We start from the raw sequence: 72,089 nt of genomic DNA, 5'->3' as shown, positions 1-72,089 counted from the left end.
GATGAGCTAGTCATATTTACAAAAACAAAATAGATCGAGGTCATACCAGCTTTTCCAAGCTCAGTCACTTCATCATATATCGTCATTATTGCCTTTCACTTGCACGACCGAACGATGTGAATAATAATAAGAGTGCTCGTGCATTGGACTAAACCTGGAATCTGCAGGCAAACACAAAGGAGAAGAGAAAGTAATATGGCTCTTTAACAGATAAATAGATATGCATGCGAGAGCCACTAAGCATTGTAACCATGGTCTTCTACCTTGACCCAAAGAAAAAGAAAACTATTTACACGGGAAAACTCCGAACAAGCAAAAGAAGAAATAAAAATCTTTTTGGGTTTTCTCAAACTAGAAAGACACACGAAAAGAAAACGAGAAAAAGAAAATAAACTAACATGGATGATACAGTGGCAAAGTGTGAACACCGACGAACAAAGTGAAAGCATAAGCAAGAATGCAAAGTCGGTGAGAAACACGTACTCCCCCAAGCTTAGGATTTTGGCCTAAGTTGGTCTACTCCCAAGGAGGGAAATAACCAGCTCCGGGATACTCCGAAGTGGACTGAGGATGCCACTGCTGTGTGAGCTCCTGTAGCTCCCACTAATAAACTGGCGTCTGGTACTCGACTGGTGGCTCGGGCACGGGCACCTGTGGTTGGGCTAAGCCCCAATATGCGTAGATGTCCGAGGGCGTAATAGTGTACCTGCCTGCATGAAGATTGAACAAAGAAGGAGTAGGCAAAGTAATAGTCTCACGAGTACCCTGACTAAACACCAGGTTATAAATCATCCTTCTATTTATATCTCTATCCAGAAAGTCATGGCGAACCATGCTATCATAATCTAGATATCTTTCGGGAAGAAGAATCTCAAAGTCTCTAGCAAGACGAGTAGCATAGATACCTCCATAGACAATGCCCATAGAACGGTTCATGTTCAACCGTTGAGCTACTATAGCGCCCAAGCTATAAATTTTATCGTTATGAAGGACTTCGCACAAGACTGCAAGATCTGGGGAACTAAGTGACCCAGCTTTCCCACGGCCGATCAAACATTTTCCCACAAATAGTGAGAAGTACCGAAGCACGGGAAAATGAATGCTAACAACTCTAGCGCAAGACACTCCTCTCTCTTCTCCTACAGCAATAGTATTGATGAAATCTTCCAAGTCCTGTGGACGAGGTTCATGAATATCCCCAACGTAAGGTAATTTGCAAACATTGCAAAAATCCTAGAGTGACATGCGCTGGGGGATATCATAAAGTTTGAACTTAACCATAGGAGGATTCTTCCTCGGATAGAAGTTAAAGCTTTGTACGAAGATATTAGTGAGGAAGAGGTATTGCGGACACTTATCTTCAACGAAGGTGGTAAGGCCTGCGTTCTCCACCAAGTAATAAAAGTCCTCATAAATTCCAGCGGCGCGTAAGAACACGTCGCTTGGCCACTCGCACGCTCGAACTTCTGCGACTCGAGGGACCAGATACTTCGGCTTCTTCTCATTTCCATCATCCTTGGAGTCACGGCTTGAAGAGCCTCTTAAGAACCTCCTCATCTTTTCCCTTTTCTATCTCTGAAAATTTCTGAAATTTTTAGTGATTCCAAGGAAAAGTGAACAAGGCTCAACAAAACTCGTAGCAACTACTCCAACAAGTGACTAGAGGCCATATTACGCATCAAAACTACTTTGGACCAGCTAAAATTAGCATGCAAAGCTCAAGAACATGATCACCAAGGCAGCAAAAATACACGATGTATAAGGCATTAGAGCAAAAATTAATTGGACCAATGAAGGAGGCACTTACCAAGGGGCAATTTCCCCAAAACAGTTTGGAGAACGGTGCTTTGAGCAAGGAGATCGAAAATCCCAGCAAGAGGAGCAAGAACACGGGTTTGAGCTACGAAATGATTTTTTCTGGAGGTAGGAGAAGCATATAAGAGCAAGAATGAGTGGAGGGGGTGTACGTGGGCCCCACAAGCCAGGTAGGCGCGGCCAGGGGGTGCCCACGCCTCAAGGGCTTGTGGCCCACTGGTGCAGCCCCCAGACAAGCTCTTTGTCTCAGAATTTTTCAAAAAATCCAGAAAAAATCATACTTGATTTTTAGGACGTTCGAAGAACTTTTTTTTCGGGGTACTTTTCTACGGGACGCTAAACAGAAAATAGGGAAAACTAAACTAAACCTATAATTTTTCTTCTAAGCAACCGAAGGTGAAAGCTCGGAATAGAGGTTTGTGACTCCTCGATTCATCCATCTCATGGTCACCGAAAGAAATCCGTTGACGAGGTTGATCAAGTCTCCTTGACAAACTTTTTCAAATCGCAAAAGAGAACAGAGAATTTTCGAATAGTCACTAGGTCACCTCAATGGGGATGTGTATTTCCCCAAGAAGCAAATCATACTTCATCTTAACACGAGGTATAGGGCATTCAAAGCTCCCAATAAGAATCAATGAAGTTTTTTTGACAGCATTGATGCAATGTACTCGATATTGTTTCTTCGGAAAATTCACCGTATGCTCATTACCGTTGACATGGAAAGTGACATTGCCTTTGTTGCAATCTATAACAGCCCCTCAGTGTTTAAAAAGGGTCTTTCGAGGATGACCGCCATGGCATCGTCCTCGGGAATATCTAGAATAACAAATTTTGTTAAGACAGTGACGTTTGCAACCACAACAGGCACATCCTCGCAAATGCCGATAGGGAATGCAGTTGATTTGTCGGCCATTTGCAAGGAGATTTCAATGGGTGTCAACTTATCCAATTCAAGTCTACGATAAAGAGAGAGAGGCATAACACTAACACCGGCTCCAAGATCGCATAAAGAGGTTCTAACGTAGTTGCCTTTAATGGAGCAAGGTATAGTGGTCACACCGGGATCACCTAGTTTCTTAGGAGTTCTACCCTTAAAGGTATAATTAGCAAGCATGATGGAAATCTCAACCTCAGGTATCCTCCTCTTATTAGTCACAATATCCTTCATGTACTTAGCATACAAAGATATTTTGAGCATATCTGCCAAACGCATTTGCAGAAAGACAGGTCTAATCATTTCAACAAAGCGCTCAAAATCCTCATCATCCTTTTTCTTGGATGGTTTGGGAGGAAAGGGCATGGGTTTCTAAACCCATGGTTCCGTTTCTTTACCATGCTTCCTAGCAGTAAAGTCATTCTTATCGTATCTTCGATTCTTAAGCTGTGGGTTATCAAGATCAACAGGTTCAACCTCCACATCCTTATCGTTGCTAGGCTGAGCATCAACATGAACATCACTATTGATATTATCGTTAGGCTCATGTTCATCACCAGATTGTGTCTCACCATCAGAGGCAGAGGCATCATTTGGACTCTCAGGTGTAACATCATCTGGGTTGCTAGCGTGCAGGTTCCTATCATCTTTCTTCTTCTTTCTAGGATGACTAGGTGCATCAGTGCTAACTCCTTGAGAATCTTGTTCAATTCTCTTAGGATGACCCTCAGGATACAAAGGTTCCTGGGTCATTCTACCGCCTCTAGTAACGACTCTGACAGAATTGTCGTTCAACTCATTGCGCAAGTCATTCTGAGCTTTAAGTACTTGTTCTACCTGAGTAGTAACCATAGAGGCATGTTTGCTCAGAAGCTTAAGATCATTGACATTTCTGTCCACACAAGCACTTAAATGACTAAGCATACGAGCATTCTATTCCAATTGTCTGCTAACATAATCATTGAAACTCTGTTGTTTGGCAACAAAGTTATCAAATTCATCCAGGCATAAGCTAGCAGGTTTATCAAAAGGAATATCACTCTCATCAAACCTACGCAGAGAATTTACTTCTACTACCTGTATCGGGTTATCAAGACCATGGATCTCTTCGATAGGTGGTAGATTTTTGACATCTTCAGATTTAATGCCTTTCTCTTTCATAGATTTCTTAGCTTCTTGCATATCTTCAGGACTGAGGAATAGAATACCTCTTTTCTTCGGAGTTGGCTTAGGAGGTGGTTCGGGAATAGTCCAAGCATTCTCATTGCACAAGATGTTATTCAATAGGATCTCAGCTTGTTCTATGGTTCGTTCCCTAAAAACACAACCGGCACAACTATCTAGGTGGCCTCTGGAAGCGTCGGTAAGTCCATTATAGAAGATATCAAGTATTTCATTCTTCTCAAGAGGGTGATTAGGCAAAGCATTTAGTAGCTGGACGAGCCTCCCCCAAGCTTGTGGGAGACTCTCTTCTTCAGCTTGAGCAAAGTTGTATATTTCCTGCAAGGCAGCTTTCTTCTTATGGGTAGGGAAATATTTCTCAGAGAAGTAGTAGACCATACCCTGGGGGCTACGCACACAACCAGGAGCAAGAGAAGTAAACCAAGTCTTAGCATCATCCTTTAGCGAGAAAGGAAACAACTTGAGCATATAGTAGTGGCGGATCTTTTCCTCACTAGTGAATAGGGTGGCTATATCGTGCAGTTTGGCAAGATGGGCTACAACCGTTTCAGACTCATAACCGTGAAAAGGATCAAATTCGACCAAAGTGATTAACTCAGGGTCGACACAGAATTCATAATCCTTATCGGTCACAAAGATAGGTGAAGTAGCAAACTTCGGGTCGTATTTCATCCTAACGTTCAGAGATTTTTATTTCCACTTGAGCAGTAATTTCTCAACATCATAGCTATCCTTACACGCAAGAAAGTCCTCAGTTATCTCTCCCTCCATAACATAACGCTCAGGCATAACAGGCAATTCAGGCATAATAGCAGGTTCTACTTCAATATTATTAGCAGTTTCAGAAGTATCATCACATCTAGCAGCAACTCTAGCAATTTGTGCATCAAGGAATGCACCTAGTGGCAATGCAGTATCAAGCATGACATCATAAGGCAAAGAAATATCAAGCATAGCATCATCAGGCAAAGCAGTATCAAGCATAGCAGAAGGTGGTGTCGCAAACTTACTCATAACTGAAGGTGAATCAAGTGCAGAGCTAGATGGCAGTTCCTTACTTGTCCTCGTAGTTGAGGACAAGAGTTTAGTTCTTGGATCTATCAGATTCCTCATAGTGTCCAGCCGACGTAAATCCCAAGTGACTCAGAGAATATAGTTGTGCTTCCCCGGCAACGGCGCCAGAAAAAGGTCTTGATAACCCACAAGTATAGGGGATCGCAACAGTTTTCGAGGTTAGAGTATTCAATCCAAATTTATTGATTCGACTCAAGGGGAAGCGAAAGAATATTCTCAAGTATTAGCAGTTGAGTTCTCAATTCAACCAAACCTAAAAGATTTAGTGTCTGCAGCAAAGTATCAGTAGCAAGGTAGTATGATAGCAGCAGTAGCAACAGTAACCAGTAGCAGCAAAGTAACAGCAGTAGCAACAGAGTAACAGTAGTAGCAGTGACAGCGGTAGCGACAAAGTAACGTAGCAAGGACCCGTAGTAAAAGACTCATAGGCATTCGATCGGTGATGGATGGTTATGCCGGATTCTATTCATCATGTAACAGCTATAACACGGAGAGATATGTAACTAGCTCCCGTTCGTCAATCTAATGTAGGCATGTATTTCGTATGTAGTCATACGTGCTTAGGGAAAAGAACTTGCATGACATCTATTGTCCATCCCTCCCGTGGCAGTGGGGTCCTAATGGAAACTATGGGATATTAGGGTTCTCCTTTTAATAAAGAACCGGACCAACACATTAACACTTGGTGAATACATGAACTCCTCATACTATGGTCATCTCCGGGAGTGGTTCCGGCTATTGTCACTCCGGGGTTATCGGGTCATAACACATAGTAGGTGACTACAACTTGCATGATAGGATCTAAAACACACATATATTGGCGACAACATAATAGGTTCAGATCTGAAATCATGGCACTCGGGCCCTAGTGACAAGCATTAAGTGTGGCAAAGTAGTAGCAACATCAATCTTAGAACATAGTGGATACTAGGGATCAATCCCTGTCAAAACTAACTCGATTACATGAGAGATCTCATCCAACCCATCACCGTACAGCAAGCCTACGATGAGATTACTCACGAACAGTGAAGAGCATCATGGAATTGGCGATGAAGGAAGGTTGGTGATGACGATGGCGACGATCTCCCCTCTCCCGAGCCCAGAACAGACTCCAGATCTGCCCTCCAGAGGAAGAACAGGAGGTGGCGGCGCCTCCGTATCGTAAAATGCGATGAATCCTTCTCCCTGATTTTTTTTCGGACGAAACGGGCTATATAGAGCTGAGGTTGGAGGCGGTGGAGCGTTGTGGGCCCCACAAGCCTGCGAGGCGTGGCCAGGGGGGCCGCTCCCGGTGGGCTTGTGGGCTCACGGCTCCACCTCTCCCGCTGATTCTTGCGCCAGTATTTTACATTAATTCCAGAAAAATTCTCCGTAAATTTTCAAGTCATTCCGAGAACTTTAATTTCTACGCAAAAACAAGACCATGGCAATTTTGCTGAAAATAGCGTTAGTCCGGGTTAGTTCCATTCAAATCATGCAAATTAGAGTCCAAAACAAGGGTAAAAGAGTTCAGAAAAGTAGATACGGCGGAGACGTATGAGACGCATCCTCGCACTCAGACCACAGCAAGGTGAAGCCACAGAAGAGACTTCAACGGCTAAGGACTTAATGCATCACATGAAGTGCAGTGAAAACTCATGTTACCAGTGACGCCAAGGGTTAAATCTCCCATTTCTAGTAACTCCCCTCTTTATTAGCATTAATTGCCTTGTAATGATGCTCGACCGGTTGTGGCAGCAGCTATATAAGCCACTCCCAGGCTCCATCTCAAGGGTTCAACACTTTGTAATCTTTTGCACCCTCATAAGAAAACATCAACCTCGGGGCTCGAGACGTAGGGTCGTTACCACTTCCGATTGGGGCCTAAACTCGTAAATCCGAGTGCATCCGTTGCGCCTAGTTAGACTTCGCCCCTTTGTTCGTACCCCTAGGTAATATCGTCAGGGTCATTTCGACGACACGATGGTCTCCCTATGTCGCTCGACGTAACTCAGTGCACCGCGCTCGTACCCTTGCTACGAGGTCCTCCACGTCTCCTCTGTCCTGAGAGCTTGTTAGTGGCTTCCACGGCTGCAAGAAAGACACGACTTTATATAGTAGGCCAGCCGGATGCCGAATGATTTTCTCCATTATTAGCGCTTTATTCCTAGTAGCCCACAACACCTATGCGATTGCCCTAAAGCCCAGCCAAGTCATTCGCTTGTCTCTTCCTCTAGTTGAGGCAGTCAATCGGTATAGGTCAACGAAGCCACTTCGGCTCCATATGGAACACGTTGACTCCCTAATGGCGCTCCACACGAATCGAGCCATGATGCATCTAAATAGGATATGGTCACAGTCCTCATTATCGCTGCATCATATGCATTTTCCATCACCCGAGCCGTGTCGTTTTTGCACGTAGTCACCGCTCATGATTATTTTGCGGGCGACTTGCCACAAAAAGGTTTTAATTTTGGCCGATAGCCGCGCCTTCCATATAGCCGATAGGTCATAGAGTCGGGCATCATATTCACGTCTGCTTGTGTTCGTGTCATGTGTTGTATCCTTATCTAAACTTATTTTTTTATCAATGCAATGATTGTTGGAAATATGAGCAATTTACCATAGGATTTTATTAACAGAAAAGGTAGGAAAAACATGACTATCATAGTAGCGATGGAACAAGGCAGGCAATATAGAGATGAGACAACAAAAGACATGTGCAAATATGATCTAGAAGAGAACATATATCGAGCCATTCTATATACAAAAGGCATCATATGAAAGGATGAGCAGAAACGGAACATATCTAGAAGTGAAACTAGAGCAAGAAGTTGTGGCAGGAACTCAAAGAAAAAGAACATGAGCACGTACTTAGTTGCAGCAGTAGTAGGGTTGCTGTTGGCATTGTCGTTGGCCATGTTACCGAAGAGGTGGTCGACGTCGGGGAAGAAGTCGTCGCCCGGGAAGTGATCGTCGGTGTCCGTGATGGAAGCCAGTAGTCGTGTTGAGCGCTCCCCAAAAACCTTATTGCCCGTCTCATGTATAGGACTCGAAGAGACGGAGTTTCGGAGGCCTACTGTCCCGACCTATGGTGCACGCCACAAGTCGGGATGGGGAAGAGCGTAGCAGCAGCACAGTGAAAGGATCCGGTGGTGAGAGGAAGTTCTGGTGTGTATTTCTCGAGAGGAGCGACCTCCCTTTTCTAGGCGCAAGAGAAGGAGGCGAGAGGCCAGGGACGGGAGCCGAAGAGAACGAGGGAGACGAAACGAACACACAAGAGCCGAAAGGTGCAGCGTTTGTGTTATCTCCACTACAGCAAAACGTTCGTCTTCCGGGTAACCTTTCGTATACCAGTCGTGTGCGGCAAAAATTTAGTTCGGCTTGGCCCATTCCCGCAACCCGCGTCGTGACGAGGGGAGTCGGGCGATGGAGGAGGAGGAGTGCGCGTGTATGTCTCTCTTGTTCTCAAGCTCATACATGTGTGGAAACATCCTCCTTATAAGGAGGTCCAACTCCCACTAAACTAGCAATGTGGGACTAAACTTTTCCACCTCTTGCCTTGCACGAATGGGTTGCGCGGGCCTCCAAGATTTATTATGAATTTCTGAAATTATTATTGGTCTGGCCCAAAATAGATAAAATTCCAGCAATCCCCCACCAGATCCCAGAGGCACACAAAATTTGCCTTCGATTCCAAAACACTGTTCTATATACCGATACTGTAGTGGAGACTGTTAAGTTGAACTTCCACCTAGAACTCTATGCTACACTAGTATGCAACTTGAACAGTGGACTAGGCCTTGAACTGCAAGTTTTCTGTGAATCTAGGTTCACAGAGAGCCTTGACCAATACTAGGCTACCGTGGGGCTTCCCCACGGGTGGAGCTTATGTGTCATACTCCGAGACCTTTCATGAGTTTACTAGAGAGCACCTGATACGTCTCAAACGTATCTATAATTTTTGATGGTTTCATGCTGTTATCTTGTCATCTTTGGATGTTTTATGTACCTTTCATATATTTTTTAGGACTAACTTATTAATTCAGTGCCAAGTGCCAGTACCTGTTTTTTCTGTGTTTTTGGCTCTTTTCAGATCTGATTTTGAAACGGAGTCCAAACGGATTAAAATCCCCGAAATGATTTTTTTGAACGGAAGAAGATCAGGGGGCCTGTGGGCCAAGCCAGGAGGGCTCCACGGAGCCCACAAGCCCCCATTCCGCCACCAGGGGAGGCGGTGGTGGCAGGGCTTGTGGCCTCCCAGAGCGCCCCCTGACCTAGATCTTTGGCCTATATATTCCCTAAAATAAAGCAAAAAATCAGGGGAGCCTCAAAAATACTTTTCCGCTGCCGCAAGCTTCCGTTTCCGCGAGATCTCATCTGGAGACCCTTCCTGGCGCCCTGCCGGAGGGGACTTTGGAGTTGGAGGGCTTCTTCATCATCATCATCGCCGCTCCAATGACTCGTGAGTAGTTCACTTCACACCTACGGGTCCGTAGTTAGTAGCTAGATGGCTTCTTCTCTCTCTTGGATCTTCAATACAAAGTTCTCCATGATCTTCATGGAGATCTATCCGATGTAATCTTCTTTGGCGGTGTGTTTGTCGAGATCCGATGAATTGTGGATTTGTGATCAGATTATCTATGATATATATTTGAGTCTTTGCTGATTTCTTATATGCATCATTTGATATCCTTGTAAGTCTCTCTGAGTCTTGGGTTTTCTTTGGCCAACTAGATCTATGATTCTTGCAACGGGAGAAGTGCTTGGTTTTGGTTTCTACCATGTGGTGACCTTTCCCAGTGACAGTAGGGGCAGCAAGGCACACATTAAGTAGTTGTCGTCAAGGGTAACAAGGTGGGCTCTGTCATTGATATGAGATTGTCCATCTACATCATGTCATCTTGCTTAAGGCGTTACTTTGTTCTTTTGTACTTAATACACTAGATGCATGCTGGATAGCGGTCGACGTGTGGAGTAATAATAGTAGATGCAGACAGTATCGGTCTACTTGTTTTGGACGTGATGCCTATAGATATAATCATTGACATAGATGACGTCACGACTTTGCGCGGTTCTATCAATTGCTCGACAGTAATTTGTTCACCCACCGTCTACTTGCTTTCATGAGAGAAGCCACTAGTAAACACTACGGCCCCCGGGTCTATTCACATCTATCATTTACACCTCCGCTTTTACTTTGCTTTGCTACTTTGTTGCTTTCAGTTCTCACTTGGCAAACAATCTATAAGGCATTGGCAACCCCTTCATAGCGTTGGGCGCAGGTTCTTTGTGTTTGTGCAGGATCTTGTGATACTCCTCCACTGGATTGATACCTTGGTTCTCAAACTGAGGGAAATACTTACCACCGCTGTGCTACATCACCCTTTCCGCTTCGAGGGAACACCAACGCAAGGCTCCAAGGCCACGGGGGAAATCCTTTGCATATTTGCCTAGGAAGTCCCTTAAGGCGTAGCCGCAGCAGAAGGGTTCCTCGTGCCGTCCACACGACTATTCCTGGCGACGTTGCCATGGAAGCACAACTGACATCAGAAGTATTTCTGGCGCCGTTGCCGGGGAAGCACAGCTGACATCAGAAGTATTTCTTGCGCCGTTGCGAGTGAGGAGAGATCAAGATCTATCCAAGTAGGTATCACAAACTCATCTCTTGCATTTACTTTTGTTGCCAGTTGCCTCTTGTTTTCCTCTCCCCCACCTCACATTTGTCGTTTTCATTTGCCTTTCTCCTTTGCCTTTTGTGTTTGCCTTTTTCGTTCGCCCTTTTCTCTCGTTTGCCTTTCCGTTGCTTGTGTGCTATGTGCCTTCAATATGCTTGCATCTTCGCTTGCTGAAAATCTAGTGATATGGATCCTCATCCACTTGCTGATCTCTTTAAGAGACCCACTTATGTGGAACGAATTGCTAGTGAGTTGAGGGCACTCTACTATCTTTATGGAGTTTTGCTTGAGATGCGTGAATCTGAAAATTGTGAGGAAGAAATTTATGAAGTGATTCACGAGGGCTCCTTGGATGAAAAGCATGATTGCAATGGTTTCACTATAAATCCTATTAGTGAAAATCATACTAAAAATGTGCAAAACCCTAAGCTTGGGGATGCTAGTTTTGCTATGTCCCCTACTTGTTGCAATAATCATGATTGGGGTGATGATCTTTCTTATGATCTTGAAAATTTGTTTAAGCCTCATGATGAGTATGATATTTGCAACAATATTGAAAGTGGGATTGGAGAAGTCATGACTTCATTTGATGATAATCCCACTATTTTTGAAGAGCGTCAACTTTGCATGCATGTGGATCATGAAAAGAATATCCTATGTGATAGTTACATTGTTGAATTCGAATATGATCCCACATGTAATTGCTATGCGAAAGGAAAATATTATGGTAGAAACTTTCATGTTACCAATTCACATCTCGTTATGTTGAGATTGCTATTGTCTCTTTCTTCGTCCTTGCATTTGGTAACTATTGGTTGTCTGGCCTATTTGTTTTCCTATAAAATGCCTATGCATAGGAAGTATGTTAGACTTCGATGTGATTTTCACATGCTTTATGATGCTCTCGTTGTGCTTCAGTTCTTGTCTTTTGTGAGAGCATCATTGAATGCCTAGCTAAGGGCGTTAAACAATAGCGCTTGTTGGGAGGCAACCCAACGAATCTATCTTTTTTTATTTCTGTTTTGTGTTTTCCACACTTTCATAATTCTGTTATGATTGTGTTTTTTTGTTTCTTTTTGCGTTTGTGCCAAGCAAAACCGTTATGATTAGTCTTGGGGATGATCGTTTGGTCATGCTGGAAAAGACACAAACTTTGTGCTCACGAAAAGAATTTTCATTATTTTTTCTGTAAGAGCTTTTGAGTTGATTCTTTTTGCTGCTGATTTCTACACAAATTATTCAGACTGTCGTAATGTTTCAGAATTTTTGAAGTACCAGAGATATACGAAATGTACAAATTGCTACAGACTGGTCTGCTGTTAACAGATTCTGTTTTTGTTGTGTTGGTTGTTTATTTTGATGAAACTATGGATAGTATCGGGGGGTATTAGCCATAGAAGATTGAAAATACAGTAACCCAACATCAGCATAAGTAGAATTTAAGTCTGCTACAGTACCTAAGGAAGTGGTGGTTTGCTTTCTCATACTAATGTTATCACGAGTTTCTGTTTAAGTTTCGTGTTGTGAAGTTTTCAAGTTTTGGGTGAAGTTTCTTACGGACAAAGAGATAAAGAGTGGCAAGAGCTCAAGATTGGGGATGCCCAAGGCACCCCAAGAGATTCAAGGATGTCGTAAAAGCCTAAGCTTGGGGATGCCCCGGGAAGGCATCCCCTCTCTCGTCTTCAATCCATCGGTAACGTTACTTGGGGCTATATTTTTATTCACCACATGTTATGTGTTTTTGCTTGGAGCGTCTTGTATCGTAGGAGTCTTTTATTTTTGTTGTGTCACAATCATCCTTGCTGAACACCTAGAGAGAGAGACATGCACTCACCGTGATTTTGTCGAGCTTCACTTATATCTTTTGGTAGACAATTCAGCTCACATGTGCTTCACTTATATCTTTTGAGCTAGATACTTTTGCTCTATGTGCTTCGCTTATATCTTTTAGATCACAGCGGTGCATGGCTTGGTAGTTTATCTATGCTTTGAAAGTAGTCTCAAAAGGGGTAGTTATGCAAAGGAATACGAAAACTTCCACCTTCATGTGCATTGAATAGTTAGAGAAGTTTGACTCCTCTCAATTAGTTTTGAGTTGTGGTTATGGTAATATTGAAGTCATGCTAGTAAGGTGTTGTGGATCTAGAAATACTTGTGTTGAAGTTAGTGATTCCCGTAGCATGCACGTATGGTGAACCGCTATGTGATGAAATCTGAGCATGATTAGTCTATTGATTGTCATCCTTTGCGTGGCGGTCGGAATCGCGCAATGGTTTATACCTACCAACCCTTCCCCTAGGAGTATGCGTTGAATGCTTTGTTTCAATTACTAATAAAACTTTTGCAGCAAGTATATGAGTTATTCATGACTAATGTTGAGTGCATGGTTTAGATGCACTTTCACCTTCCACCATCACTATCTTCTTAGTGTCGTGCAACTTTCGCCGGTGCGCAAAACCCACCATTATCCTCCCTCAAAACAGCCACCATACCTACCTACTATGGCTTTTTCAAAGTCATTCCGAGATATATTGCCATGCAACTACCACCATGACATGTGCCACCACGTCTACATTTCCATTGCATGATCGTAAGATAGCTAGTATGATGTTTCCATTAATGTATATGCCATGCTAGATCATTACCACAGTACACTACCGAAGGCATTCCATATAGAGTCATCGTTGCTCTAAGTTCTGAGTTGAAAGCGTGATGATCATCATTAATGGAGCATTGTCCCATGTGAGGAAATAAAAGAGGCCAAAGAAGCCCACCAAAAAAAAGAGGCCAAAGAGCCCACCAAAAAAATCTGAGAAAAAGAGAGAAGGGACAATGCTACCACTTTTTCCACACTTGTGCATATTAAGCACCATGATCTTCATGATTGAGAGTCTCTCGTTTTGTCACCACCATATAGCTAGTGGGAAATTTTCATTATATAACTTGGCTTAATTATTCCAATGATAGGCTTCCTCAAAATTGCCTTAGGTCTTCGTGAGCAAGCAAGTTTTCTTTAAGAGCTTTCACTTACTCGTAGCTCTAGTGCATCATTTGTATGGCAATCCCACTAGTTTTCTTTAAGAGCTTTCACTTACTCGTTTTCTTTAAGAGCTTTCACTTACTCGTAGCTCTAGTGCATCATTTGTATGGCAATCCCTACTCATTCACATTGATATCTATTCATGAGCATCTCCATAGCTCATTGATATGCCTAGTTAATGTGACTATCTTCTCCTTTTTTGTCTTGCAACCTCCACCACACTCCACACCATCTATAGTGCTAAAACCATGGCTCACGCTCATGTATTGCGTGAGAGTTGAAAAGGTTTGAGAAAGTAAAGGTGTGAAACAATTACTTGGCCAATACCGGGGTTGTGCATGCTTTAAATTCGTTGCGCAATGATGATAGAGCATAGCCAGACTATATGCTTTTGTAGGGATAACTTTCTTTTGGCCTTGTTATTTTGAAAGTTCACGATTACCTCGCTAGTTTGCTTGAATTATTATTTTTTCCACGTCAATAGAAAACTATTGTTTTGAATCTAATGGATCTGAACATTCATGTCACATAAGAGGAGTTACAAAGGACATCTATGCTAGGTAGCATGAAAGCATCAAAAATTCATTCTTTATCACTTCCTTACTCGAGGACGAGCAGGAGTTAAGCTTGGGGATGCTTGATACGTCTCAAAAATATCTATAATTTTTGATGGTTTCATGCTGTTATCTTGTCATCTTTGGATGTTTTATGTACCTTTTATATCTTTTTTGGGACTAACTTATTAATTCAGTGCCAAGTGCCAGTTCCTTTTTTTCGCTGTTTTTGGCTCTTTTCAGGTCTGATTTTGGAACGGAGTCCAGACGGAATAAAATCCCCGAAATGATTTTTTCCCGAACGAAAGAAGATCAGGGGGCCCGTGGGCCAAGCCAGGAGGGCTCCAGGGAGCCCACAAGCCCCCACTCCGCCACCAGGGGGAGGCGGCAGTGGTAGGGCTTGTGGCGTCCCTGAGCGCCCCCTGACCTAGATCTTTGGCATATATGTTCCCTAAAATACAGCAAAAAATCAGGGGAGCCTTGAAAATACTTTTCCGCCGCCGCAAGCTTCCGTTTCCGCGAGATCTCATCTGGAGACCCTTCCCGGTGCCCTGCCGGAGGGGACTTAGGAGTTGGAGGGCTTCTTCATCATCATCATCGCCCCTCCAATGACTCGTGAGTAGTTCACTTCAGACCTACGGGTCCGTAGTTAGTAGCTAGATGGCTTCTTCTCTCTCTTGGATCTTCAATACAAAGTTCTCCATGATCTTCATGGAGATCTATCCGATGTAATCTTCTTTGGCGGTGTGTTTGTCGAGATCCGATGAATTGTGGATTTGTGATCAGATTATCTATGATATATATTTGAGTCTTTGCTGAGTTCTTATATGCATGATTTGATATCCTTGTAAGTCTCTCCGAGTCTTGGGTTTTGTTTAGCCAACTCATCTATGATTCTTGCAATGGGAGAAGTGCTTGGTTTTGCGTTCTACCATGTAGTGACCTTTCCAAGTGACAGTAGGGGCAGCAAGGCACACATTAAGTAGTTGCCATCAAGGGTAACAAGGTGGGCTCTGTCATTGATATGAGATTGTCCATCTACATCATGTCATCTTGCTTAAGGCGTTACTTTGTTCTTTTGTACTTAATACACTAGATGCATGCTGGATAGCGGTCGACGTGTGGAGTAATAGTAGTAGATGCAGACAGTATCGGTCTACTTGTTTTGGACGTGATGCCTATAGATATAATCATTGACATAGATGACGTCACGACTTTGCGCGGTTCTATCAATTGCTCGACAGTAATTTGTTCACCCACCGTCTACTTGCTTTCATGAGAGAAGCCACTAGTAAACACTACGGCCCCCGGGTCTATTCACATCTATCATTTACACCTCTGCTTTTACTTTGCTTTGCTACTTTGTTGCTTTCAGTTCTCACTTGGCAAACAATCTATAAGGCATTGGCAACCCCTTCATAGCGTTGGGCGCAGGTTCTTTGTGTTTGTGCAGGATCTTGTGATACTCCTCCATTGGATTGATACCTTGGTTCTCAAAGTGAGGGAAATACTTACCACCGCTGTGCTACATCACCCTTTCCGCTTCGAGGGAACGCCAACGCAAGGCTCCAAGGCCACGGGGGAAATCCTTTGCATATTTTCCTAGGAAGTCCCTTAAGGCGTAGCCGAAGCAGAAGGATTCCCAGTGCCGTCGACACGACTATTCCTGGCGCCGTTTCCAGGGAAGCACAGATGACATCAGCACCCTACTCTCATAAATTCCGACGTTAACAATCATACTCATATTGGTATGTTCTTCAAAAGATGTTCTGCAGGACAACATCTCTTCTTCAATAAGCCACTTAGAACATATTAAGATGTATATTAACCTGCCATGCAGTTTAGGAAAGTATTGCATCTTCATGGAGTGGTATTATCAATGATAAGGATACTTTCCTCTTAGTTGACCAACAACTTGTCTTCCACATGTAATTCACGGGATCTCCGATCACAAAGAATAGGTTACCACTTTAAACAACTCATATTGTGGGTCTCATACCCATCTCCTTCGATGCATTATCTATCACATTACGTGATAGACCCTTAGTAAAAGGATCTGCCAGATTTTTAGATGTTTGGATATAATACAATGCAATAACTCCGAAGTTTCTCATTTTCCTGACAAATTTTAACCTTCTCTGAACGTGTCTTGATGACTTCATGTTATCCTTTGAGCTGCTCACTTTCGTGATCACAGTTTGATTATCGCAGTTCATAAGAATACTCGGTACAGGTTTCTCAACAACCGACAAGTCATTCAAGAGCCGGCGAAGCCAATCTGCTTCGATCGTAGTTGTATCTAGTGTTGTGAGTTATGCTTCCATTGTTGACCTTGTTAAGATCGTTTGCTTACAAGACTTCCAAGAAACAGCGCCACCTCCATGAGTGAATACATATCCCCTTGTGGCCTTTATCTCATTTGAAGCACTATACCCTTCAAGCAACTTTGGGTGTCGAGTATAGTGAATTCCATAATTTGCAGTGCCTTTCAAATAACGCAAAACTCTCTCTAGAGCTTTCCAATGCACATCTCCTAGTTTTGAGATAAACCGACTTAGTTTGCTAACAAGAAAAGAGATGTCAGGTATTGTAGCACTGGCTAAATAAATAAGCGAGCCAATAATCTGAGAGTATTTCAATTGATCTCTAGCAATTCTTTGATTCTTTCGAAGCAGCACGGTGGCATCATATGGTGTTGGAGAGGGGTTGCAATCACTATATCCAAAGCGACTCAAGATCTTTTCCACATAGTGAGATTGAAGCAACGTAATCCCACTATCATCGTCTCTCAACAACTTGATGTTCAGAATGACATTTTCCACTCCTAAATCCTTCATCTCAAAATAGTGAGATAAGAACTCCTTGACCTCCTTAATAACATTCAGATTTGTCCCAAAAATCAATATGTCATCAACATACAAGCAAAGGATAACTCCCTCGCCCCCACCATGGCGATAGTACACGCATTTATCGTCTTCGTTTACGACAAAGCCTGCAGTTGTTAAAGTTATTTCAAAATTCTCATGCCACTGCTTCGGTGTTTTCTTAAGTCCATATAAAGACTTCAACAACTTGCACACTTTTCCTTCCTGACCATCTACTACAAACCCATATGGTTGTTCCATGTAAATGTCCTCATCCAACTCTCCATTTAGGAAAGTAGTCTTCACATCCATTTGATGAACGAGAAGACCATGTGAGGCGGCTAGTGAAAGTAGTACTCGAATAGTGATTAGTCGAGCCACAAGTGAGTAAGTATCAAAGAAGTCTTCACCTTCCTTTTGGGTATAACCCTTAGCCACGAGCCGTGCCTTGTACTTCTCGATAGTACCATCAGGCCTAAGCTTCTTCTTGAATACCCATTTGCATCCTATAGGTTTGCACCCATAAGGATGATCAGTAATCTCCCAAGTTTCATTTGCCAAGATGGAATCCATCTCACTACGGACCGCTTCCTTCCAGTAGTCAGCATCTTGAGATGCATAGGCCTCTGAAATAGAACTGGGAGTGTCATCTATGAGATACACAAGAAATCATCACCAAAGGGCTTTGTATTCCTCTGTCTCTTGCTCCTGGTAGGAACTTCATTGTTCTCCACCACGAAATTTTCAAAGTGTTCCATCGAAAAGGTAGGTTCAGTAATTGTAACTAATTCATGATTCGGTGAATTAGGCATCTCCTGATTAGATGTGGTAGCCATATCCTTCATGGGAAATATATCTTCGAAGAAATTCGCATCATTCGACTCCATGATTGTACCGGCATGCATGTTAGATACCTCAGATTTTACAACCAAGAATCTATATCCAATGCTATGAAAAGCATATCCCAGGAAAACACAATCCACAGTTTTTGCTCCTAGCTTGCGCTTATTTGGAATTGGCACATTGACTTTCGCCAAACAACCCCACGTTCGTATATGAGAGAGTTTTAAATTTTGCTTCTCCCATTCCTCGAATGGAGTTATCTCATTGTTCTTTGTGGAAACTCGGTTTAGGACTTGACATGCAGTCAATATCGCCTCCCCCCACCATGCCTTGGAGAGACCAGATGTGTCTAACATGGCGTTAACCAAATCAGTTAGAGTACAGTTCTTTCTTTCGGCTACCCCATTTGACTGAGGTGAATAGGGAGGCATCCTCTCATGGATTATACCATGTTCCGCACAGAAAGAATCAAATTCATTTGAGAAATACTCTCCACCACGATCAAACCTAACCCTCTTGATATTTCGATCAAGTTGGTTTTCCGCTTCAGCTTTATAGATCTAGAAATAGTTCAAAGCCTCATCCTTAGATTTCAGAAGATACACTTGGCGGTATCTAGTGGAGTCATCAATTAACGTCATGAAATATTTCTTTCCATCTTTTGTCAAAATGCCATTCATTTCACATAGATCTGAATGTATGAGCTCTAGCGGTGCAAGGTTTCTTGTTTCGGCAGTCGTATGAGACTTACGAGATTGCTTGGCTTGCACACAAACTTGACACTTAGATCCCTTGACGGTGGTGAAACTAGGGATTAAGTTCAATTTGGCTAGTCGCGACATGCAACCAAAATTAACATGACAGACACACGAATGCCACACATTTGATTCACTATTGTTGCTAACATGATTGACATCTTTATTGCAAACATCTGCCAAGGATAAACGGAACAGGCCTCCTGACTCATAGACTTTACCAACAAAAGTTCCATACTTGGATATTACAAATTTATTCGACTCAAAGACAAGCTTGTAGCCATCTCTACGTAGAAGAGATCCGCTAACAGATTTTTATTGACGGAGGGGACATAATGCACGTTCTTCAGCCGCACAATCTTCCCCGAAGTAAACTTCATATCGACCGTGCCAACACCATGAATAGAAGCACTTCCATTGCCCATCAGCATGGTGGAAGTCCATGCGATCTGATAAGACGAGAACATGGAAATATCACCGCATACATGCACATTAGCACCCGTGTCAATCAACCAATCGGGGCAATGACATACTGAAAGGATAGTGGGAAATATACCATACCCAACATCCTTTATGTCAGTGTCACGAATGACAACATTAGCGGTCTTGCCGCCTTTCCCATGTTGACGCTTGTCATAATGGTTAGGGCAGCTGGGTGCCCAATGATCAGGATCTCCGCAAACAAGACAAACACCTTTCTTCTTATCAGTCTTCTTCTTAAAGTTGGTGTGTTGTGAAGCCTTATTCTTCCCATCAAACTTTCCCTTACCATCATACTTGCCCTTGTTCTTAAAATTGTGGGGCTGGAAGTTTTTATTCTGTACCAGATTGGCACTAGATCCTCCCTCAATACCTCGAGCACGTGTGTCTTTTGCTCCCGCCTTTTATTCCACATCAAGAGTACAATGAGATCCGGAACGGAAAACTCCTGCCTTTTATGCTTCAGTAAGGTAGCAAAGTTCCTCCATGACGGAGGAAGCTTAGTGATGTTGCCTCTGGCAACAAACTTGTCCGGTAGCATACAATTGAAGTGCTCAAGTTCTCTAGCAATTGACTGTATCTCATGAGCTTGCTCAACCATGGAGCGCTCTTCAGTCATCGTGTAGTCATAGAATTGTTCCATGGTGTACAACTCAGTGCCAGCATCCGAGATCCCAAACTAGGCCTCGAGTGCATCCCACATATCTTTTCCATTATCAATTGACGCATAAGCATCAAATATGTTCTCACCAAGAACACTCAAGAGAGCAGCCTTAAACAGGGTATCCATTCTCTCAAAAGCTTGCTCCTGTTGAGCATCATAATCTCCTTCAGGTTTGACAAGAATAGCGTCAAAGCAACTCAAGGTTTGAAATCATAGAACGGCTCTCACGTGCCACCTATTATAGTGGATACCCTCAAATATAGGAGGTCTCATGGAAGCAGCAAAACCACTTGGGTAAATTTCATATAATAAGGTTTTTGGATTGTTGGAAATATGAGCAATTTACCATAGAATTTTATTAACAGAAAAGGTAGGAAAAACATGACTATCATAATAGAGATGAAACAAGGCAGGCAATATAGAGATGAGACAGCAAAAGACATGTGCAAATATGATCTAGAAGAGAACATATATTGAGCCGTTCTATATGCACAAAGCATCATATGAAAGGATGAGCACAAACAGAACATATCTAGAAGTGAAACTAGAGCAAGAAGTTGTGGCAGGAACTCAAAGAAAAAGAACATGAGTACATACTGAGTTGCAGCAGCAGTAGGGTTGGTGTTGGCGTTGTCATTGGCCATGTTATCGAAGAGGTGGTCGATGATGGGGAAGAAGTCGTCGTCCGGGAAGTGATCGTTGATGTCCGTATTGGAAGCCAGTAGTCGCGCTGAGCGCTCCCCAAAAACCTTATTGCCCTTCTCCCGTACAGGACTCGAAGAGACGGAGTTTCGGAGGCCTACTGTCCTGACCTACGGTGCACGCCGCAAGTCGGGATGGGGAAGAACGTAGCAGCAGCACAAAGAATGGAATCGGTGGCGAGAGAAAGTTCTGATGTGTATCACTCGAGAGGAGCGACCTCCCTTTTATAGGCGCAAGAGAAGGAGGCGAGAGGCCAGCGACGGGAGCCGAAGAGAACGAGGGAGATGAAACGAACAGACATGAGCCAAAAGGTGCAGCGTTCATGTTCAATCTCCACTATAGCAAAACGTTCGACTTCCGGGTAACCTTTCGTATACCAGTCGTGTTGGAAATATGCCCTAGAGGCAATAATAAAATGGTTATTATCATATTTCCTTGTTCATGATAATAGTCTATTGTTCATGCTATAATTGTATTAACAGGAAACAGTAATACATGTGTGAATAAATAGATCACAATGTGTCCCTAGCAAGCCTCTAGTTGGCTAGCTCGTTAGCCAATAGATGATCATGGTTTCCTGATCATGGGCATTAGATGTCATTGATAACGGGATCACATCACATAAATGTTTCTCGTTTATGGAGGTGACGAAGAGCTCGTCGTAAAGGGTTACGTCGATGCTAGCTTCGACACAGATCCGGATGACTCGAAGTCACAGACCGGATACGTATATGTGTTGAATGGTGGGGCAGTGAGCTGGTGCAGCAGCAAGCAAGAAGTCGTGGCAGCATCTACATGTGAAGCGGGGTACATAGCTGCTTCAGAAGCGGCTCATGAAGGAATTTGGATGAAGGATCTCATCACCGACCTTGGAGTGGTTCCAAGCACGTCGGGTCCAATGACACTCTTCTGTGATAACACTGGGGCCATTGACATAGCAAAGGAGCCCAGGTTTCACCGGAAGACGAGGCACATCAAACGGCGCTACAACTCCATCCAGGACCATGTCCAGAGTGGAGTGATAGATATTCGTAAAGTACAGACGGATCTGAATGTTGCAGACCCGTTGACTAAACCTCTTCCACAAGCAAAACATGATCAACACCATAATGCTATGGGTGTTCGATACATCACAATGTAACTAGATTATTGAATGTAGTGCAAGTGGGAGACTGTTGGAAATATGCCCTAGAGGCAATAATAAAATGGTTATTATCATATTTCCTTGTTCATGATAATAGTCTATTGTTCATGCTATAATTGTATTAACAGGAAACAGTAATACATGTGTGAATAAATAGATCACAATGTGTCCCTAGCAAGCCTCTAGTTGGCTAGCTCATTAGTCAATAGATGATCATGGTTTTCTGATCATGGGCATTAGATGTCATTGATAACGGGGTCACATCATTGGGAGAATGATGTGATGGACAAGACCCAATCCTAAGCATAGCACTAGATCGTGTTGTTCGTATGCTAAAGCTTTTCTAATGTCAAGTGTCTTTTCCTTCGACCGTGAGATTGTGCAACTCCCGGATACCGTAGGAGTGCTTTGGGTGTATCAAAAGTCACAACGTAACTGGGTGACTATAAAGGTGCACTACGGGTACCTCTAATAGTGTCTGTTGGGTTGGTACGAATCAAGATCGGATTTGTCACTCCGTGTGACGGAGAGGTATCTCTGGGCCCACTCGGTAGAACATCATCATGAGCTCAATGTGACTAAGGAGTTAGTCACACGATGACGTGCTACGGAACGAGTAAAGAGACTTACCGGTAACGAGATTGAACAAGGTATTGGTATACCGACGATCGAATCTCGGGCAAGTTCTATACCGACAGACAAAGGGAATCGTATACGGGATTGATTGAATCCTTGACATCGTGGTTCATCCGATGAGATCATCGTGGAGCAAGTGGGAGCCACCATGGGTATCCAGACCCCACTGATGGTTATTGGCCAGAGAGGTGTCTCGGTCATATCTGCCTGTCTCCCGAACCCGTAGGGTCTACACACTTAAGGTTCGATGACACTAGGGTTATAGGGAATTGTTATACGAGTTTACCGAAAGTTGTTCGGAGTCCCGGATGAGATCCCGGACGTCACGAGGAGCTCCGGAATGGTCCGGAGGTAAAGATTGATATATAGGATGGATGGGTTCGGACGCCGGAAGTGTTTCGGGCATCACCGGTAACGTACCGGGACCACCGGAGGTGGCCCCGGGGGTCCACCGAAGGGGGGCAATGACCCCAAGAGGCTAGATGGGCCAAGTGCGGGAGGGAACCAGCCCCTAGGTGGGCTGGTGCGCCTCCCACACCCAGCCCAGCCCAATGCGCAGGTGGTGGGGAGAGGGGGCAACCCTAGGCGCGGGTGGGCCCACCAGGTGGTGCGCCACCCCCTCCCACCCTAGCCGCCGCCCCCCTTTTCCCATCTGGTGACCTCGTCTCTCCATCGACAACACGCCGTCGTGCTGCTGGAGTTCTTCCCCAACCTCTCCCTCCTCCTTGCTGGATCAAGGTGCGGGAGACGTCACCGGGTTGCACGTGTGTTGAACGCGGAGGTGCCGTAGTTCGGCACTAGATCGGAATCACACCGCGATCCGAATTGCTGCGAGTACGACTCCATCAACCGCGTTCTAGTAACGCTTACGCTTAGCGATCTTCAAAAGTATGAAGATGCTCTTACCGATCTCTCGTTGCTGGTCTCTCCATAGGAAGATCTGAATATGCGTAGGAAAATTTTGAATTTATGCTACGTTACCCAACAAGTCGTGCGCGGCTCATTCCCGCAACCCGCGTCGTGACGAGGCGAGACGGACGGAGGAGGAGGAGCGCGCGTGTATGTCTCTCTTGTTCTCAAAGTCATACATATGTGGAAACATCCTCCTTTATAAGGAGGTCCAACTTCCGATAAACTAGTAATGTGGGACTAAACTTCTTCACCTCTTGCCTTGCACGAATGAGTTGCGTGGGCCTCTAAAATTTATTATGAATTTTTAAAATTATCATTGGGCTGGCCCAAAATAGATAAAATTTCAACAATGATATGCACGCTTTGGGTATTCATAAAAAAATATATGATATTAGCTTGCCGGCTTACACGGTTACTCTAACCCTACAGAGCTAAACTACTGTTATCAATAATCACCACTATTCTAAGTTCTGGTCTTCGAATCAACGACTTACCAATAAAACTGTCCTTGGAGAACCTTTGTAAAGTCAAGCCACCAATGGTGCTTTGATGAAAGAATGGCGCCTACGAAAAGAGGCTATCATGAGCCAATCACTAAGCTAAGCTTATAGGATTTCTGCAGTTTAAAACGTATGTGTGATGGAAAACTTAATTAGACGGCTCATGTATTCGGCGGTCAGCGTTTCCGGTCCAGCGCGTACGTCGCCTTTACCTAATTTTCGTTTTTGTTCATATATACGCGCGTCATGTTCTTTATAGTGCCAGTGCGCGGAGGGGGCTCAAGTTTGTTAATTACTCGTAGTTCTTTTCATTTTTCTGCAAATCCCATGTAGAGCAGGCACAAAGCTACCCAGCCTTTAGAACCCCTTAATTTTGCTTTTAGCATAGTTTATTTAACCAACTTATGCCTTAATTTTATTGAAAGAAACCTCTTTTTTGCTTTCATTTAATCGTGACCCACTTAATTTGTCAATGGGCATGGACCTAGTCGCTCTATATTTACGACTTGAAACGAACCATGTCTCTACTACTTGCATTTCGTGGTCTTAGAGGAAGATGTGGAAGATTTAATTATTTAGAAGTTCACTAAGATGAGACTTATTCCGCTTCTTCGGCATACAAAGTACAATTTAAAGGCCTCACGTCATCTGATCTTGTTCACTCCGTGTGAAGGGTGTAGGCTCCCCAAAGATGTAAATCCTTTGTTTGGATGGTTCTTTAAAATAGAATATGGATATCAAACTGCTTGATATGTCGTGGCTGGTCCACCTGTGGCTTATGTCCTCTTTGCAAGCAAGTTCAAGAGTTCACTACTCACCGGCTCTTCCAACATCGTTACACGAAGCGCATTTCAATTGACATCCATCCGTGGCTTGATATACACCACATCTCTACTAACACTTGAGCGACGAGCGCTTTTGTCAGAGGATGATAGAATCATATCATGCAGATTCGCCTTGGCTCCTCTAAAGCCCTTGTCTCGTTCATGATGCTCATTTTTTCAATGGTTTGGTCTGAGAGAAACGTTAGAGTCTTTTGCAACGTCGCGGTTCGCTCAACGGTCATCCTTAACAAGATTAAGCATGAGGTATCGCTTTGGATCCGGGTGGATGCCATGCACATGGGTATTGTAATGTCGTGGGAGTATGTCTAACACGATCCTCTCAATCAATGAAATGACAAGTTTTTTGCCACGTTTGAAAAAACCTACTTGCATTTGCCATCAAGTGTAAAAAATGAATATACGGTTTCACGAGCAGCTCTCCTGCCGATTATTCAGGAAAAGAGTCTTAGCTCCCCGATTGACTTGTCTCGTCCCATTCTTCAGTTTGGGAAGCGGGTGGAGGCGGGGTGGCGGCACGTGTCCAAGGAGACCCATCCATCTTAATACTTTTTGGTCACGTCATGTTTCCCGGCATACACGTTTCAGCGACATCGTACGTCAAGCCGTGTTCGTGCTGGTAATAATGACAGGAGGACAATGCACAGTACCAACACACTTTGTGTATAGCTAGAGTATCTACGCCGGACCTCACATTCACAAACGCCCGAGCAAATCGCGTGATGACAACAATTCGATTCAGGTCCTTTCTAACCGGTCTCAAGCATTCGGGCTATTTTTAGTCTAAATATAAAACGGATATGAAAAGTCTAGACATGCCCAAACACGTCTCGTCCGACGCGACAGGCCGACCTTGTTAGAATATAAACTGTAGAGGGATAGGAAACTACTTTAAACTGGTTTCCTCTTATCTCTTTACGTCTCTCTTATCTCTTGTAACCTCCTAGAGAATCAACTTGTATGTCAAGGTATCTATCCTATAAATATAATGCGGCCCGAGACAAAGGGTTCTACGCTTCCTCATATGATCATCATAGCCAGTTCCTCTCGTACGTCTAGCCTTCGAGAGTAAAACCGATCTATTGATCGCGAGAGAGGGGAACAAGATCGAGCCGAAAGATACACCATGACAGTTACCACGCCATCCACCGCCTCATCTACATCTTCCACCTTTGCTCCATCTTCCATGTCCAGCAGCTCGATCTCCCTCGGTCCACCTCCAACACAGAAGCTCACGAGGACAAATTTCCTCCTCTGGAAGGCCGTCGTGCTACCCCAGATTAAGGGAGCACAGATGGAGCACTTCCTCGACGCCGCAAGTCCGGCGCCTCGTGCCACCATCACCATCACCAGCAATGGGAAGGACGAGCAGGTTGCCAACCATGCCAGACCAATCTGGTATGCTCAGCAGCAATAGGTACAAGGATACCTTATGGGATCTCTATCTCGAGAGGTCCTTGCTCAAGTCGCCATGCTCCAGACGTCGGCCGAAGTATGGGCTGCTATTCATGCCATGTTTGCCGCACAAATACAAGCCAAGAAGATCAATACGAGGATGGCGCTCACAAATTTGCACAAAGGTAATCTAACCATGGCAGAATATCTTGGAAAAATCAAAACTCTCACAGATGAAGTTGCCTGCGTTGGTGCTCCTCTCGGAGACGCCGAGATCATCTCCCACGTAATAGCGGGTCTCGACATTGACTACAACCCTGTGATCTCGGCGTTGGCTGCGAGGATTGAACCTGTTACTGTCCAGGAACTGTAGAGCCAGCTCCTAAGCTTCGACGCCCGCCTCAGCATGCTTCAAGGCGGCAATCTACGGCAATCTTCTCTCAACGCCGCTTCTCGCGGACGTGGACGTGGGCGTGGACACCAGGGGCGCGGACGTGGCGGCGGAGGACGCAGCAGCAACCAGGGCCAGGCTCGCCCTGGTGGTGGTTACCACGGCAGCACCGATCGCGGCGGCGGCGGCGTCTACAACAACAACGGCTACAACGGCGGCGGCTACAACAACAACAACCGTCGGCCGCGCTGTCAGCTGTGCAAGAAACCGGTCCACAAAGTCATTGACTGCTGGCACAGGTACGATGAAGACTACGTGCCCGATGTGTTGGAATTATGCCCTAGAGGCAATAATAAATATAGTTCTTATTATAATTCCTGTATCAAGATAATCGTTTATTATCCATGCTATAATTGTATTGAATGAAGACTCGTTTACATGTGTGGATACATAGACAAAACACCGTCCCTAGCAAACCTCTAGTTGGCTAGCCAGTTGATCAAAGATAGTCAGTGTCTTCTGATTATGAACAAGGTGTTGTTGCTTGATAACTGGATCACGTCATTAGGAGAATCACGTGATGGACTAGACCCAAACTAATAGACGTAGCATGTTGATCGTGTCATTTTGTTGCTACTGTTTTCTGCGTGTCAAGTATTTATTCCTATGACCATGAGATCATATAACTCACTGACACCGGAGGAATGCTTTGTGTGTATCAAACGTCGCAACGTAACTGGGTGACTATAAAGATGCTCTACAGGTATCTCCGAAGGTGTTAGTTGAGTTAGTATGGATCAAGACTGGGATTTGTCACTCCGTGTGAACGGAGAGGTATCTCGGGGCCCACTCGGTAATACAACATCACACACAAGCCTTGCAAGCAATGTAACTTAGTATAAGTTGCGGGATCTTGTATTATGGAACGAGTAAAGAGACTTGCCGGTAAACGAGATTGAAATAGGTATGTGGATACTGACGATCGAATCTCGGGCAAGTAACATACCGAAGGACAAAGGGAATGACATACGGGATTATATGAATCCTTGGCACTGAGGTTCAAACGATAAGATCTTCGTAGAATATGTAGGATCCAATATGGGCATCCAGGTCCCGCTATTGGATATTGACCGAGGAGTCTCTCGGGTCATGTCTACATAGTTCTCGAACCCGCAGGGTCTGCACACTTAAGGTTCGACGTTGTTTTATGCGTATTTGAGTTATATGGTTGGTTACCGAATGTTGTTCGGAGTCCCGGATGAGATCACGGACGTCACGAGGGTTTCCGGAATAGTCCGGAAACGAAGATTGATATATAGGATGACCTCATTTGATTACCGGAAGGTTTTCGGAGTTACCGGGAATGTACCGGGAATGACGAATGGGTTCCGGGAGTTCACCGGGGGGGGCAACCCACCCCGGGGAAGCCCATAGGCCTTGAGGGTGGCACACCAGCCCTTAGTGGGCTGGTAGGACAGCCCAAAAGGGATCTATGCGCCAAGAAGAGAAAATCAAGAGAAAAGAAAAAAAAGGAGGAGGTGGGAAGGAAGGGGGACTCCCTCCCACCAAACCAAGCCCAACTCGGTTTGGGGGGGGAGTCCTCCCCCCTTGGACTCGACCGACCCCCTTGGGGCTCCTTGAGCCCCAAGGCAAGGTCCCCTCCCTCCCACCTATATATACGAAGGTTTTAGGGCTGATTTGAGACGATTTTTTCCACGGCAGCCCGACCACATACCTCCACAGTTTTTCCTCTAGATCGCGCTTCTGCGGAGCTCGGGCGGAGCCCTGCTGAGACAAGGTCATCATCAACCTCCGGAGCGCCGTCACGCTGCCAGAGAACTCTTCTACCTCTCCGTCTCTCTTGCTGGATCAAGAAGGCCGAGATCATCGTCGAGCTGTACGTGTGCTTAACGCGGAGGTGCCGTCCGTTCGGTACTAGATCGTGGGACTGATCGCGGGATTGTTTGCGGGGCGGATCGAGGGACGTGAGGACGTTCCACTACATCAACCGCGTTCACTAACGCTTCTGCTGTACGATCTACAAGGGTACGTAGATCACTCATCCCCTCTCGTAGATGGACATCACCATGATAGGTCTTCGTGCGCGTAGGAAAATTTTTGTTTCCCATGCGACGTTCTCCAACAGTGGCATCATGAGCTAGGTTCATGCGTAAATGTCTTCTCGAGTAGAACACAAAAGTTTTTGTGGGCGGTGATGTGCGTTTTGCTGCCCTCCTTAGTCTTTTCTTGATTCCGCGGTATTGTTGGATTGAAGCGGCTTGGACCGACATTACTCGTACGCTTACGAGAGACTGGTTTCATCATTACGAGTAACTCCGTTGCTCAAAGATGACTGGCAAGTGTCGGTTTCTCCAACTTTAGTTGAATCGGATTTGACTGAGGAGGTCCTTGGATGAGGTTAAATAGCAACTCATATATCTCCGTTGTGGTGTTTGCGTAAGTAAGATGCGATCCTACTAGATACCCATGGTCACCACGTAAAACATGCAACAACAAAATTAGAGGACGTCTAACTTGTTTTTGCAGGGTATGCTTGTGATGTGATATGGCCAATGATGTGATGTGATATATTGGATGTATGAGATGATCATGTTGTAATAGAAATATCGACTTGCACGTCGATGGTACGGCAACCGGCAGGAGCCATAGGGTTGTCTTTATACTAACGTGTGTGCTTGCAGATGCGTTTACTATTTTGCTAGGATGTAGCTTTAGTAGTAATAGCATGAGTAGCACGACAACCCCGATGGCAGCGCGTTGATGGAGATCATGGTGTGGCGCCGGTGACAAGAAGATCGTGCCGGTGCTTTGGTGATGGAGATCAAGAAGCACGTGATGATGGTCATATCATGTCACTTATGAATTGCATGTGATGTTAATCCTTTTACGCACCTTATTTTTCTTAGAACGACGGTAGCATTATGAGGTGATCTCTCACTAAAATTTCAAGACGAAATTGTGTTCTCCCCGACTGTGCACCGTTGCTACAGTTCGTCGTTTCGAGACACCACGTGATGATCGGGTGTGATAGACTCAACGTTCACATACAACGGGTGCAAAACAGTTGCGCACACGGAACACTCGGGTTAAGCTTGACGAGCCTAGCATGTGCAGACATGGCCTCGGAACACATGAGACCGAAAGGTCGATCATGAATCATATAGATGATATGATTAGCATAGGGATGCTTACCACTGAAACTATACTCAACTCACGTGATGATCGGACTTGAGCTAGTGTAAGTGGATCATGAACCACTCAAATGACTAGAGAGATGTACTTTTTGAGTGGGAGTTTAGCGAATAATTTGATTAAGTGAAACTCTAATTATCTTGAACATAGTCTAAGTCCACTTTGAATATATTTGTGTTGTAGATCATGGCTCACGCGACAGTCATCGTGAATTTTAATACGTTCCTAGAGAAAGCTAAGTTGAAAGATGATGGAAGCAACTTTGTAGACTGGGCTCGTAATCTTAAGCTAATCTTACAAGCTGGGAAGAAGGATTATGTCCTTAATGCTGCGTTAGGAGATGAACCACCCGCTACGGCTGATCAGGATGTTAAGAATGCTTGGTTAGCACGTAAGGAGGACTACTCAATAGTTTAATGTGCAGTCTTGTATGGTTTAGAACCGGGATTTCAACGTCGCTTTGAGCGCCATGGAGCATTTGAGATGTTCCAGGAGTTGGAGTTTATCTTTCAGAAGAACGCCCGGATCGAGAGGTATGAGACCTCCGATAAATTCTATGCTTGCAAGATGGAGGAAAACTCATCTGTCAGTGAACATGTGCTCAAAATGTCTGGGTACTCAAACCGTCTAGCTGAGCTGGGGATTGAACTCCCGCAAGAAGCTATCACTGACAGAATCCTTCAATCACTGCCGCCAAGCTATAAAGGCTTTGTGTTGAACTACAACATGCAAGGGATGAACAAGTCTCCCGGCGAGTTGTTTGCGATGCTGAAAGTCGCAGAGTCTGAACTCCGTAAAGAGCATCAAGTGTTGATGGTGAATAAGACCACTAGTTTCAAGAGAAACGGCAAAGGCAAGAAGGGCAATTCGAAGAAGAGCGGCAAGCCTGTTGCCAATCCGACGAAGAAACCCAAAGTTGGACCTAAGCCGGAAACGGAGTGTTATTATTGCAAGGGTATGGGTCATTGGAAGCGCAATTGCCCCAAGTATCTGGCAGATAAGAAGGCGGGCAAAGAAAAATCAGGTATATCTGATATACATGTTATTGATGTGTACTTAACTGGCTCTCGTAGTAGTGCCTGGGTATTCGATACCGGTTCTGTTGCTCATATTTGCAACTCGAAACAGGAACTGCGGAATAGGCGAAGGCTGGCGAAAGATGAAGTGACGATGAGCGTAGGGAATGGTTCCAAGGTTGATGCAATCGCCATCGGCACAGTGTCACTTCAGTTACCGTCAGGATTAGTGATGAACTTAAATCATTGTTATCTAGTGCCTGCGTTAAGCATGAACATTATATCTGGATCTTGTTTATTGCGACACGGTTACTCTTTTAAGTCAGAGAATAATGGTTGTTCTATTTCTATGAGTAACATCTTTTATGGTCATGCACCGAATGTGAGAGGATTGTTCATATTGAATCCTGATAGCGATACGCATATACATAACATTGAGAGCAAAAGAGTTAGAGTTAACAATGATAGCGCCATATTTTTGTGGCACTGCCGCTTAGGTCATATTGGTGTAAAGCGCATGAAGAAACTCCATGCTGATGGACTTTTGGAGTCACTTGACTTTGATTCACTTGACACGTGCGAACCATGCCTCATGGGCAAGATGACTAAGACTCTGTTCTCAGGAACAATGGAGCGTGCAAGTGACTTGTTGGAAATCATACATACCGATGTGTGTGGTCCGATGAGCGTGGAGGCACGCGGCGGATATCGTTATTTTCTCACCTTCACTGACGATTTAAGTAGATATGGTTATGTCTACTTGATGAAGCACAAGTCTGAAACATTTGAAAAGTTCAAGCAATTTCAGAGTGAAGTGGAAAATCATCGTAACAAGAAGATCAAGTTCCTACGGTCTGATCGTGGGGGTGAATATCTGAGTTTCGAGTTTGGTGCTCACTTAAGGCAATGTGGAATTGTTTCACAGTTAACACCGCCTGGAACACCACAGCGTAATGGTGTGTCCGAACGTCGTAATCGTACTCTATTAGAGATGGTGCGATCTATGCTGTCTCTTACTGATTTGCCGTTATCATTTTGGGGCTATGCATTAGAAACAGCTGCATTCACTTTAAATAGGGCACCATCAAAATCCGTTGAGACGACACCATACGAACTGTGGTATGGCAAAAGGCCAAAGTTGTCGTTTCTTAAAGTTTGGGGATGTGATGCTTATGTCAAAAAGCTTCAGCCTGAAAAGCTGGAACCCAAAGCGGAAAAGTGCGTCTTCATAGGTTACCCAAAAGAGACAGTTGGGTACACCTTCTATCTCAAATCCGAGGGCAAAGTGTTTGTTGCTAAAAACGGAGCTTTTCTCGAGAAGGAGTTTTCTCTCGAGAGAATTGAGTGGGAGGAAGATAGAACTTGACGAGGTTGTCGAACCTCTCATCACTCTGGATGGTGGCGCGGGGCAAGGGGAAACCTCTGTCACTGCGACGCCGGTTGAGGAGGAAGTTAATGATGATGATCATGAAACTCCAGTTCAAGTTTCTGTCGAACCACGCAGGTCGACGAGACCACGTGCTGCTCCAGAGTGGTAGGGTAATCCCGTCTTATCAATCATGTTGTTAGACAACAATGAACCTGCGAATTATGAAGAAGCAATGGTGGGCCCAGATTCCAACAAATGGCTGGAAGCCATGAAGTCCGAGATAGGATCCATGTATGAGAACAAAGTGTGGACTTTGGAGGTACTGCCTGAGGTCCGCAAGGCCATTCAGAACAAATGGATCTTTAAGAGGAAGACGGACACTGACGGTAATGTGACCGTTTATAAAGCTCGACTTGTGGCAAAGGGTTTTTCACAAGTTCAAGGAGTTGACTACGATGAGACTTTCTCACCCGTAGCGATGCTTAAGTCCGTCAGAATCATGTTAGCAATAGCTGCATTTTTTGATTATGAAATCTGGCAAATGGATGTCAAAACGGTGTTCCTTAACAGTTTCCTTAAAGAAGAATTGTATATGATACAACCCGAAGGTTTTGTCGATCCTAAGAATGCTAACAAGGTGTGCAAGCTCCAGCGATCCATTTATGGACTGGTGCAAGCATCTCGGAGTTGGAACAAACGCTTTGATGAGGTGATCAAAGCATTTGGGTTTATACAAGTGGTTGGAGAATCTTGTATTTACAAGAAAGTGAGTGGGAGCTCTGTGGCGTTTCTAATATTATATGTGGATGACATATTACTGATAGGAAACAACATAGAGTTTTTAGAGAGCATACAGGATTCCTTGAATAAAAGTTTCTCTATGAAGGACCTAGGAGAAGCTGCTTACATTCTAGGCATTAAGATCTATAGGGATAGATCAAAACGCCTGATAGGACTTTCACAAAGCACATACCTTGATAAAGTTTTAAAGAGGTTCAAAATGGAACAGTCCAAGAAAGGGTTCTTGCCAGTTCTACAAGGTACGAGATTGAGTAAGACTCAGTGCCCAGCAACTGATGAAGATAGAGAGCATATGCGCTCCGTCCCCTATGCTTCAGCCATAAGTTCTATCATGTATGCGATGCTGTGCACTAGACCGGATGTTAGCCTGGCCATAAGTATGGCAGGTAGGTTCCAGAGTAATCCAGGAGTGGATCACTGGACAGCGGTCAAGAATATCCTGAAGTACCTGAAAAGGACTAAGGAGATGTTTCTCGTGTATGGAGGTGACGAAGAGCTCGCCGTAAAAGGTTACGTCGATGCAAGCTTTGACACAGATCCGGACGACTCTAAGTCGCAAACCGGATACGTATTTATTCTTAATGGGGGTGCAGTAAGCAGGTGCAGTTCCAAGCAAAGCGTCGTAGCAGATTCTACATGTGAAGCGGAGTACATGGCTGCCTCGGAGGCGGCTAAGGAGGGTGTCTGGATGAAGCAGTTCATGACGGATCTTGGAGTGGTGCCAAGCGCACTGAATCCAATAACCTTGTTCTGTGACAACACTGGTGCCATTGCCTTAGCAAAGGAACCGCGGTTTCACAAGAAGACCAGACACATCAAACGACTCTTCAACCTCATCCGCGACTACGTCGAGGGAGAGGACGTGAATATACGCAAAGTGCACACGGATCTGAATGTAGCAGACCCGCTGACTAAACCTCTTCCACGGCCAAAACATGATCAACACCAGAACTGTATGGGTGTTAGATTTATTACAATGTAATTCACATGGTGATGTGAGGGCTAGATTATTGACTCTAGTGCAAGTGGGAGAATGTTGGAATTATGCCCTAGAGGCAATAATAAATATAGTTCTTATTATAATTCCTGTATCAAGATAATCGTTTATTATCCATGCTATAATTGTATTGAATGAAGACTCATTTACATGTGTGGATACATAGACAAAACACCGTCCCTAGCAAACCTCTAGTTGGCTAGCCAGTTGATCAAAGATAGTCAGTGTCTTCTGATTATGAACAAGGTGTTGTTGCTTGATAACTGGATCACGTCATTAGGAGAATCACGTGATGGACTAGACCCAAACTAATAGACGTAGCATGTTGATCGTGTCATTTTGTTGCTACTGTTTTCTGCGTGTCAAGTATTTATTCCTATGACCATGAGATCATATAACTCACTGACACCGGAGGAATGCTTTGTGTGTATCAAACGTCGCAACGTAACTGGGTGACTATAAAGATGCTCTACAGGTATCTCCGAAGGTGTTAGTTGAGTTAGTATGGATCAAGACTGGGATTTGTCACTCCGTGTGAACGGAGAGGTATCTCGGGGCCCACTCGGTAATACAACATCACACACAAGCCTTGCAAGCAATGTAACTTAGTATAAGTTGCGGGATCTTGTATTATGGAACGAGTAAAGAGACTTGCCGGTAAACGAGATTGAAATAGGTATGTGGATACTGACGATCGAATCTCGGGCAAGTAACATACCGAAGGACAAAGGGAATGACATACGGGATTATATGAATCCTTGGCACTGAGGTTCAAACGATAAGATCTTCGTAGAATATGTAGGATCCAATATGGGCATCCAGGTCCCGCTATTGGATATTGACCGAGGAGTCTCTCGGGTCATGTCTACATAGTTCTCGAACCCGCAGGGTCTGCACACTTAAGGTTCGACGTTGTTTTATGCGTATTTGAGTTATATGGTTGGTTACCGAATGTTGTTCGGAGTCCCGGATGAGATCACGGACGTCACGAGGGTTTCCGGAATAGTCCGGAAACGAAGATTGATATATAGGATGACCTCATTTGATTACCGGAAGGTTTTCGGAGTTACCGGGAATGTACCGGGAATGACGAATGGGTTCCGGGAGTTCACCGGGGGGGGCAACCCACCCCGGGGAAGCCCATAGGCCTTGAGGGTGGCACACCAGCCCTTAGTGGGCTGGTAGGACAGCCCAAAAGGGATCTATGCGCCAAGAAGAGAAAATCAAGAGAAAAGAAAAAAAAGGAGGAGGTGGGAAGGAAGGGGGACTCCCTCCCACCAAACCAAGCCCAACTCGGTTTGGGGGGGGAGTCCTCCCCCCTTGGACTCGACCGACCCCCTTGGGGCTCCTTGAGCCCCAAGGCAAGGTCCCCTCCCTCCCACCTATATATACGAAGGTTTTAGGGCTGATTTGAGACGATTTTTTCCACGGCAGCCCGACCACATACCTCCACAGTTTTTCCTCTAGATCGCGCTTCTGCGGAGCTCGGGCGGAGCCCTGCTGAGACAAGGTCATCATCAACCTCCGGAGCGCCGTCACGCTGCCAGAGAACTCTTCTACCTCTCCGTCTCTCTTGCTGGATCAAGAAGGCCGAGATCATCGTCGAGCTGTACGTGTGCTTAACGCGGAGGTGCCGTCCGTTCGGTACTAGATCGTGGGACTGATCGCGGGATTGTTCGCGGGGCGGATCGAGGGACGTGAGGACGTTCCACTACATCAACCGCGTTCACTAACGCTTCTGCTGTACGATCTACAAGGGTACGTAGATCACTCATCCCCTCTCGTAGATGGACATCACCATGATAGGTCTTCGTGCGCGTAGGAAAATTTTTGTTTCCCATGCGACGTTCCCCAACACGATGCACGACAGGCTGCTGCAGCCATGCGGGAGCACGGCGGACCTGATGGTGACACGGTCTGGTATGCCGATTCTGGCGCCACAGATCATGTCACAAACGAGCTAGAGAAGCTTGCCCTCCGAGAGAGGTATCACGACAGTGATCAAATTCACACCGCGAGCGGTGGAGGTATGGACATTCTTCACATTGGTCAATCGTCTATTAATTCCCCTAGTCTTAAACGTGATCTTGTCCTTAAGGATGTCCTCCATGTTCCACAAGCCGATAAAAACCTTGCGTCCATGTCTCGTTTAACCTCCGACAATAATGTTTTCTTTGAAACTCACCCTACCTATTTTTTTCATAAAGGATCGGGCAACGAGGGAGCTCATCCATCGCGGTAGATGCATCGGAGGACTATACCCCATCACATATAGAGTCTTTGATCGCGAGCGTCATCGCTGAGTCTATTCTGCCATCAAGCCCTCCTTAGCCAAATGGCACCAAAGACTAGGACATCCCTCTTCAAATATAGTCAAGCAAGTAGTCAATAAAGGCAATTTATTATTGTCAAATAGTTTCGAAAGTGAGTCAGTTTGTGAGGCTTGCTAATGTGCAAAAAGCCATCAACTTCCTTATCCTGTGTCAAATAGTGTGTCTTGTGCTCCTTTAGAGCTCTTTTTTAGTGATGTATGGGGTCATGCAAAAGATTCCTTTGGTAGAAAGAAATACTATGTCAGCTTTATCGATGATTACAACAAATTTACATGGATATATTTGCTTAAATTCAAATCTGAAGTTTTTTCGGTTTTCCAAGAATTCCAAAAACTAGTTGAAAGACAGTTTGATAGAAAAATCCTTGCAGTCCAAAGTGACCGGGGAGGGGAGTATGAGAAACTCAACTCCTTCTTTTGTAGCATTGGCATCATTCATCATGTCTCTTGCCCTCATGCTCATCAACAAAATGGCTCAGCAAAACGAAAACATCGTCATATTGTGGAAATAGGGTTGTCTCTCTTAGCCCATGCATCAATGCCCCTCAAATATTGGGATGAGGCTTTTATCACAGCTACATACCTTATCAATCGATTACCCAGTCGAGTCATTGGCAACACCACTCCTTTGGAACGATTGTTTCATCAAAAACCAGATTATACCTCTCTAAATTTTTTTGGGTGTGCTTGTTATTCAAATTTGCGCCCCTACAATCGCCATAAACTTGAGTTTTAGTCCACACAATGTGTGTTTCTTGGCTATAGTAATCTTCATAAAGGGTACAAATGCCTAGAGATATCATCTGGCCGAATCTATATTTCTCGGGATGTCATTTTTGATGAAACATTGTTTCCTTTCTCCAAACTTCATCCCCATGCGGGAGCCCTATTGCGTGGCGAAATATCTCTGCTTTCCGATCCTATGATATCTTCTCATCACGGGGGTGAATTATTTAACGATGATCATGTGCAAAATTCCATGGAACAGTTTGATTCTGGTGTTTATTGTGCAGCTACATGACGTGATTTTATGTGTGAAGAAACAGCCAAAAACGGAACTGGCGCATGATCCCAGGACGATTCTCCTGGCGCTGGCCTCGGCGCGGGATACCAGGCCGATCTGTGTGACGCCGGTCTGCCTGCCGCCCCCGCTGCGCGCTTCGAGGCTGATTCGAGTGCCAGTGTGCCCGACACGCGATCCCAGGAGCACTGCTTCTCCCGCGACATCCCCCCAGGTGGCCAACAGATCGCCAGGTGCCAGCGCCTCCTCTTGCGCTGCACGTTCTGATGCCGCTGGCGAGGGGGACAACGCGCCTACAACTGCCACGTCGTCTGCGCCAGGTGAAGGCTCGGTCGGCCCGGTCGGATCTCCTGTGCATGACAGCGACAGCGCCACTACAGGATTGGGATCTTCTGTGGCCAGACCTGCTGCAACGCCGGTTCCTTCTCGTCATACACGACTCGGTCCGGTATTGTTCGAGAAAAGAAGTACACGGATGGCACGGTCAGGTATGATAAACTTAGGCATGCTTTCCTCGCAAATACTGGTGAACCAACGAATTTGCATGATGCTCTTGCACATAAGGATTGGAAAAAGGCTATGGATGTTGAATATGATGCACTCATTCAAAATAAAACTTGGCGGTTAGTTCCACCAAAGAAGGATGCAAATGTGATTGACTGCAAATGGGTATATAAAATTAAGAAAAGAGCTGATGGTAGTATTGACAGATACAAGGCCAGACTAGTGGCAAAAGGCTTTAAACAGAGATTTGGTATAGACTATGAGGATACCTTTAGTCATGTTATTAAATCTGCTACTATTCGACTTGTGTTGTCTATTGCTATTTCCAGAGGTTGGAGCCTACGACGGCTAGAGGTCTAGAACGCGTTTCTTCATGGTGTTCTTGAGGAAGAAGTGTTCATGCGGCAGCCACCAGGATATGAAAATAAAAACACACCACATTATATCTATAAGTTGGATAAAGCTTTGTATGGGTTAAAACAGGCCCCAAGAGCCTGGTACTCAAGGCTAAGTACACAGTTGCAAAAGCTTGGGTTTTCATCATCAAAGGCAGATACTTCATTATTCTTTTATAATAAGAACAATGTTACTACATTTGTCCTTGTCTATGTTGATGACATAATTGTTGCCAGTTCAAGTCCAGATGCCACAACTTGCTTGCTCAAGGACCTAAAACTGGAATTTGCTCTTAAGGATTTAGGAGATCTACATTACTTTCTTGGAATTGAGGTCAAGAAGGTAAAGGATGGTATAATTCTTACACAAGGAAAATATACAACTGATATTCTCAGAAGGGTGGGTATGGAAAAGTGTAAGCCAGTCAGCACACCTATCTCTACTTCAGAAAAACTTACTGTTGAAAGTGGAGAAGCACTTGGGCCAAATGATGCAACAAAATATAGAAGCATTGTAGGTGCATTACAGTACTTGACTCTCACACGTCCTGACATTTCATACTCTGTTAACAAGGTATGCCAATATTTGCATGCTCCTACTACTTCTCATTGGACAACAGTAAAGAGGATTTTGAGGTATCTCAAGTTTACAGAAGGACTTGGTCTTCAGATTGTTAAGTCTTCATCTATGCTTGTATCAGCATACTCTGATGCAGATTGGGCAGGATGTGCAGATGATAGAAGGTCAACTGGTGGTTTTGTTGTGTTTCTGGGAACAAACCTTGTGTCATGGAGTGCAAGAAAACAGGCAACAATCTCAAGGTCAAGCACTGAGGCTGAGTATAAAGCTTTGGCTAATGCAACAGCTGAAGTAATGTGGATTCAAACACTATTACATGAACTTGGAGTGAAGGTTCCACAAGCTGCTAGATTATGGTGTGATAATCTTGGTGCAACCTATCTTTCAGCAAATCCTGTTTTTCATGCACGAACAAAACATATTGAAGTTGATTTTCATTTTGTCAGAGAAAGAGTAACTAGGAAGTTACTTGATATAAGGTTCATTCCAACATGTGATCAACTTGCTGACGGGTTCACAAAGCCTCTCACAATGAGAAGATTAGATGATTTTAAGTACAATCTTAACCTCAGCAAATAGGGATAGGAGTGTTAGAATATAAACGGTATAGGGATAGGAAACTACTTTAAACTGGTTTCCTCTTATCTCTTTACCTCTCTCTTATCTCTTGTAACCTCCTAGAGAATCAACTTGTATGTCAAGGTATCTATCCTATAAATATAATGCGGCCCGAGACAAAGGGTTCTACGCTTCCTCATAGACCCTACCCTAAATTTCATCAAATCCCCCGAACCCTTCTTTCTCGTCCCGTCGCCCTTCAACATTTTTCGCGTCCGACCCCTTGCCGTTTGGCACCCTTACTCTTCATCCTCACCATTTGTCCCAATCCGTCGTTGTGATGTCTTCCACCCCGCCCCGACTGCCCCGACGGAGACGCAGTCCACCTCGTCCGTCGGCGGCCCTTCCTTCGCTTCGTCTTGCAAGCCGTATGACTTGTGGACAGGAAGAATGATATCAACGACCGTAGAGCGTTAAAGGCAGCCAGGACGGCTACGGCTGCGGCAGCAGAGCAGACGGCCAGGATGCACGTGGCGATCGTTGCGAGGATGCAGACGGAAGAGGCAGTCCACATGCAGACGGAGATGGATGCCAACGCGGAGGAGGATGCATGGACGAACTCGTTCAGCCAGTGATCCGACATCACTTGTCGGTCGGACAATGATTTTATTTTGATTTTATTTTTACATGTCCGTTTAGTTAAACTATGATATCATTTACTTTTATTTTAAATTACTGAATTCGAACAATTTATATGGAATGATCGATGTGTATGATTTTATATGAATTTACAAATTTGATTATGAGATATATGAAATACGAAGTAAAATATAAGAACTCATCCGAATGTGTCCGTGTATGTGCTCAAACGGACGTATTAAGGGTCAGATTTATCCAGTGCGGCTGTGGATGCTTTTATCTACTCCCTTCGTTCGAAAATACTTGTCTTTTAAATATATAAAATGAATGTATGTATAACTAAAATAAGTCTAGATATATCTATTTTTAGGACAAGTATTTTCGGATAAAGGTTATCTAGCCATAAAGTTGAAGTCCCTCACTCGAAGGAAGACGGGTCGAGGTATTTTACCTTTACCAGCATCAGCAACACTGTGGCGTGCTGAAAACGAAGAACCATTAGCCATAAAGTTGAAGTCCCTCACTCGAAGGAAGACGGGTCGAGGTATTTTACCTTTACCAGCATCAGCAACACTGTGGCGTGCTGAAAACGAAGAACCATCCAAGGCACAGTGGTTAAAACCCTGAAGCACCGGCGGCGAAGGCGGTCACGTCCATAGACACCAACCCTGCCCATGGGAGGGGATGCAACAATGCACTGCTCGCGAGTAATGCAGACCCTCCAATCACGTGATCGAAATCGACCGAACCACGCGCGAATCTCGACGCTGGACGCTACACCCCATCAGCACTCAACTGCCCCGCCCCGTGCCCGGGAGACTGACACCAGTCTGCGGCGAGCCAAGGCGAACCTTTGCGTCGGGCACCTGGGAATCCGTGCGCCTCTGCATCTACCATGCACAGTAGCGCTTTGCCACGATCCACGTGACCCCCTGCCGTGCCCGTGCCCGTGCCCGAGAGAGATGAGAGAGAGGCCGCAACCAATTCCACTCCACCCGCTGCCACTGCGAGGGGCCCCGTCCCTGCTCTGCCCTGGTCTGAGCGCATGGCGCAGGAAAGGCTATCTTCTAGTAGCTCTGCCAAGGGGGACGTGCTGCTCTGTGTGGGTGGTGGTGCTTCTGACCGTACGTGCATGGTGCTCCTCTGCCTGAGGCAGGCAGGCTGGCTAGTGTGTGTCCATGTGGTTGTGGTCACAAGGGAGCATTTTTTGCTTTGCTTTCTTGGGCTCCCCACCTGAAGGGAAAGGTTGCCACGCATGGGAAAAGGCTACCGGATTAGCATGTCAAAACTCGGTGATTAGGAACAATCACTGTACTTCCGGCTTCTGGGTGACCCTCACATACATTGTCAGTGGTGGCTGGATAACTAAATCTACTCAGCTAGTGCTATTCTTTTATCTGCTACGTCTCGATAGAATCGCAAATGTGTTTACGGAAATGAACGATGATGCACGAATTAAGGATGCCTTTTCTTAACTAGGCCAGTAGGCCATGTATGATTTCGTTCAGCAGACTACAAATGCTAGACCTCCTTTGGTTCACGCCTTCACGGGATAACATGTCATAGGAATAGAATTGAAAAGCAATTGGAAGAGTCATGTATCTCTAATCTTACGAATAGGCTTAGAAAAAGACAAGACATTTGGTTAACAAGATATGATTTCTTTTTCTAATAAGTCTCACTTGATGCTTCTTTTCCTTTAAAATACGATGGATATAAATCAATCCCATATAGGAATATAATTATATTCCAAGAAAGAAAGGATGCTAAAGAGTTTCTACAAAATGCATGTAAATCAAAGCAAACCTTAGCTTCCTCCACCGCTTTCAACAATAAAGAGCAACTATAACCTTGTTGATTCAGAAATTATTGTTCACATATGAAATCCATAGCCATCCAATAAAAACAAATAAATATATATTCCTCATTTTGTAGTAGCATGTATCTTCTTGGTATCTACTTAAATAGTTGTATTTCTCAGTTAGAAAATAATATGAAAGCTGATATGAGAAGGGTGCGTGAACATGAAACGACAAGTAAATAAGATACTAGCCTGCAAAAAACCACAACTACGAGAAACAAACAAAATCAATATATTCAAAATGGCTATAAATTTCATTTACAATCTGGTCAATCTAAGGTCTTTGTTGATTGATCTACATGAATCTCCAAACCATAATTCGTAGTAGAAAAGGACAAAATTAGGGAAATGTACTCTTCTGCTAGCGAGCTCAGATGCTCCCACATGAACTATTAAATTCGAAAAAGTTGATCATTTGGGGCAAACTTTGACAATTGTTAAAGTAATTTTAAATTTTTATCATGGAATCATATTCATGGGCGCCTTAAAAAAACTGACTACATGATCATATTCTTTCCAAAATTCTTGCGGGTCAATACACTTGTGCTAGTCATCATTTTGCAATGCCATAATTTGCAACAACTTAACATGGTAGTTGGTAGCTTACCAATTCGTTCCCAAACCAAAATTCTGACATCAAACCATGAATGCCCTTAAAAAATTTTGTATGCCAAGTCAATGTAGTTTTGCAGAAGTCAATAACGTATGAATACGACCAGTCCCAAACCTTTCGGGTGAAGAATAACATTAAAAAAATATATCTTGTATATTTTTTGTCAAAAATATGATTGTCTCCTAATTGTGAGGGACGTTCCGTGAAGAAACGATATATTTTGTGACCTATGCACAAAAAAAATCATGAAGAAACTTTTTGTGACACTTATTTATTTTCTCCTCAAAACATCTATCATTTCTTCACAAGATTGTGTACACAAAAAGAACACAAGAACATGTTTATTGTAAATTAAATCTTATTTTTCTTTTCTAAATTAATATCCATCCAAGAGCATGCCAAGTCGAGCTCCATTTTTTAATATGGACAAAATAGGGAGTATTGAAGCAGAAATATATCTTTGTTATTTTGACATTGTCTTCACCATTGTTTCCAACAACTACTGAATATTTTCCAATGCGCCTTTTTGCCAATATAAATCCTTGCATTTGGTAAATATTGGCTTGCCTATAGTTTGGCTACCTTCAAACCATACAAAGAAATAGCGAAAATATGTTATCCCTTTCGTGCGGTTTGATTGCAGGCTTTTGTGACACCACTACGTTTTAAATTGTCGACTCATCTTGAATCTTTAGTCTCCCACACATGCCTTTTTTTAATTATGTTACCCATTCCCTATTGCCGCTGCCTACAATCACTTTAAAGAAACAAAACTAACTAAACAAATGATACATGCTGGACAATTCAGGCATGATAGTTAATCAACCAGCTGCGTTGCACGTATGAATGGTCTGATTTGCACTATCATCCATAAATCAACTAACATGGTATCGTATATGCATAACAACACTCTTAGATAAATTACCAATTTGGAAAAAAAATATTGAATACCACCTATCAAACACTTGAATAAAAAATTGAATATTTTGAAGGCTCTTAATAAAGCGTTGATCTACGAAAAAAGGCAAATGGAGGACGGGCTCTATGAAAGATTTAAAAAGAATATATTTTCACATCATAAAAAATGCAACGTTTTTGTACATACATAATTACATATGTAGCACGTCCAGAAACAAATTGATAACAATATATTTTCATACGCGGCGTATACAAGAAAACAAATACATAAATGAAAATGGGCGTTTTTTGTAGTTGTTGTAGGGCAAGGATCTTTTTTTATGCAGCTTGCAAACAGTAATATTTTGAACAAAATTTTAAAGATCCGTCCCGAATATGTATAACTTTTTATAGAATTGTTCTAAAGCTTGAATATATCATTTTTGTATCATTTAAAGTAAAGTCCACCAATGTATATGAAGCTCTCCAAAAATTCGCACTCGCTGATCTAGCAGTACACCCGTGATACTTCCGCAGCGTGTATCTTCACTCTTCCCCTAAACCCACTGGCACAGCACAGCCGTATCCACACTCTCTTCTCTCACTTCCCAACCCAAACCCCCTCCAAACCAAATCAAACACAAGCATCCAAAGAGCCGCTACCGCCCACGCACTCTCTTCGCCTAGCCGCTTTCCATGGCCGCCGCCGCCGCCCCCGATGCCGGAGAGTGGTCCGCCGCTGCGCGGCTCCGCCTCGTCTGGCGCGTCGTGCGGGCGGCGGAGCTCCTAGCCCTGGCCGTCGTCCTCTCCCGATCCTTCCCCCGCCTCCCTTACGCCGCGTCTGCGGCCTCCTCTGCTCTCCGCCTCGCCGCCTCACTCCTCCTCCACCCGCGCTCCATCTTCGTCATCGCCAACGCCATCGTGTTCCTCCTCTACGTCTTCTCGCGCCGCGACCCGTCGTCCTCTTCCTCTGCCTCCAACCAGGACGCCCAGGACCAGTACTTCCTTTCCTTCACGGCGATCACCGAGGCGCCGGCTATGGCGTCAGAGATGGACGCGGTGTTCGAGGACAAGGAGGCGGTGCACGTGACGGTGCACGCCCCGCGGCGGAGCAGGTCGGAGAAAATCGGCGGCGGAAAGCCGGGCGGGCGGAGGACGGCGGGATCGCCGGATATGCGTCGGTCCGATTCGGAGAACGGACGGAGGCGGCGGTCGACGTCGTCGGCTGGCCCGGAGGAATGGGACGCGGAGGACGAGAAGGAGGAGTTTCGGAGGGCAGTCGAGGCGTTCATCGCCAAGCAGCAGACGCGGTTTCACCGCGAGGAGTCCTTTGTCTTGGTCGCCGGCGCCGGAGACGATGGTCAGGCGATCACCGTAGCTATGTCCCCTGTGAAGTGACGAGGGAGTTGGTAACAGTGAGCGCTGGGAGGGTGACGAGTGTGAAAGGATGGATCGGTGTGCAAAGAATTTCTTGGTGCCTTGTTTAGTGTACAAGTTTTGCCTTTTTGCTTCTTGTCTTTCTAGCATCTGAATATGTTTCTTTTTTCCACTTACTTTTGGCGCGTCTGTGATTGACTGATAGCTGCCGCCGTTCGATGGACTAGATTACGCAATTTTAGACTTCCGTCGCTGCATGGCGTCGGCCAACGACTCTGGTTCATATTTCTGTTTTAGTTTAGACAAAAAATAACTATGTTTCATCTAGGATCCGACTAAGTCACATTTGAATGTGAGATAATACCTCACATTTAACATGATCTTATCCTCCACTTTTGGCTCTTAGAGTAACCGGACATAAGAAAAAGAAAAAAATAATAACTCCATCGGAGACCTTATTTGATCCATACTAGTAAAAGTGTCCGTGCGTTACAACGGAAAAAAAGATTCATAATTTTCATTGTTCGTGATCAAGTTTTGCTGCATCACGGAGATATGCTATCACTATTATAAAAGCAGAAAATGTTAGCACAACACTGAAATTTGAAAGTGCTAAACGCAAGTAAAATTTTGTAACATAACACAGGAATTTTCAATCACTTAATCTGTACGTCAAAAATTGTTTGCGCCACCGCATAACAATAACCACATTGGTTTGAACGCCAAAGATTTTTATTGCAATATACAACACTTAATTTATTTATTTGCAAACATAACATTTTTATTGCACGCCAACAATTTCAATTACCTCTAGTGGCTATAGCTTTGCATCAGAAACGTGGGAAGATCCGAGGCGGCGGCGTATGTGCTTCCGCCTTCCCCACGACGACGCGGCTCTCCAAATTGTTCTCCATGGCAGTCTCTCTCCCTTTCGGCAGCGCCGCTCGTCCATCAGACCCTCGCCTTCGTTGCATGGTGCAGGAGAACTCAATCCCGCCTCGCCTCCTCTGTTTTACTTCGTGAATCCTGCCTTCTTCATATGCATGTGCGGTTCTGGTGCCTATTTGCCTTGTCCCTCATTCATATATACGCCTTCAGTGAAGGTAATTCATTCCTGATGATATTTGTAATCAAATAGAACCCACTACACTTTGCTTATTGAGCCTCAAGGTGGTTTATTGGTTTCAAATGAAAGACATATATAAATTGGTCAGTTCGGGTTTAAGAAAGAAAGGGGGGACTATTTAATAGACAGACGAATCAGAACTTGGACACATAACCTAACGCTAGCTCAGTGGTAGCTATTGCTCGTACGTGAGCCTAGGTTAAGAGTTTGATCCCCTTGTCCCACACCTGACGGACAAAGGATTTTTGACGTACGAAAGAAAGGAAGACAAACGTATAAAAACAGGAGAAAGAAGCGTTCATTTCTTTAATAGTAGGTATAAACATGTGAAGCTCGCGTAGCTTGACTATTTTAGAATCTTGCTTGCAACTGTTTGAATAGAAGAGAAGAATTGCTTCGTTCTTCTCCATCAGACACATGCTTGATATGCCTCGGAGAACAAGCCTCTAGATTATTTTATATGAAGATATACCGTGTGCACAATAAAAGACCAAATTACGTGTAGTAGATCGGACAGTTCATGCCAAATATTTTCTTTTTTCTCCAGACGGAGTGGTTTTGGGGGACTGGTTTGAAGCTTTCCAATACTCCTTTTATCTCCTCTTTGTCCTATACAAAGATGGATCAAGAAATCAAAATCAATTGAAATTGGAGAAAGCAATGATATTGGTATGTAAAATAATGACAACAATGTTTCACGTGTCTTAGATTGAAAAACAACATAAAGCCTTGAGTAGCCCATATGTTCGGATATTATGAAGAGGCACCCTCATGCGTGCATTACCTCATAGTGTTGTTTTCATACTCATCCAGAAAGATGGTTGCAATGACTGTCCAAAAAAATCCAAACTTCTCCTGAAACATAATAGAAACGTTGCTGGCACCCTGATATTTACTGCAAAAATATATTCTGAAACATCATTTTAAATAGGGTCACCTCCATCATTTCCTAATGGATATATGTGCAGCTCATCCGCTTAAAACATATAGGAATTCTAGAGAACAAAGCAAGTATCTATAGCTAAAGTTGTGTATGAATCTAAGAAATTCTTCAAGTTTGTGTACTTGGAGATGGTTGTTAGTATGATAGACTGTCAGGCCATCCAAGTTCTTCAGCTTCAGAACCCCCTTTTAAGTCACATCTACAAGTGTTGGATGCCATAATAAAAGCAGTGACATTCCATGGAACATGTGAGTGGAAAATCGTGTTGGACGGTGCTCATCGAAGACGGCGAAGAAGCAGCCGTACCGCCGACCCTTGATCATCTTCTTGCGGAATCTCGAACAACCATGACTGCCCAAGATGAATAATTGTTTTTTGACGTGAAGTCAGCAATGAAAAGTTTGGAGTGCATGGTAATAATATTATTAATATATCAAGCTGAAATCAAAACTTCATATGGAACAACAAGTTTCCAGAAAATACTGATCCATTGACCATTTGTTGCACGTGCACTAAATCATAATGCATATTCAAGTGTCGATAAAATAGTAATATTCAAGTGTAACATGAGTACATATTTTGATTTACTGAGAGCTTAAGGCAAGTGGCATTCTTCTAAAAACATAATACTAATACCATGTCATTTTAGATGCAGTAGTTTCATGCATTAGTACCAACACTTTAGAACAACAAAATGCAATGTGTTTTAGAAACAAAACTCCAGAACACCCTAGGTAGTAAAATAAGTTGGCTAAGTAAATGTGAAATAAAAAAGTAAATGAGAAATAAATAAGTAAGAAATTTTTGACATACGTGACATTGACAACGCTACGAAATCTCACCTCACTGGAACCGTCAAGCTCGGAGCACAGACGGACGGCGACGTCGACCGGGGAGACTCACCGCGACCCTTGGGACCTTGCTGGCGGCGGCGGCATATCCTGTAACTGAGGGCCCGGGGATTGAGAGGGATCGAGATGGGATTTTGGAATTAGGCATCGACAAGATTGATAGATGGCTTCTAAATATCATGACAAAGACGGATATAGAGATAATTGAGATAAATGTGTCCCCACCACCTAGTTCAACCGGCGCCGAACCCTGTCTTTGTTTGTCGATGCCTCAAACGCATGCAACATGTTGGAGAAAAATCAAAGAAGTACAACAATAGCTCCTGCGATGCAACCGTTGGCTGCTGTCACCGAAGGGGAGGGTGGGATGCAAGTTGATGAGCACGGGAGGCACATGGACCTCAAACAATATATATTTTTTCATCTTTCAGTAGCATCTTCCTAAATTCAAGATTGAACAACTCAACTAACAACTGCAGTTCAGTCGTGCATCAATTCAACTAACAAATTCATGGTTAACCTTGTTGTTCAATTCAAAGAACAATAAATACTTAAGAGTATCAACAAAGTTGACCTCAAGAAGTAGCCAATTGAGCCCAAACAGTGGTAAATCCTAACCAAGAGCAATGCCTTAATGGCCACGTACAGGAGCAGAGAGAGGAGGCGGCGAACTCACCTAGAGACAGAAAGGAGGAAGCTCCATGGGTGATGTGTCCCGAGCTGCAGCAAGGCAAGGTCGACCCCTCCTTCCTCAAGCATCCAATCCTTGCCCTGCACATCTACCATGGAGAACCAAACCAAATATTAGAGAGAGAAAGGGGGAGATATAGGGGACGGGGATGAACTCACCCCATGGCCATCGGGTGGAGGAGCACATTCTGAAGATGGAGCTGCGTGTGCAGGCGCGGTGGGCGTCGGAGAGGCGCCATCGGAGGCGCCGGGGCAACGCCAGTGTGAAGGCGCCCGAAACCCTAGCCATGGTGAGGAGGTGGCTGGGAGTAGCGAATCCTGTTGGGGGAAAGACCGAGTGGACCGAGGCGAGCTCGGGACGGTGCTGCCAGTGGCGGAAGTCGCTAGAGAACGCCGGAATCGGCCGGAGAGAGCCGAGTTGCCGGCGGCGTGCGCATTTGGGTCTCTGGATAAGAAGGTCGTGACCGTCAGTAGGGGTCCTATTGTAAAACTGAAACGTTTTTTAAACTTATTTACTGGACTGCAGGTTGAATACTGAAAAACGCAGGAACTTTTCTGCAAAAACGCCGACGACGGACGACCAGAAACCCTATTTTCTTTATTATTAGGGATAGATACGTTCGGGCTGTCCGTAAATCCTCATATCTATCTCAAATATAAAAAGGATATAAAGGCTCGCGGACACGTCCCGTCGTGCCCGGTTAAGCCGTCACGTAGGAAGCGACCCCACACCGGACCACCTTTTTCCTTTTCTTTATCCATTCTTTTATTTTTTTTTCTTTCTCTCTATCAATCACGTGCCAGTGATCGGACATATGAGAAAGAAAATAAGGAGTATGACCACGCGGACGACCAAATAGGGGCACACCCGATCACTGACCGGACGTGTGCGCGGGCGTTTAGGGGTCATATTTGCTATGTTCGGCTATAGGTGCTCTTACGTTGACAACTACGAAGTGTTCCTTGCTCCATTCCAACTTTGTCCCTCTTTTGTTTGTCTCTGTTTTTTGTTTGTTTGTCGCAGCCCAACCCATTTCTTTTCTATATTCGGATATGCACCTCGGTATGTCAAAGCAGAGGAGTTAACACTTCAAAACATTTAAGACCGACCGGTTTGGCGAGCCGGTTGACCCCTTGGCCGACTGCTCACATAGGCAGCTGACTGGACGTCATGGGCCAGCTCCCTATCCATCCGATCGGATCAAGTATGACTCTCGTTCATATTTATGTTTTAATTTAGACAAAAATAACTATGTTTCATTTAACTCCTCCCTCCGGCATGTAAGACGTTTTTAACACTACACAAGTGTTACAAAGTTTTACATTATGAGATCGGAGTAGTATGTTATTAAGTTTACATATAGATTACTAATTCAGATTTTTTTCGTATTACCGTTTGATTAATCAAATAGTGTAGAAGTTACACGAGTCTTTGTTAATTATGATGAGAATTGACAAGTCTGCTTAATTTATGATGACGCAAGTACAAATTGGATGATTATTTTTACAGTAGTCGAATTATATGCCGTGATGTTTTTTTGGAAAATGACTAGTACAAAAAAGTGCAATATCTCACATGAGCTTTGAAGCAGAGCCTGACAAAATGATGATAAGAGAAAATGCCACATTCGTTGAAAAGATAATAGCTACGATGACCAAACACCTAGCCTTAGTCACCATCCAAATTGATTGAAGATAACCCGTGTTGTCGTTTTCCAACGGTTGCACCGAGTAACCAAAAGCTCCTTGGATTCCGCATATGTGAGTGACGATCACGTACGGATCCAACCCATTGCTCTCTAGGTAACATGCAAAAAGTTGGTAAATTTTTTCTATTAAATATTATATCATTTCTGCATTTCCATATAGCGTGGAATAATGCACATAGCCCTATTCGAATATGACTTGCTATATTTGTTTCCACTCCATTAAGCCATGTTCCAAATAACATTTTCATACTATGTGGAGAGCCAATGTTGAATGCTATATGTAAAGTACGTCAAAGTGGTTAGGCAAGCGGACAATTAATTGTAAGTGCATCTTGTGCCACCTCTTATTGATTTTGGAGTATTGAAGACAAACGTGGTTGAGGGACTAATGTGTATATGAGAGTCCAGAGGTTCACACATACAGAAGTCCCTAGAGATTCGGTTTAACCGTCGAAGACGATCCTAAAAATGTCTGGAGACATTGATGATGGCTAAAGCTATTGGTGGTACGCGAAGATAATCACATGAGGATAATGGAACGCGAAGACAAAGTTGTTCGGTTGTTTTGTTCTTCTTTCCCGATTCATAGGAATCACCATACTATTAAGTGGGTTCGAGGTGATCGAAGTCACATGGTGACGTGATACTCAGCCCAAAACACCTATGTCTTCGAGTGAATACAATGAGAGGAAATCTCTTCCGTAGTTGGTTGAGTCAGCATTGCTTGTAGCCCAAGTAATGTTGCCGCTTGAGTCTTTGAAATTCAACCGTTGAAACACGTGCCGGTTGGAAATTGACCTAGGGTCATTTTGGTCATACCATGTCGGGTTGCCCGTTGGCTATAAATAGCCCACCCCCTCCACCATAAGTTGGTGGCTGCTCGGAGTTAGATACGATTGTTGTCGTTTTGGAGCAACCCACCTCGAAGACATTGAGAGAGAGCTATACTGTGAGGATAAACCCAAATACCTAGAGTCGGTGTGTTTGAGCATCACTGAAGTTATTTTGTTCTGAGCAAACCGAAGACTTGTTACACTTGAAGATTGTGATGTTCCAAACGGTTAGGCGTCATGGTCTAGAGCCTCCAAGAGTCATTGTGGATTGTCGGGTGACCGAGTTTGTACGGATTTCAGAAGTCTCCCCTAAAGACTTACCTGAGTGATTGGGCGGGGTCTAAGTGACCTCGACTCAAGGGGAACAAGGTGAAGAAGAGGTCTTCAAAGTTCAATTTCAGCCTCCCCAATCAGATGTACAGCTGTGAGAGCAATTGGAACTGGTCCAACAAATCGTGTGTCTTCGTCATGCTACTGGTTCTATTATTCACTCCCTTACTTTCTGTATTGTACCGTGAAGCCATTGCTTGATCATCTCAATTCGAAGACATATGCCGAAGACATTCCTAACTGCCATTTATCTTCATTCTACCTAAGTTTATTTTCGATACATCTTAGTGTGCATGATGACTATTCTATACCTGTCAGAATGTCTTCGTAGTATTCCATGCTTAGCTTAGATCCTTGATTGATATCCTTACTTGATCCGGTTTTCTTCTGCATACTTTGAATACATTTACTATTTCGAAGCATTTCATAAAAATCGCCTATTCACCCCTCCTCTAGTCATAACTAGCACTTTTCAATCACAACGAGGTACTTCCTTGTTGTGTTTTTTGATTTAACCACCTAGAGTTTTAGCTATGTCGACTACACGGATAATCAAGGTCTTGATTGGATGTCCTGTCTTTGATAGCACTGATTACCCATAATGGAAGAAAATATGTGCATGCATCTCGAAGCCATTGAGAGCGACCTTTGGTATGTCGTCATGGTCGACATTCCCAAAGTTGGTGAAGGTGTTTCTGCTGCTGATCTGAACAGATTTGCTCGACTTGACTTAACCGCCAATAACATTATCTGTGGTCATGTGACCAAAGGACAATATGGTCGTGTGGGTGCTCTTCACACTGCGAACCAAATCTAGGAATGGTTGTCCAAGTTCAATGAAGGTGTCTCATCTCAGATAGACTCACGTGTAGATGTGCTTCGCAACCTGTTCAACCACTTCAAGAGTCTTGACAATGAAAATGTCCACCTCACGTTTGATCGACTTACTGATATCTCAAATGAGTTGAATGCTCTCGGTGCCACTGATATCACCAAACATGATGTTGTAAGAAGCTATTGAGATCTCTTGACAATTCCTTTGACACTCTTGCCCTCATGATCCAAGAGCGCCCATACTTCAAGGAACTGGATCCTACTGGTATACTTGTGAGGTTGAACACTCATGAGTTCGAGCAAGCTGAGAAAAAGGAAATCTATGGTTCCATCTGTGGTCGCTCTCGTGCCCTGAAGGCAAAGGCCGTGTCTTCATTTGAAGAAGAAGAATCTGAATGCAGTTCTGATGGTGCTGAAGACATTGGGAAAGAACTCGCTCTGCTCATGAGGAAGTTCCAGAAGTTTGCCAAGTCAAAGCACTTTGGAAAATATTCAAGGCACGACTCCAAGAAGTCTAGAGAAATGTCTTCGCGTGACAAAAAGAAGCAAACCGGTCACAAGTGCAAGAAAGTAGGTCACTTCATCGCCGATTGTCCTCGATGGGAGAAGGAATCCGAGAAGAAGAGCCAGGACTATGATTCTGATGAAGAGAGAAAGGAGAAGAAACATCACAAGTCTTCATCCAAGTCTTCATCGCATAATAAGAGCCCGTCTAGCAAAGTACACGCTTTCATTGGCCAGGAGATAGACTCAGACGCTGAATTTGAGTTTGAGTATGAAGGTAAAGAAGAATGTGAGGAGGAGTCTGATTCTGAAGTTTCTCATTTGGTTATGGCTTCTGCATTCGTCCCTTCATCTATCTTTGACCTGAAAGACAATGGCCCCCTCATCAACACTCAAGCCATTGAGGACCACTATGCTTTGGCCTATTGCTTCATGGCAAAACACTCCAAGGTATCCTCAAAATCTTCACATCATGACTCTAATAGCGAAGATGAACCTGATGATGACTTTAAACCTAGCTATTCCCAACTTGTAAAGATTGCCACTAAACAACAAAATGATATAGAGAAAATGCAAAAATCTTTAGAGAAAAGGGATGACCTATTACGCGATGAGATGAGTCTGAACGAAACTAAGACATGCAAAGTCTTCGTTCAAGGTTTGAGGATCTCCAAAATCGTCATGATGTTCTCACAACTGATCACGATAAGCGTTGTTATGAATATCTTCAAAGAAAGCAAGATCTTGAGAAGTTAAGAGACACTCATGAGGATCTTCGGAAGGAAAACAATTCATTTCTAGTAGAACATATGAGTACCGCTCAAGATGAATTTAATGCTCCATGCTTAAAATTCCTTACTCGTGAAGCTAATGATTCAACTGCTGAATGTTCAAATGCTTCTGAAAATGCATTATCTTCAACTCTATATGTGGTATCTAACCCCTCATTGGAGGAAACCACTTCTATCACCGATGACAATGACATGTTGAACACATTTGCTGAAAGACGCAAGTACAAAAGTCTGCAGGGACATCAGATTTTGTGTGATGTCCTCAAGAAGACAATCTTGAAAAAAACTAGGAAAGAGGGTGTTGGTTTCGAAATAAACATCAATGACGATGGTTCTTAGTGGAAGCCTCAACAGTACCGCAAAACCACATGGGTTGCTACAAAGGGCCCACTAGTTGATCCATCCACACTATGTGGCTTTAACTGTGCTAATCCTATCGTTATTATTGAATCTTTCGACTCCGACTTTAAGATGTTCAAATCTCAGAATGGTGAAGTGTTTGCTAGATTTATTGGAACTAACTACAGGAATGGTTCACCTTTGAAGAGGATCTGGATTCCCAAATGTCTTCTTGAGAAGATTCCTGTGAATGTCATGTCGACATGTCTTAGGAAGAAGACATATCCGAGATCAAAGTCTTTGAGAAGACAAATATCTTCATATGATCACACTAACAACTACGTTTCGCACAGAAGGACTAAAATGACTGATGAATATGAGCATTATGACTTGAACCGTTATGTTCATACATCTAAGAACTTTTCTGCATATTCATTTGAGTATACTAACCCTCCCGTGAAATGTGCTATTAGGGCAACATTGCCTAAATTCTCTCATGCTACTTTATGTCTCATTGCTTCTATGCTACCCCTTCAGATGTGGGTGGTTAAGAAGAACTAATCTCTTCATGCAACATCGGGTTTCCAGATAGTATGGAGCTTAACTCGAAGATTATATCTGGAGACCCGAAAAACACTCTTGCCCGGATGCAAGATAAACATGCAAATAGTTTTTAGCATTTAAACCGTCTAGTTTACTTACCATTGAGTACTGCAAATATCTTCATCAATGAATGATACACCTGCATGCTTTGGTGACCAAGACTAATTCTCAATGTAGGAAGATAAATCCAACTCTACTGAATGGATCATGGACACCTAATGCACTAGTAACATGGGTGGTGATCAAAGCCTATTGATGGAGTAAACTCTTCGAGCTCCAACCGAAGATCACATTGTCTTTGCCGACAAAAGTAGCAGCAAAGTACTCGGACTAGGTAGAGTTGCCATCACGAGGGATCGACACATGGATAATGTGATGCTATTTCATTCCCTTGGTTACAACTTATTGTCTATGTCAATGCTTTGTGATCTTGACATGCTTGTCATATTTGTACAATTCTGATGCATTGTACTAATGTCCCCTGATAAAATCAAAGTCTTCAAAGGTTTTTGAAGAGGTGATCTATACGTGGTAGACTTCTCTGCAGGACCACATGTTGCCACCTGTCTTCTAGCAAAAGCTTTAGTGTGCTCTCTATGGCATAGAAGACTAGGACATTTTGGCATGAGGAACTTGCACACTCTCGCCAAGAAGAAGGTTATCATTGGCATGGAGGGATTAAAGTTCAAGAATAATCACCTGTGTGGTATCCGTGAAGCCGGGAAGATGACGAGGGCCAGACATCCATCGAAGACTATCATGATGACCTTTAGTCCCTTCGAGTTGCTCTATATGAACTTATTCAGCCCTACTCACCACTCCATCTTCTCTACCAATGCAAATCTATATCGCTTCATGATTTTTGATGATTACTCTAGATATACTTGGGTGCACATCTTACTTTACAAGACTGAAGTGCAGGATGTCTTCAGGCGCTTTGCAAAGAGGCGCGTGACCAACTACAATGTCAAGATCAAGCATATCACGAGTGATAATGGCACAAAGTTCAAGAACACTAGTCTCGGCGCATATATTGACACTCTTGTTGTCACACATGAATTCTGTGTTCCATACACACCACATCATAACGACGTCATGGAATGCAAGAACATAAGTCTCATAGAGATGTCTCACACTATGATTGATGAATACAAGACACCTCGAAGACTATGGCCTGAAGCCATTGACACTTATTGTCACATCATCAACAGGGTATATCTTCACAAGTTCTTCAAGAAAACCTCATATGAACTGTTTACTGGTAAGAAGCCCAATGTAAGTCATTTCAAAGTCTTTGCTGCAAGATGTTGGATCAGAGATCCACACCACACTTCTAAATTTGCAACGAAAGCACATGAGGGTTTCATGCTTGGTCATGGAAAGGATTCACACACCTACAGAGTCTTCAACACTTTTTACAATAAAAATGTTTAGACTATAGATGTGTGGTTGGATGAAACTAATGGCTCGCAAAGAGAGCTTATGTCTCCTATGTTAGATGAACTTCCACCGGAAGAAGATATTAGGCTGATGTGCACTCGTGAGATCATACCCAAGGAACCTGAATATGAGGAAGTCATCATTCCTCCATCTACCCAACGCGAAGATAATGCTGCTCATGTAGACAATGCTCAACAACAAGAACAAAGTCTTTGCGTGGCTCATTCGCGAGTTGCAAATGAAGTTCGAATCAAGAAGATGCTCGACAACATCAACGCACCAGGTCCTCCTACTCGCTCAAGAGATAACCAATGGGCTTACTTTTGTGGGAACTTTGCTTTCCTCTTTATCTGAGAGCCCACCAAAGTAGATGAAGCCTTAATCGAATCAGAATAGATTCAAGCTATGCAAGAAGAGCTTCATCAATTCAAGATGAATAACGCATGTGAACTCGTCAAGCGACCAGATCCACGCAAGCACAAAATCATTGGTATGAAGTGGATCTACTGCAAATATCAAGATGAATGTGGCCAAGTGGTAAGAAATAAGGCTTGACTTATAGCTCAAGGTTATAAATAGGTCCACGGTATCTATTTCGATGAAAAATTTGCACGTGTTGCTAGACTTGAAGCCATATGCATATTTCTTGCTTATGATAACCACTATGATGTATGCTTGGCATCGCTTTTGGCATTAAATGGATGCCAAAAGTGCATTCCTTAATGGTAAGATTGAGGAAGAACTATATGTTTCTCAACCACTAGAGTTTGAAGATCCAAAATACCCTCGCATGGTCTACCATCTCAACAAGGCATTGCATGGCCTCAAGCAAGCACCAAGGGATTGGTATGACACACTTAAGGAATTTCTCAAGGAGAAAGGCTTCAAACCTGGTTCACTCAATCCTACTTGCTTCACTAAATCATATGATGGTGAATTATGTATGTGTCAAATCTATGTGGATGAAATTATCTTTCGCTCTACTAACAATCGATATAGTGATGATTTTTGCTTCATTATGGAAGAGAAATATCAAATGTCGATGATGGGAGAGTTGAAGTTTTTTCTAGGGCTTCAGATTCGACATCAACCAAATGGCATATTCATATCTTAGGAGAAATACCTCAAGGAATGCATCTAGAAATTTGGTATGCAAGATTGGAAGGGATACAAGATGCCAATGCCAACAAACGACCACCTCTGCATTGACAAAAATGGTAAAGATTTCGATCCGAAGGTATATCACTCCATGACTAGATTTTATTGTACGTATGTGCATCTAGGCCTGACATAATGGTTAGCGTTTGCATGTGTGACCGATTTCAAGCGGCACCAAAGGAGTCGCATCACCTTGCTGTGAAGCAAATTTTTTGATATTTCGCTCACACCCCTATGCTAGGATTGTGGTATCCAAAGGGCTCAAAGTTTGATCTCATTGGCTATTAAGATTCAGATTTCACTAGTGACAGAGTTGCTCGCAAGTCTACACCATGCACTTGTCACTTTCTTGGTCGATCTCTTGTATGTTGGTCTTCGAAGAAGGAGAATTGTGTATCACTCTCCACTATTGTAGCCGGATACATTATTGCTAGCGCCTTCTGCATTCAGCTTCTCTAGATGAAGCAAACACTCAAGGACTACGACATCAACAAGAAGAAAGTACCACTCTACTACGACAATGAGAGTGCTATCAAGATCACATACAACCCAGTACACCACTCAAAGACAAAGCACATTCAGATACACCATCATTTTCTTCATGATCATGTGTTGAAGGGAGACATATTCATCGAGCCTGTGAAGTCATAAGAGCAATTGGCTGATATCTTCACAAAGCCTTTGGATGAGAAGAGATTTTGCAAGTTGCAATGATCTAAATATCTTAGAATCCTCAAATGTCAAGTGAATGGACAAACATCCTAATTCTTATGCACTTTGATGCACAACACACAAAGTAACATATATCTTTAACTCGTGAATATATACACTCTAAGTGTGAGTATATTAATGAAGAATATGACTTCAAAGTGCCATGATAATTGTGCGCTGCGTCTGGGTCAAACATTCTTATACGATGGGGAATGCCACCAACCCCTCTTAAACACATAACTTTTATCTTCGCATATTTATCTATGTCTTTAAGAAACCGAGTTTATCTTTGAATTGTGTGTTTGTCTTCGAACTTGAACACTTGTCATTTGAATATATCATATATGATAATTTGGAGTTCAGTCCTCTACATCATCATGCCTATAACTATATCTTCGCATTTTTATCTAGGAAAATGTAATTGGACCCGCAAACCCCATTTTTGCTTATCTCTCCTAAAATTGTTCAAATCTAGTCATATTCATTCTACTTGACACGTGTTGATTGTCTTCCCGGCATCCTTGGATGTCAAAGACAAATCCAACCAAATGTTTCGAATTTTATTATTATCTTTAACCGCCCTTATCACAACAAATTCTCCCGCTCGTCGCTCGAGTTAAGAGTAAGTGGGATGTCTGATGTGATGCATGCGTGCCACGCGTCCCATTAAGCCGAAGTCTCAGGGGCATATCCGTCCAAAATTGCCGGATGATTGCAATATCTGGCGATAGCTAGACGAATGCTGATGACAACAATCCTTCCCTTGCAACGGCACCAGAAGAATGCTGCTAGCACTCCCCGGCAACGGAACTAGAAGAATGTTGTTGATGGCCCACCAGCGTGTGGGTTCGCAGCAGTTTTCGAGGGTAGAGTATTCGACCCAATTTGTTGATAAGCCAGTCAGGAGGTGAGAGTATACTCTCAAGTATTAGCAGCTGAATTTGTCGGATTCAACCACACCTGAAAGATTAGTATATGCAAGCACAATAGTAACAACAAAGTAGTATGATAACAACGGTGTCAGAAACGATATGTTGACAACAGACTATTCCTAACAATTGTATCAATGGCGCCTTCGTTGCCGCGTCGACAGAAGTTGTCAATTCCCGTCAACGGTAGGTGAACCAACAGTGTAGCAGGTAGCAGCAATGTAACGAGCAATAGCAGTGGCAAGGAACAGCAGTAGTGACAACAGTAGCAAGTAGCAACAGTAGCAAGCGACAGTAGTAGCAACAGTAGTAGCAGTAGCAGCAGAGCAAAACAAGTAATAGCAGTAGCAACAGTAGTAGCAGCAGAGCAAGACAAGTAACAGCAGTAGCAACAGTAGTAGCAGCAGCAGAGCAAGACAAGTAACATCAGCAGTAGGACAAACTCGTAGGCAATGGGTCGGTGATTTGTTTGGATGATATTCATCATGCAACAGCTATAACACGGAGAGATATGTGGCTAGCTCCCGTTCGTCAATGTGATGTAGGCATGCATTCCGTGTGTCATCATACGTGCTTAGGGAAAAGAACTTGTATGACATCTATTGTCCATCCCTCCCGTGGCAGCGGGGTCCAAAAGGAAACTACGGGATATTAAGGTTCTCCTTTTAAGAAATAACCGGACCAACGCATTAGCACTTGGTGAACACATGAACTCCTCAAACTATGGTCATCATCGGGAGTGGTTCCGGTTATTGTCACTCCGGGGTTGCCGGATCATAACACATAGTAGGTAAGTACAACTTGCAAGGTCGGATCTAAAACACACATATATTGGTGACAACACAATAATTTCAGATCTGAAATCATGGCACTCGGGCCCTAGTGACAAGCATTAAGGATGACAAAGTAGTAGCAACATTAAATCTCAGAACATAGTGGATACTAGGGATCAATCCCCATCAAAACTAACTCGATTAGATGATAGATCTCATCCTACTCATCACTGACCAGCGAGCCTACGAATAGATTACTCACGAACGACGAAGAGCTTCATGGAATTGGAGATGGAAGAAGGTTGATGATGACGATGGCGATGATTTCCCCTCTCCGGAGCCCAAGACGGACTCCAGATCTGCCCTTCAGATGAAGAACAGGTGGTGGCGGTGCCTCCGTATCGAAAACGCGACGAAAACTTCTCTTTTTATTTTTTCTGGGACGAAAGGCAACTTATAGAGCTGGAGTTGGGGGAGGCAGGTGCGTGTGGGCCCCACAAGCCTGCCCACCGCTACCAGAGGGGTGGTGGCGGAGCAGGGGCTTGTGGCCCACTGGCCCACCCCCTGAGGTGGAACTTGACGCAGATATTTTTGATATTTTCCAAAACTGCTCCCCGTAAATTTTCAGGACGTTTGGAGAACTTTGATTTCTGCACAAAAATAACACTAAGACAATTCTGCTAAAAACATCGTCAGTCCAGGTTAGTTCCATTCAAATCATGCAAATTATAGTCCAAAACATGGGCAAAAGAGTTTGGAAAAGTAGATACGTTGGAGACGTATCAACTCCCCCAAGCTTAAAACCTTGCTTGTCCTCAAGCAACTCAGTTGACAAACTGAGAGAGAAAGAAAAACTTTGACAAAATCTGTTTGATCTTGTTGTTGCAACTATGTCTAACTCATAACCAGAATTTCAGCAAGATCACAAGTTAACCACACAAGCAAATGACACAAAGGTCTCACGGTAAACTAATATCAATGGCATAATCAGCTAACGAGCAAATAATAACGAGTTTCAAATACCAACACTTCAATCAAAACAAGCATGAAGCAATATGAATAGGTGGTATCTCGCTAGCTCTTTCTGAGACCGCAAAACATAAATGCAGAGCACTTTCAAAGATCAAGGGCTGACTAAACATTGTAATTCATAGCAACGAAGATCCAGTCATAATCATACTTAATATCAATCAAAAGCGAAGCATAAAAATGACAAAGGTGCTCTCTAATTGGTGCTTATATAAGAGGAGGATGACTCGACAGGAAAATAAATAGACAGGCCCTTCGCAGAGGGAAGCATTGATTTGCAGAGGCGCCAGAGCTCAAGCTTTGAAAACAGAGATGATAATTTTGGGTGGCATGCTTTCATTGTCAACGCAATGACCAAGAGTTCTCAATATCTTCCATGCTACTCATGCTATAGGCGGTTCCCAAACAGAAAAGTAAAGTTTTAACTCCCCCACCACCAATCAATCACACTCCACGGCTAGCCGAATCCTCGGGTACCGTCCATACTAACATCAATTCGGGGGGAGTCTTGTTTTACAGTTATGTTTTTGATTTAAGCAAGGAACTGGGCATCCCAAATACCGGCCCCTTTCTCGTGAATGACTGTGAATAAACACATGTCGAGGATAACACTCCTAGCATGGAAGATACCAATAGCCCTCTGTCACCACATGAGCGGTTCGGGCATGCAAAACAGATTTATTTCTTGAAGGTTTAGAGAGTGGCACATGCAAATTTACTTGGAACGGCAGGTAGATACCGCAAATAGGTAGGTATGGTGGACTCTCATGGAAAAACTTTTGGGTTTATGTAAGTGGATGCACAAGCAGTATTCTCGCTTAGTACAAGCGAAGGCTAGCAAAAAACTGGGAAGCGACCAACTAGAGAGCGACAACAGTCATCAAGATGCAATGAGTTTGACTAAAATTAAATGCAAGCATGAACATGATATAAATCACCATGAACACGAACATCATAGAGGCTATGTTGATTTTGTTTCAAATACATGCATGAACATGCGCCAAGTCAAGCCACTTGAAACATTCAAAGGAGAATACCATCCTATCATACTACATCACAGTCATCTCAAAATCTATGTTGGCAATCAAGACAAACCATTATAAGCTCTCAGCTAAATAAGCATGGCATCAGAAACTATGATATCTAAGTTGTCATTGCAAACATGGTTCTCTCACAACAATGCTAAATCTGGGTCGACAAGCTAGTCATATTTACAAAAACAAAATAGATAGAGTTCATACCAGCTTTTCAGTCTCAGTCACTTCATCATATACCATCATTGTTTCCTTTCATTTGCACGATCGAACGATGAAAACGATAATAAGTGCATTGGACTAAGCTGAATCTGCAGGCAAACACAAAGGAGAAGACAAAATAATATGGCTCTTTGGAAGCTAAACAGGTAAGGATGCAAGAACCAATAAACATTGTAACCAATATCTTCTACCTTGACACAAAGAAAAAGAAAGCTATTTACACGGGAAAGCTCCCAACAAGCAAAAGAAGAAAGAAAAATATTTTTGGGTTTTCTCAAAAGGACACAAAACAAGAAAACAAGAAAACGAAAAGAAACTAGCATGGATAATACAGTGGCAAAGTGTAAACACCGGCTAACAAAGTGAAAGCATAAGCATGAATGTAAAGTCGGTGAGAACACGTACTCCCCCAAGCTTAGGCTTTTGGCCTAGCTTGATCTACTCCCATGCATGATCCTGGCGAAACCCAAAGTCATAATGGGTGTTATACGGGAGTGCTGCAGCCACTGCCTGAATAGCTGCCTCACGAAGTCGAGCAGCAGTCGCCTCCCTCTCATAGTCCTCTACCTCTCCTATGGTTATGTAGTATCTTCGTTTAACCTAAAAATTAAAGAAAGCAGGAGCACGAAGGGTAATATGGAAAACACGCTGCCGGTTAAATATCAAGCGGTATAGGAGGGATCCATGATCTCTCTCAAGGAACTGGTAGCGTGTTAGAGCGACACGATCAAGGTAGGCTGTACGGAGAGGAGGGTCTTCTGGACAGATGGATACTCCAAGAAAATTTGCTAAGCGTGTAGCATAAACTCCACCAAAGAAATCCCCCTCACTGGCATTTTTATTCAGCCTCCTTGCTATAATAGCTCCCATATATTGAAGCTCCTGTCACCTGTTACTGCGCTCTTATAAGGATACTAAGGTCGGAAGCGCATAGGTGACAATGTGCACCCTTGCCGTTAACGCACCTACCTATGAAGAGGGCAAGGTAGTGCAAGGCAGGGAAATGGATGCTTCCTATGATGGCTTGCGTGATATCTCTGGTTTCTCCAACAGTTATACTGGAGACAAAGTCTCTGACCGAAGACTTAGGAGGATCATTAACACTACCTCCATCGGGTATCTTGCAAATCCTATTGAAATCCTCCAGACCCACAATATAGGATTTATCGTACAGATCAAACATTATGGATGATTCATGGCCAACTAAAATTTAAATCTACGCACGAAGGAGGCAGTGAGCATAGCATACTGTTCACATTTATCTGGGAGGAATTCTTCTAACCCGGCATTGCGGACAAGTGCGTCAAACTCATCCTTGAAGCCCGCTTCAATCATGAACTCATCGGAAGGCCATTCACATGGTTGCACCGGTGCATCCCTTAGTTGAAAAGGTTCGGGCTCCCGAAAGGAGAGACGAGGACCCTTCTTACTTGAGGAACCACCGTGAAACTTCCTCCTGAACATAATTTCCTTTTGCTGAAATTTTTGAAGTTCAAGAGAAAAGTGAATGAGGACCAACCATACCTTGTAGAAACTACTCCTACTAGTGCCTAGAGACCGTATCACGCGCTAAAACTACTTGGAACCAGCTAAAATCAACATTTATAGCTCAAGAACAGGGTCACCAAGGTAGCAAGAATTCGCGAAGGATAAAGCACTAGAGCAAAAACTAATTGGACCAATGGAGGATTCACTTAGCAAGGAGCAATTTCCCAAAAACAGTTCGGAGAATGGTGCTTTGAGCAAGGAGATCGAAAATCACAGCCAAATGAGCAAGAACACGGGTTTGAGCTGCGAAACAATTTTTTCTGGAGGTGGAAGAAGAGGCTGGGAGCTGGAATGAGTGGAAGGGGTGCCTGTGGGCCCCACAAGCTTGCACCCCGCCACCAGGGGGTAGGTGGCGGTGGGGGGTCTTGTGGCCCACTGGTCAGGCCCCCTGGCCAGCTCTCAGGCCCAGAAATTTTCAAAAATTCCAGAAAAAATCATACTAAATTTTCAGGACCGTCGGAGAACTTTTATTTTCGAGGTATTTTTCTCCGGGACGCTAAAACAGAAAACAAGAAAAACTAAACTAATTCTATCATTTTTCTTCTAAGCAAAAGGAAATGAAAGCTTAAAACAGAGGTATGTGACTCTTTGATTCATCCGTTTCATGGTCATCGAAAGAAATCCGTCAATGGGATTGATCAAGTCCTTATGACAAAACCTTCTCGAATCACAAGAGAGAACGAAGAATTTTCGAATAGCCACTAAGTAACCTCAATGGGGATATGAATCTCCCCAACAAGCAAATCATACTTCATCTTGACACGAGGAATAGGGCATTCAAAGCTGCCAATAAGAATCGATGAAGTCTTTTCGATAGCATTGATGCAATGTACTGGATATCGTTTCTTCGAAAAGTGCACTGTGTGCTCATTACTGTTGACGTGGAAAATGACATTGCCTTTGTTGCAATCTATAACAGCCCCTGCAGTGTTTAAAAAGGGTCTTCCGAGGATAATAGCCATGGCATCGTCCTCGGGGATATCCAAGATAACGAAGTCTGTTATGATAGTGGTATTAGCAACCACAATAGGCATATCCTCGCAAATGCCGATAGGGAAAGCAATTGATTTGTCAGCCATTTGCAGAGAAATTTTAGTGGGTGTCAACTTATCCAACTCAAGTCTATGATAAAGAGAGAGTGGCATAACACTAACACCGGCTCCAAGGTCACATAATGCAGTTCTTACGTAGTTTCCTTTAATGGAGCAAGGTATAATGGGCACTCCGGGATCACCAAGTTTCTTAGGAGTTCCACCTTTGAAAGTGTAATTGGCAAGCATGGTGGAGATCTCAAGATCTGGTATCTTCCGTTTATTAGTCACGATATCTTTCATGTACTTGGCATACAGAGACATCTTGAGCATATCAGTTAACCGCATCTGCAGAAAGACGGGTCTTATCATCTCAACGAAGCGCTCAAAATCCTCATCATCCTTTTTCTTGGATGGCTTAGGAGGAAAGGGCATAGGTCTCAGAACCGATGGCTCTCTTTCTTTACCATGCTTCCTAGCAGTGAAGTCATTCTTGTCGTATCTCTTAGGTTGTGGATTATCAGGATTAACCGTAGGTTTAATCTCCACATCCTCATCATTGCTAGGTTGAGCATTATTATGGACATCACTGTCCATATTGTCACCAGGTTCACGTTCATCACCAGATTGTGTTTCTGCATCAGACACAGAAATATCATTAGGTTCTTCCGGTGTGACAGTATTTGGTGAACCGGCATGTAGGTTTCTATCATCCTTCTTCTTCTCCTTAGGATGACTAGGTGTATCACCATTGATTCCTTGAGAATCTTGATCAATTCTCTTAGGATGACCTTCAGGATACAAAGGTTCCTGAGTCATTTTGCCTCCTCTAGTAATGACTCTGACAGAGTTGTCATTTAATTCATTGAGCAGGTCATTCTGAGCTTTAAGTACTTGTTCTACACAAGCACTTAAATGGCCAAGCATACGAGTACTTTGTTCCAAATGTCTGCTAACATAATCATTGAAACTTTGTTGTTTGGCAACAAAGTTGTCAAATTCGTGAAAGCATAGGCTAGCAGGTTTATCAAAAGGAATATCACTCTCATCAAACCTACGCAGAGAATTCACTTCTACTACCTGTATCGGGTTATCGAGACCGTGGATCTCTTCGATAGGTGGTAGATTTTTGACATCTTCAGATCTAATGCCTTTCTCTTGCATAGATTTCTTGGCTTCTTGCATATCTTCGGGACTAAGGAATATAATACCTCTTTTCTTAGGAGTTGGCTTAGGAGGTGGTTCGGGAATAGTCCAAGCATTATCGTTGATCAAGATGTGATTCAGTAGGGTGTCAGCTTGTTCTACAGTTCGTTCCCTAAAAACACAACCGGCACAACTATCTAGGTAGTCTCTAGAGGCATCGGTAAGTCCGTTATAGAGGATCTCAAGTATCTCGTTCTTCTTAAGAGGGTGATCAAGCAAAGCATTCTGTAGCTGGACGAGCCTCCCACAAGCTTGTGGAAGACTCTCTTCTTGGAGTTGAGCAAAGTTCTATATTTCCTGCAAGGCAGCTTGTTTCTTATGGGCAGGGAAATATTTCTCACAAAAGCAATAGACCATCTCCTGGGGACTACACACACATCCAGGAGCAAGACAGGTGAATCAGGCTTTAGCATCATCCTTTAGAGAGAAAGGAAACAGCTTAAGGATATAGTAGTGGCGGATCTTCTCCTCATTAGTGAAAAGGTTGCCTATTTCGAATAGTTTGGCAAGATGGGCTATGATCGTCTCAGACTCATAACCGTGAAAAGGATCAGATTCGACTAGAGAGATTATCTCAGGGTCGATAGAGAATTCATAATCCTTATCGGTGACAAAGATAGGCGAAGTGGCAAACTTCGGGTCATTTTTCATCCTAGCTTCACGAGATTTTTCCTTCCACTTGAGAATTATTTTCTCAGCGTCATAGGCATCCTTACACACAAGAAAATCCTCAGCTATCTCTCCCTCCATAACGTAACCCTCAAGTATATCAGGCAATTCATATCTAGGAGAGCTAGATCTAGCAGGAGCAAAAGCAGGTTCTATCTCAATAGTATCGGTAGTTTCAGAAGCATCCCGAGCATTGGCAGTAACTCCAGCAATATGAGCATCAAGGAACACTCCTAGTGGAACATCAGGCAAAGGAGTATCTCTAGCAGTATCAAGCATAGCATCATCAGGCAAAATAGCATCTCTAGCATCATCAGGCAAAGCAGTATCAGGCATAGTATCTCTAGCAGTATCAAGCATAGTATCATCCGGCAAAATAGCATCTCTAGCATCATCATGCAAAGCAGTATCAGGCATAGTATCTCTAGCAGTATCAAGCATAGCATCTCTAGCAGTATCACAAGCATCATCAAGCACAGGCAACATATCAAGATTTCTAGCAGGAGGTGTAGTCGCAAACTTACTCAAAACTAAAGGTGAATCAAGTGCAGAGCTAGATGGAAATTCCTTACCTCCCCTCGTAGTTGAGGGCAAGACTTTGGTCTTTGGATCCTTCAGATTCTTCATAGTGATCAGCAGATATAAATCCCAAGTGACTCAGAGAATATAGCAATACCTCCCTGGCAACGGCGCCAGAAAAATGCTGATTGCAATCTCTTGCGATAGCTAGACGAATGCTGATGATAACAATCCTTCCCTTGCAACGGCACCAGAAGAATGCTGCTAGCACTCCCCGGCAACGGAACTAGAAGAATGTTGTTGATGGCCCACCAGCGCGTGGGTTCACAGCAGTTTTCGAGGGTAGAGTATTCAACCCAATTTGTTGATAAGCCAGTCAGGAGGTGAGAGTATAATCTCAAGTATTAGCAGCTGAATTTGTGGGATTCAACCACACCTGGAAGATTAGTATCTGCAAGAACAATAGTAACAACAAAGTAGTATGATAACAACGGTGTCAGAAACGATATGTTGATAGAAGACTATTACTAACAATTGTATCAATGGCGCCTTCGTTGCCGCGTCGACGGAAGTTGTCAATTCCCATCAACGGTAGGTGAACCAACAGTGTAGCAGGTAGCAGCAGTGTAACGAGCAATAGCAGTGGCAAGGAACAGTAGTAGTGACAGCAGTAGCAAGTAGCAACAGTAGCAAGCGACAGTATTAGCAACAGTAGTAGCAGCAGTAGTAGAGCAAAACAAGTAACAACAGTAGCAGCAGTAGTAGCAGCAGAGCAACACAAGTAACAACAGTAGCAACAGTAGTAGCAGCAGCAGAGCAAGACAAGTAACAGCAGCAGTAGGACAAACTCGTAGGCAATGGGTTGGTGATTTGTTTGGATGATATTCATCATGCAACAGCTATAACACGGAGAGATATGTGGCTAGCTCCCGTTCGTCAATGTGATGTAGGCATGCGTTCCGTGTGTCGTGATACGTGCTTAGGGAAAAGAACTTGCATGACATCTATTGTCCATCCCTCCCGTGGCAGCGGGGTCCAAAAGGAAACTACGGGATATTAAGGTTCTCCTTTTAATAAAGAACCGGACCAACGCATTAGCACTTGGTGAACACATGAACTCCTCAAACTATGGTCATCACCGGGAGTGGTTCCGGTTATTGTCACTCCGGGGTTGCCGGATCATAACACATAGTAGGTAACTACAACTTGCAAGATTGGATCTAAAACACACACATATTGGTGACAACATAATAATTTCCGATCTAAAATCATTGCACTCGGGCCCTAGTGACAAGCATTAAGCATGGCAAAGTAGTAGCAACATCAAATCTCAGAACATAGTGGATACTAGGGATCAATCCCCATCAAAACTAACTCGACTACATGATAGATCTCATCCTACTCATCACCGCCCAGCGAGCCTACGAATAGATTACTCACGAACGATGAAGAGCTTCATGGAATTGGAGAGGGAAGATGGTTGATGATGACGATGGCGACGATTTCCCCTCTCCGGAGCCCAAGACGGAGTCCAGATCTGCCCTCCAGATGAAGAACAGGTGGTTGCGGCGCCTCCTTATCGAAAACGCGACGAAAACTTCTCTTTTTATTTTTTCTAGGATGAAAGGCAACTTATAGAGCTGGAGTTCGGGGCGGCAGGTGCCTGTGGGCCCCACAAACCTGCCCACAGCCACCAGGGGGGTGGTGGCGGAGCAGGGGCTTGTGGCCCACTGGCCCACCCCCTGAGGTGGAACTTGGCTCATATATTTTTGATATTTTCCAAAACTACTCCCCGTAAATTTTCAGGACGTTTGGAGAACTTTGATTTCTGCACAAAAATAACACCAAGGCAATTCTGCTGAAAACAGCGTCAGTCCAAGTTAGTTCCATTCAAAATCATGCAAATTATAGTCCAAAACAAGGGCAAAAGAGTTTGGAAAAGTAGATACGTTGGAGACGTATCACCGGACCGTTCCAAAGTCCACCCTCCTTATAAATACAAGACCCCCAGCTCATTCATTAATCTTACCTGTGTAGCCTTCACTCTATAGCTCCAAACGCTAGTGCTACCACTGCAATTCGTCATCACCGAAGGATAATCCTTACCTCCCATAACTTCTTTCTCATCGTACCCACGCCGGTTGTGATTGTATTTGTCTCGCCGCTGCCATATCTACCTGCCACCATCGAGTTAGCATGTGGCAATTTGAATCGCTTGACGTATCCTCCTCGTCAAGTTGTTCTTCGTGTTCTTAACTGCGACAAGTAAATTATGGTTTTTTACCACTCATTGACCCAAAAATTACCAAATATTTTTGAATGTTGTTGATACGTCTCTAATACTCGCTATGTGCATTGGGTTTTCTGTGAAGAGGAACGGGTAATCACAGCACAAAGTGGGTAAGTATTTCCCTCAGTTATGAAACCAAGGTTTATCGAACCAATAGGAATATCAACCCACAACCGTCTTCAGCGACTGCACACAAAAGAACAAACAGTTTGCACCCAATGCGGGTAAGAGGGTTGTCAATTCCCTTGGTCCCGTTATTTGCAAGAAAATGAGGTGTGTAGATAATTGTAGATATTTGTAAAATTCAAAATAAAATAAAATAAAATAAATGGAAGCAAGGTGTTCGAGGTTTTAGGAGTATGTTGTGAATAGACCCGGGGGCCATAGCTTTCCCTAGTGTCATCTCTCATGAAAATAAGCATACAATGGGTAAACAAATCACTGTTGGGAAATTGATAGAAGAGAGGGTAGTTATGCGATTTGCATGACAATGAAAATGTAAATATAGGCATCACGACCATAAACAAATAGGCCAACTCCTGCGTGCACCTTTTACTATTACTTCAATTCAAGATTGCTTCTATGCTTGCCTCTCTATGTATTAAGTTCATGACGAACGAAGTAATGCTTCGAGTAATATGCCACGATGTAGACAAAGTAAACTCAATTGATATGAATAAACCCCATCGTTCTACCCTTGGTAGCAGCAAAAGAAAGACGCAACTTGTCCCCTTCTGTCACTGAGATATAGAAACTCGCCAGGTTGAACCTACTACAAGGCACCTCTCTCACCGAAGAAATATCAATCTAGTTGGCCAAACTATTTCAATAGATCGAAGAGAATTACGAAGCTATCATAATCATGCACATAAGAATCATATTATATATATCAGAGGAGAATCATATTATTTACCAGGTTAGTGCTAAAAACAATATAAATTGGTAGATAAGTGCCTAAATGCTGTTCTAAAATGATAACATAATATAATGGAATAATAAAAAATTATAGATACGTTGGAGACGTATGAATCATCCCCAAGCTTAATTCCTGCTCGTCCTCGAGTAGGTAAATGATAAAAAAGGAATTCTTTACGTGACATGTTATCCATGATGTATTCTTATGTATGTATGCTCATTGAGAAATTATGAATAACAAATATTAACACAACAATATTTATAAGTATAAGTAGCAAAATAATTAATCTTTCAAAGTGTACGATCCTTAAAGATTGTTTCAATCATTTCCATGATTATTACATTAGCAAGGCATGGCCCCATCTTCATCACAAAACTACAAATGTCAAGTACCACGGTGCCCAAGTGAGGAAATTGGATCATACTTTTTCAATATGTATCAACTTTGTATTATTCACACAATACATGAGCATGAACCAATGGACATAACATATAGGTGGAATAGAGTAAGTTGGTAGGTTTCAAAGGGATTGAAAGGTGAAGAAGATAGTCTTGTATCAACTAGGCGTACTAACAGGTTATGGAGATACCAATTGATAGATATTGATACAAGGAGTAGGGATTGCCATGCAAATGATGCACTAGAGCTATATGTGTATGAAAGCTCCACTGAAGCTAAGTGGGGTGTGCATCCAACTTGCTTGCTCATGAAGACCTCGGGCATTTGAAGACGCCGATCATCGGAATATACAAGACAAGTTTATAATTTTTTGATTCCCACTAGCATATGAATGATATAACATGAGACTCTCTACATGATGAACATGGTGCCACTTTGAGTCACAAGTGTGGTAAAGTATAGTAGCAGAGTCCCTTCTCTCTTTTTCTCTCATTCATTTTCATGGTGGGCTCATTTGGCCTCCCCCATCTTTATCTCTTCACTTGGAGAATGCTCTAATAATGATGATCATCACACTTTTATTTACTTACAACTCATGGATACTCGATATGATGAATGAAGCAACATGACTCCAATATGAATGCCTCTCGCGTGACATGTATTCAACATATGAATTTTGGTGGCTTTGCCAAAATTTTATTACGAATGGTGGCTTTGCCACAAATACTATGTCAGCTCTATATGATCATGCAAAGCAATATGATGATGAAAGAACTAGTCATGCGAAGTGACGATGGAATTTGCATGACAATATATCTCGGAATGGCTATGGAAATGCCATAATAGGTAGGTATGGTGGCTTTTTTGAGGAGGATATAATAAGGCTTATGTGCAATGGAGCGTATCATGTCACGGGTTTGGACGCTCCATCGAAAGTCGCACCAATCCTCGAGGTGGGAATGGGCTATATATACGCGGTACTACAGAGGCTAGCAAATATGAGGAGGTGAGATTGCGTATCTCCATGGTGTCACATTAGTCATAAAGAATTCATATACTTATTGGAAAGTATTATTAGTCTTATCACAAATCAAAGTACTACTCGCATGCCCCAAGGGTGAGGGTTGGTAGGAATTAACCATCACGCGACTCCGACTCGAAACAACACTAGATTTACAACGATGATTATAAATGCTCCCACATCATCACCATGCCCTTTAATTTTTGAGATGTTCAAGAAGTCTTAACATGTCTTAATATCAACACCTATCTGAATTAATAGTTATGCACTCACACCTTTTCATATCACCACATCAATATCATTAACCACAATTTCTCTATATGTGCAACATGATGGTTTTAATTATCACTTATTGAACACTCATTATTTTTGATCTAGTCTTGTGACCCATGCAATTACCATAACTATTTTTGAATCTCTAAAAAAATGTAAGTGAAGAATGAGAGCATATTATTTCTATAAAATCTACACGTCTTCGTGCTCAAAAATATGTAAGTGAAGTACTAGAGCAACTTCTAAGCTCAAAATATATAAGTTAAGCACATAGAGTATTCTAACAAATCATGATGATGGTGTGTCTCTATCAAATAGGTGTGTCCAGCAAAAAATTATTGTTTCAAACTGAAAGTAAAAGTAAACAAAAGAAAACGACGCTCCAAGCAAAACTCATATAATGTGATGAATAAAAACGTAGCTTCAAGTAACATACCGACGGATTGAGACGAAAGAGGGGATGCCTTCCTGAGGCATCCCCAAGCTTAGGCGCTTGATTCTCCCTAAAATATTACCTTGGGTTGCCTTGCACATCACAAAGCATAGGATCTTGCCACTTCTCATTCCTTTGTCCATCGAAATAATACTCAAAAATTGAAAACTTCAATCACACAAAACTCAACAAAACTTCGTGAGATCCGTTAGTATAGGCAACATAATAAACACTTTTAGGTACTGTTATAAATTGATTCTTATTTTATTTTAGCATAAGTTATTGTATTATAAATTTTTCATGGCTTATACCCCGTGATATAATCCATATCATAATCAAAACAAGCAAACTATACATGCAAAAATAGAATCTGTT

At 43.4% G+C, this 72,089-nt stretch overlaps 2 protein-coding genes and 1 non-coding gene across 6 annotated transcripts; 2 read left to right on the top strand and 1 right to left on the bottom strand.

Moving 5' to 3' along the window:
• The first annotated feature begins 26,252 nt into the window (after nt 1-26,252).
• On the top strand, nt 26,253-26,391 carry LOC123445816. The gene has a single exon (XR_006631185.1). It is a non-coding gene; the product is annotated as a small nucleolar RNA Z247 (small nucleolar RNA).
• A 17,237-nt stretch (nt 26,392-43,628) lies between these two features.
• LOC123443932 lies at nt 43,629-44,887 on the top strand. The gene has a single exon (XM_045120495.1). The coding sequence runs from the start codon at nt 43,880-43,882 to the stop codon at nt 44,579-44,581; it is 702 nt and encodes a 233-aa protein (XP_044976430.1). The 5' UTR covers nt 43,629-43,879; the 3' UTR covers nt 44,582-44,887.
• Nucleotides 44,888-46,021: 1,134 nt separating this feature from the next.
• On the bottom strand, nt 46,022-48,461 carry LOC123443933. Of its 4 annotated transcripts, none has more exons than XM_045120497.1 (5): nt 48,330-48,461; nt 48,157-48,259; nt 47,472-47,576; nt 46,471-46,541; nt 46,022-46,295 (listed from the first exon to the last, which is right to left on the bottom strand). In XM_045120497.1, exons 1-4 carry the CDS (start codon nt 48,457-48,459, stop codon nt 46,472-46,474), a joined length of 408 nt encoding a protein of 135 aa, XP_044976432.1. In that variant the 5' UTR covers nt 48,460-48,461; the 3' UTR covers nt 46,022-46,295; nt 46,471. The 4 variants fall into 4 exon arrangements, 2 of the variants coding, with proteins under 2 accessions (XP_044976432.1, XP_044976431.1); XR_006630887.1 differs by having other exon boundaries at nt 46,471-46,980; XR_006630888.1 differs by having other exon boundaries at nt 46,471-46,980; nt 48,157-48,251.
• Nucleotides 48,462-72,089: the final 23,628 nt, after the last annotated feature.

This window comes from Hordeum vulgare, chromosome 3H, assembly GCF_904849725.1.
Source record: "Hordeum vulgare subsp. vulgare chromosome 3H, MorexV3_pseudomolecules_assembly, whole genome shotgun sequence".
Lineage (NCBI taxonomy): Eukaryota > Viridiplantae > Streptophyta > Magnoliopsida > Poales > Poaceae > Hordeum > Hordeum vulgare.
Note: the sequence above shows the minus strand (reverse complement) of the source record. Positions and strands in the feature narration are given on the sequence as shown.

Excerpts from the sequence above, each read along its gene's own strand:
- LOC123443932 (XM_045120495.1), top strand. The coding sequence starts at position 43,880 with ATGGCCGCCGCCGCCGCCCCCGATGCCGGAGAGTGGTCCGCCGCTGCG.
- LOC123443933 (XM_045120496.1), bottom strand. The coding sequence starts at position 48,459 with ATGGCTAGGGTTTCGGGCGCCTTCACACTGGCGTTGCCCCGGCGCCTC. Across the intron at positions 47,577-48,156 it reads TTCCTCCTTTCTGTCTCTAG|TTACAGGATATGCCGCCGCC; the intron begins GTGAGTTCGCCG and ends CCGGGCCCTCAG. Across the intron at positions 46,981-47,471 it reads AGCTTGACGGTTCCAGTGAG|TCATGGTTGTTCGAGATTCC; the intron begins GTGAGATTTCGT and ends CATCTTGGGCAG.